General features: G+C 31.9%; 1 protein-coding gene across 3 annotated transcripts; it reads right to left on the reverse strand.

The window, feature by feature from the left end:
• Positions 1–25,935: 25,935 nt before the first annotated feature.
• Positions 25,936–44,556, reverse strand: EMB1974 (NHL domain-containing protein). 3 transcript variants are annotated; one of them, XM_028050295.2, is made up of 17 exons: positions 44,419–44,556; positions 43,221–43,341; positions 42,735–42,823; positions 42,320–42,455; positions 42,112–42,241; positions 40,849–40,942; positions 40,600–40,740; positions 36,409–36,509; positions 34,613–34,726; positions 33,569–33,807; positions 31,781–31,839; positions 31,499–31,684; positions 31,290–31,413; positions 30,791–30,849; positions 27,399–27,544; positions 27,154–27,321; positions 25,936–26,489 (listed from the first exon to the last, which is right to left on the reverse strand). In XM_028050295.2, the coding sequence occupies exons 1-17, from the start codon at positions 44,480–44,482 to the stop codon at positions 26,187–26,189; spliced, it is 2,274 nt and encodes a 757-aa protein (XP_027906096.2). In that variant the 5' UTR covers positions 44,483–44,556; the 3' UTR covers positions 25,936–26,186. The 3 variants fall into 3 exon arrangements, with proteins under 3 accessions (XP_027906096.2, XP_085524292.1, XP_027906099.2); XM_085668166.1 differs by having other exon boundaries at positions 42,735–42,833; positions 44,414–44,548; XM_028050298.2 differs by lacking the exon at positions 42,735–42,823 and having other exon boundaries at positions 44,414–44,548.
• Positions 44,557–72,089: the final 27,533 nt, after the last annotated feature.

A 72,089-nucleotide genomic window follows, 5' to 3' on the forward strand; every position in this document is an offset into this window, starting at 1 on the left:
TTGTTTAAAGCCCAAATCTAATAGTACAATTTTAATCAACATAAGTTCACATACACCTAGTGCCATGTCTCTGAATTCTGCTTCAACACTAGATCTTGCTACTACAGGCTGCTTTTTACTCCTCCAAGTTACAAGATTCCCTTCTACAAAAGTAAAGTATCCAAAGGTAGATCTTCTATCATCTTTTGAACATGTCCAATCTGCATCAGTGTACCGTTCTACTTTTAAGTTTCCATGATTTGAGAACAAAATTTCTTTTCCATGAGTGGAATTTAAATATCTCAAAATCCTCTCAACAACATCCATATGAAGCTTTCTTGGGTCATGCATAAATTGACTAACAACATTCACTACATAGGTAATATCTAGACGTGTATGAGACAAATAAATTAATTTTCCTACCAGCCTTTGGAAACTCCCTTTGTCTATGTTTGCTGAATTTGAGCATTGAAAGAATTTATGATTCTGTCAAATTGTGTATCAACTGGTTTACTCCCAAGCAGTCCAGTTTCTGATTGTAAATCAATAGTATATTTTCTTTGACATACATAGAAAAATACCATGTTTTGATCTAGCTACTTCAATACCCAAAAAATATTTGAGGTTTCCAAGTTGTTTCATCTCAAATTCTGATGCAAGGTATTGTTGTAAACTGGAAATATCATCTTAGTCATTTCTTGTAATAATCATGTCATTTACATATATAATCAAAGCTGTAATTATTCCTTTTCCTCTCTTCAAAAATAAGGTGTGATCAGAGTTATTAGCTCTATAGTCAAAAGCCTTCATAGACTTGGTAAACATTCCAAACCATGCTCTTGGGGATTGTTTTAATCCATATAGAGCCTTCTTTAATTTGCAAACCTTCATTCCAATTGAATCTGTCATACCTGGTGGAGAATCCATATAAATTTCTTCTGAAATTTCTCCATGAAAGCATTTTTCACATCAAATTGTAGAAGAGGCCAATCTTGGTTTTCTGCTAGTGACAGAAGTATTCTCACAGTATTGAGCTTGACTATTGGTGCGAATGTTTATTGGTAATCTACACTATAAGATTGAGTGTAACCTTTAGCCATAAGTCGTGCTTTATACCTCTCAATAGTTCCTTCAGCTCTATGCTTAATTATAAATACCCATTTACAGCCCACAGTCTTCTTCCCTCTTGGTAAGGACACAAAATCCCAAGTGTTATTTTTTCCTAAAGCTTCCATCTCATCAACCATTGCTTTGGTCCATTTAGGATCTGCCAAAGCTTCATGTTTATTACTAGGAATAGAAATTGAAGATAATTGAGACAAATGATGCATATGACTGGGATAACCCGTGAGATGACACATATTTACTAATGGGATATTTAACTTTGGCTTGGAGGTCTGGTTCATATTTAGTTGGAGGTTGACCACAGTTAGAACGAGGTAGAAGATTATACTGGACAATATTAGACTCAATGTTTGGTGTGTTGGTGGTCTCATGCAGACAAGGATCAACTTCAGGATCGGTTTCGTCTAAATTAGTATTATCAAGGGTAGGATCAAGAGAAACAATTTCATGATTAGTTTCAACTACATTAGTATTATTAGAGATAGGATCAGAAGGTACCTCTGAAGAGTCAAGCCAAACCTGTGGAGAAGATTGAGCCAATTGGTTAAGATCAGAAGACACTGTATTATTCAAAGGAGAAGTTTCCATATTTAGGATTGACTCACTTCCTACAGAATGATCCTCACACGATAATTTATCTTTATAGTATAATTTTATATGTGGGATATCAAAGATACTAACATCATGATTATGCACTTCACTTTCATTGCCGCCCTGAAGTGTAGAATCAACATAAAAAAACTATGCTCATTAAATGTCACATCCATAAAGATATAAAATTTATTTGATGGTGGATGGTAAGCAGAATAGCCTTTTTTAATTGATCCATACCCAACAAAAACACATTTTAAAGCTCGTTCTTCAAGTGTTGTACGTTGATGTGGGTGTAAGTGAACATATATAATACGTCCAAAAATATGAGGCGGTAAAGAGACTATGGAAGGAAGGATACAATGATCAGACAACACATCTAAAGGCCTTCGAAAGTTAAGCACACTAGAAGGTGTTCGATTAATCAAATAAACTGTAGATCTCACAGCCTCACCCTATAAATGAGATGCGACATTACCATCTATCAAAAGTGATCTTGTCACCTATAATATATGTCTATTTTTTCTCTCAGCCACCCCATTTTTTTGTGGTGAATAAGGACATGTAGTTTGATGTAAGATACCTTTGGAGTTCATGAACTCGATTAACTCAGTCTTAAAATATTCCCCTTCATTGCCTGATCGAATAACCTTAATGTGTGTATTAAATTGAGTAACTATCATATGATGAAAGGAACAAAACATATTACACACATCACTTTTATGTTTAAGCAAATACACCCAAGTTAAGTACAATCATCAACAAAACTGATAAACCATTTTTTCCCATTATGTGTAGATTGTGGGGCAGGGCCCCAAACATCTGTGTGGATTAATGAAAAAGAAAAATCTATTTTTTTATTGCTTAAAGGAAACACAGCAAGATGACTTTTTGCCATTACACAAGTTTCACAAATAAAATCAGAAATATTGCATTTATGAAATAGTGATGGAAATAATTTTTTTAGATAACCAAAAGAGGGATGTCCCAATCTTCTATGCCATAACCAAATTTCCTTTTTGTTTTTATCGTGTATGTGTTCATTCGTAAGACAAGCCAAAGTTCCTTTATGGGTTTGTTGTGAGACATTTTCAAGATAATACAGTCCTTCTCTCTCTCTACCATTGCCACACAAGAATGTGATTTGGTTAACTTGCTGACAGAGAGAAGATTACAATTCAATGAAGGAACAAATAAAACATCAGAGATTGATAAAGAGGGAGAGAGGGATATAGTACCTACACCTTCACTAGGAGATGAGATCCCATTGGCATTAATAATAACAGTTTTAGAACAATTAGGGGAAAAATTAATAAATTTATGTGGATCATAAGTCATATGATCGGTAGCACCTGAATTAATTATCCAATCACCACCCCTAGTAACAATAGAAAGATTAAGAGCAGAGTTAGATATACCTGACTTGGTCACAAATCCGGCAATAGTAGAACTATGACTCTTGGGAATAGCTTCGTGCATATGGGTAGCAACGGAAGTCCCAAAATCAAGTTTCTCCGATTGGTTTTTATTGGAAGGAGCCATCAGAAATATTCAAATAAAGAAGCATCGCTTCCTATATTGTAGAGGATGTCGGTGTTTGGCTCTAATACCATATAGAAAAGATTTAAAGAATAATTTTGATGTATTATTTCAAAGAATAGGGTACCATATATATACATACAAGAGTGATGTAATTCCTCATCTATTAAAGGAATGAGTGCACATATTTTCTCACAGAGACAATAATGCCTAAATTATAGCTAATACAATATTTGACATATTTTAACATATATCCGTTATTTGATGGGGATGGGGATTATACAAAAAATTGATACAAGTAGTTTGGTATGGGGATGAAGATGAATTTTTTCTCTTCGATGCGTATGGGGATGAAGATGAATTTTTTCTCCAAAGATTGAATATGGGATAGCGAAACTCGTCCTCACTCCACCTTGTTGCCATCCGTAATCACCATATCTAATAATATTATCTATAATTTTAATTACTTTCGGAAAAATAATATACTTAATACATGTATAATATATGTTATGTGGTATAAAATTATTCATTATGCAATTTAAAATATATAAACAATTATAACACTATAAAAAATTATAACACTATTTGAGTCACTAACAATGACTAATATTTTTAGTCATTATTTATCGTTTTTGTAGTAGTATTTTAAGTTTAAGTCGTGCCACCCTAATACGACTTCTACCAAAATTAAACTAAAGTTGTGCCACCTTGCCATGCCTTTAATATATAATGCATTAAAATAAAGTCGTATCACATTGACACAACCCTAACTTAAAAATATTTTGCACTAAAATCGTGAGTCTAACATGTAGTTAAAACTAAGTAAATATAGAGAACAAGTAAAAATAAAATATATTTTTAAAATTTAAATCATGTAGTTAAATATAAATTGAAATTTTATATATAAATAAATGTTAATTACAATATATAGGGTTAAATATGTTTTTCGTTCCTCAGGTTTCAGTGAAATTTGGAATTAGTCTCTCTTCAAAACTTTTGACCAATTTAGTCCTTCATCTTTAAAAATGTGCGAATTTAGTCATATTTATCAAATTTTATTAAGTTTATTTGATGTTTCAAGCGCATTTCATGATAGTATTTGAATTGTTTATACCGTTTGACACATTTTCGCTTCAATGTTAACTCAAATATTATCATAAAATGCGTTTAAAATATCAAATAAACTTAACAAAATTTGGTAAGAAGGACTAAATCCATACATTTCTAAAGATGAAGGACTGAAAATTGATGCAATTGGGTCCTCATTGTTAAATTTTTTGACATGGATCAATGATTTTTCATCAAAATTGTCAATATCACCAACAAACCAAATCATCCTTATTAACAACTTCAATTTTGATGAAAAATCTTTGTCCGTAGAAATTTAATAGAAAGAACCAAATTGCATACATTTTTCACAAATGAAGACCAAATTGGATTAATTTTCACAAATCGGGACCAAAGTGAGACTAAACACAACTAATGGACTAACTTGACAATTTTGAACGAAAACAATGATCAAATGAGTAATTAAACTTACTTTAATATTTGTTCTTTCTGTGATTTTTATCAAGTGATGTATTATAACTTTTATTAGTTATAAAAAAGGATTTTATTATAATTTAAAAAATTAAAGTAACCAGACATTTAAAATATTTTTCATTTGAATATATCATATCCTTTTATATTTTTCTAAAAATATTTTTAAATTTTATGAACTAGGTTTTATTAACATTTACAAATTTAATAAATGTTTGAGTTGTCATGAAATTTTATTTGGTATTCTTTGAAATCTATACAATTATATTTTTTTCTAAATATTTTATATCGAAGAAACAACCCTCATTCTAGTAATTTTTTATTATCTTATAAAAATTAATTAATTGATATTGAAATAGTAAAGTAGGTACGGGTATAGGTATAAGTATATACCCGTTATCCGGTCAGGATGGGGATGAAAATGATTTTTTTCTCTGAAGATTGAATATGGGATAGTGAAACTCGTCCTCACTCCACCTTGTTGTCATCCCTAATCACCATATCAGTCACTAATAATATTATTCTGTAATTTTAATTACTTTTGGAAAAATAATATACTTAATAAATGTATAATATAAGTTATGTGGAATAAAATTATTCATCATGCAAATTAAAATATATAAAAAATTATAACACTATAAAAAATTATAACATTATTCGAGTCACTAACAATGACTAATATTTTTAGTCACTATTTATCGTTTTTGTAGTAGTATTTTAAGTTGAAGTCGTGCCACCCTAACACGACTTCTACCAAAATTAAACTAAAGTTGTGTCACCTTGGCATGCCTTTAGTATATAATGCATAAACTAAAGTTGTATCACATTGACACAACCCCAACTTAAAAATGTTTTGCACTAAAATCGTGTGAGTCTAACACGACTTCTTCACAGTAAAGTTGTGCTAAGATAACACGTTTTTAAAAGTTATCCATTTTGGTACATTTAAAAAGAAAAATTTCAGTAATAAAAAACCTTATAATTCCATAAAAGGGTTATTTTTGTTAGAATTAATTGACAAATTAATTTTATTATGTGACTTATTTGAAATATTATGATGGACCCAATTGTTATTTAATAAAATTTAAAGACCTATTGGTTATTATTATTATGAGAAGTAATAATAACATAAAGATAAAATAAAAACTAACTTGATGAACGTTGGTTTATAAAAGGGATTGAGGTTCTGTTTCTGGCCATAAGGTTCTTTTCACAGTAACCCATCAAGAACGTGTGAGAAGAGAAAAGAAAGGCAAAGAGAAAGATTGGGAAACAGTGGTTGAAGAGCACACAAAAATTACAAATTGAAGAACCCATATTCACATGATCTCTTATAGATTAAGGTTAGTGCTCTATTATGTTTGATTGTGTGAGAATCATAAATCTTAAAGATCCTTAATTGTTTTACATGTGGTATCAGAGCATGTGTTGTAGGAATTATGATTGTCAAATCATGTGATGATGTTTCCCTAATTTTGATGAACCCTAATTATAGGATTTAGGGGTTTTAATGTTTTTCCTGCTAGGTATATGTAAAATAGAACAACTTCTCTTTTGAATTGAAAGTCGCATGTTAAAAACATTGTCATTGGCATGAAACTGATTTTGGTGAAAACTATGCATGGTTTAATTGCAAATTGGAAAGCATTTACTCTTACGTGCGTAATTGAATTGGAAAAGCAATCCATCTTTTCCCATGAATTGAATAGTGCATAGATGAATGAAGTTCACATGATCTGTTTTTAAGTGAGTGCATGAGCTTTTATTTGGAATTAAAGGAATGTTGTTGAGTGAATTGATGCATTTTCGTTTTACAAATTATGCTATTATTCAATGGCATTTAATTGCAATTTGAATGAAGGCAAAGCATGTAAGTTTGATATCCAAATGAATTGTGATCCTTGGTTATTCTTAAGATTTTATGCATAATGATATTTGCGAAAAGTGGGTGTGATTATGTACGTCCACGTGTGTATAAATGCTTGCATTTTTTAATTACGAAATTAAATAACTGATTACGTGGTTTATTTGGATTCAATTACGGTGATATTAACTGATCACCAATTAATTTTATTTTTTTATTTATATAAATAATTTTATTTTAATTTGCAATGATATGTATGTTTTTTATTGTTGGATTAAAATTAATAAGAATGATATGTATGGTTAATATCAATTAAAGGTATATTTATATATTTGAAATCAAGTATGATAAATTTTGTTAGTCATCAAAGTGGCCAAAATTTTAAAGTTTTTGTGATTTCGAATTATTAATGTTTTTATTTCAATTACCCATAGTATGGATTCTAAATTATGAATAATTGATTTATGGGTTAATTGAAGTTCATTAATTATAAGGTATTTCAAGATTGTCCAAAGGTTAATTAATTGTTCTCATAATTAATTCATAATTAATGAGTATGATTGTAGATAATTTTGTACGCATCACTAGTTTTATTTATATACCCAAAGGTAGTAGGTGATTCTAGTTGATTCATATTTTAATTATCAATAATGTTACAATATGATTAACATTTTTATGTTTATGTTTGTGTATTAGTGGATCTCCCAAAGGAGAACATTAGTATGCATAGAAAGTTGCTTATGTTTAAATCTGTATTTACGTTTAGTTTTATGACTCAAAGCATTAATGTTAGGCATGTGTTAATTGCAGTCTCTACTCCGGTATTTTTACACTCGCACCCTACCTCTGTTCCAGTTTTTAATGGGTTGAATTTCCCTAACTAGAGTGAACAAGTCCAATTCACTTATGTGTTGGATCTTGATCTAGCTTTTCAAGTTGAAAAGTCGACTGCTATCATGGATGCCAGTAGTAATGAAGAGAAATCTCATTACAAAGCTTGGGAAAGGTCAAACAGACTTAGCTTAATGTTTATGAGAATGAACATAGCAAGCAATATTAAGTCAGCTCTCCCTAAAACCGATAATGCAAAAGAATTTATGAAATTTGTGCAAGAGCGCTCCCAAATTGCTGATGAATCTCTTGTTGGGACATTGATGAGTACGTTGACCACCGTGAAGTTTGACGGTTTGCGTACTATGCATGAGCATGTGAGCGAGATGACAAATATCGCAGCAAGACTTAAGTCTCTAGGAATGGTAGTGGATGAAGGTTTTCTCGTGTAGTTCATTCTAAACTCATTACCGTTTAAGTATGGTCCATTCCAGATGAACTACAACACCATGAAAAACAAGTGGAACGTGCATGAATTGCACAGTATGCTAGTTCAGAAGGAGACCTAACTAAAGAACTTAGGAAGCCACTTTATTCAGTATGTGAACTGCTGGAAAGAAAGTTATTAAGAAACATAGAAAGGGTAAAGGACCACTGAAGATTGATGAGTCCTCAACCAAAATTTAGAAGAAAAATGACAAATGTCATTTCTGCGGGAAGTCTGGACATTTCCAAAAGGATTGCATAAAGCGTAGAGCTTGGTTCGAAAAGAAAGGTGAGCATAATGCTTACGTATGTTTTGAATCAAACTTAACTAAAGTTCCCCATAATACATGGTGGATTGATTCTGGATGTACGACTCATGTTTCTAATGTGATACAATGATTTCTTACCACCCGAACCACACACCCAAATGAGAACTTTGTTTTCATGGGCAATAAAGAGAAAGTTCCAGTGGAAGCGGTCGGGACTTATCGTCTAATCCTCGACATTGGATATCATTTAGACCTTATGGATATCACTTCAATCAAACATGTATGAGGCCAGATATTAGTTTTGCAATTGGTATACTTGGTAGATACTAGAGTAAGCCAAGATTGGAGCATTGGAAAGCTGCAAAGAAGGTTTTAAGATACCTACAAGGAACAAAGAATCACATGTTTACTTATAGAAAATCTGATCACCTTGAGGTGATAAGTTATACAGATTCAGACTTTGCCGGTTGTATGGATACAAGAAAGTCTACATTTGATTATGTGTATCTTTTAGCTGGAGGAGCGATTTCATGGAAAGGTGTGAAGCAGTTTATCATTGTTGCATCCACCATGGAAGCTAAATTTGTGGCATGCTTTGAGGCCACAGTTTAGGCTAATTGGTTGCAGAACTTTATTTCAAAACCTGGAGTAGTCGACTGTATTTTCAAGCCACTGGAAATTTATTGTGATAATTCTACAACAGTCTTCTTTTCTAAAAATGACAAGTATTCCAAAGGTGCTAAGCATATGGAGTTGAAATACTTTGTCGTTAAAAAAGAAGTTCAGAAACGTAGAGTGTCAATAGAACATATTAGCACAGATCTTATGATTGCTAACCCTTTGACAAAAGAGTTACCACCCAAATAGTATGTTGGCCATGTAAGGAATATGAACATTATGTCTACTAGTGAATGTTAAATGTTGAATGTTAATGTTATTAATATTCATGTGACACTTTGAGCTCTTTAATATATAGGCTTATGAAATCTGTGTTTTCTTCTTTATGTTTATGAATACAAATTATGATGAAGAAAACAAATTATGTTGTTATATTTACAGTACTGTATGCATCTTATATGTATATATTTACAAGACTGTATGCATCTTATATCTACACCGTTTAGTACATCTTATATTTCCTACACTACAAGAGAAAAAAAATTATTTATATACAGTTTTCCCCTCAAATACTGGCTTTTAAACAGGTGGAGGGAAAAAGTTATGGATAGGGTTCACTTAGACTGTTGGGGGTAAATAGAAGGTAACTCAAATTTGTCCTTCAATGACAATTGGCGCGTTTGGAGCAAAGAGAAAAGTAATAGTAGAGTTTCCCGTTCCCTGAAATGTTATAGAATTATTCACTGCATTTGTTTGCCATGCATTTCCCAGAAAATAGCAACAATGTCGGCAAAGAAGGGATCAAATATGTTGGGAGCAACCATCTATGATAAGGTTATAAAATTTGGTTTTTCACACACAATCATAAAATAGGGAAGTGAAAAAAATATCACATAAAAAATACAACATATCATAATAAAATGAAATGAAATGAAAATTCTCCCAAATCCATAAAACTGGATTTTTATTATACTTTTATAAAGATATTGATTAATTTTGTAGTGACTAGTCAGGATAAATGAGCTCATGGCCAACAAAGTAACTCGAGAACATCTCATCTTGAGTAATACTAACTCGTTTAAATCGCCAAGGTCATACCTCCAACTACAATAATCAAATCTTTATTTATCATAAATTTTATTTCAATATTTAAACCATATAATTATATAAATAAATAAATAGGATCAATGCATAATTAAAAAAATATATAAATAAATAAAAAGGACTAGTACATAACTGAAGATAAATATACATAAGTAAATGAGAGTAAATATAAATAGGATAAATAGGATCAGTGCACAACTAGAGATGAATATAAATAAATAAATAGGAATGGGAACTAAATATAAATTAAAATGAGGTTAGGGATACCTCACTTAAGATAAATATAGAGAAAAATAAATATGAACAGATAAAATAATCATAGTAAAAAGATAAAATGATAGATGTCTCCTTCCCTTACCTTAATTATTGTGAAAGATATATCCTAAAGCTTTGTGAACGTTTCAACTTTCTTCTTTTATTTTCTTCAGTGCCAACTTATACTCACAAACTCCTCTTCTCCCTTTTTTTTTTCTTTGATCTTACTATCTCCATTTCGTTTCACTACCACCACTCCTATTTATACTACACACATAATCATTATATTCGGTTTATTTGGTTTGTAACACTGTTGAATTATGTTTTCTTCTTTCAAATTCTAGTTACCGTGGCTTGTTATGGATTAAGTTCTCATTTTTTTAACCTGTAATTTCACTTACATTTATTAGCATTTGATCTTATTCCATTACGTGGAGTAATCTCTCTCTCTCTCTCTCTCTCTCTAACCTAACAATATGTCCAGTTTACCTAACAATATGTAAGTTTATCCTTTATATATATACATACTTACGTAACTTAACATATTTATTTTACGTTTCTTCTTTAATAAAAATATTTTATTTTTATTAACTTTCTAAAATATTTAATATATTTCTTATAAAATCATCAATTATTTGTATATTTTTGGATATTTATAATCTTTACAGTCATATGTTCATAATTTATTATTATAATAATATATATATATATATATATATATATATATATATATATATATATATATATTCATATATATATTTGTAATAATAATAATAATATATAATGAAATGCTTATAAAGTAATACATTATTTATTTATTTATGGATGTTACAATTCTCACCTACTAAAACGAACTTCGTCCTCGAAATTTTTTATTTATTTATTTTTTAGATAAATAAGGGTAAAGGTTTGTTATTTTCTCTTCTAATTCCCATGTAATATCTCCATTAGCTTCATTCCACGTGACCTTCACTAGAGGGATCTGTCTGCCTCTCAATTCTTTGACCTTCTTGTCCATAATCTGTACAGGTATTGCATCAAATGTAAGGTTATTTTTTAATTTTACTATATAAGGTCTTATCACATGAGTTGGATCAGAAATATATTTTCTTAATTAAGACACATGAAAGACATTATGAAGGTTGGAAAGGAACGGAGGTAAGCAAATTTGATAAGCAACAAGACCTATTTTCTAAGGATTTGGTAAGGGCCAATAAATCGGGGAGTGAGTTTCTTTGATTTCATCACTCTACCAATTCCAGTGGTTGGTGTTACTTTCAAGAATACATGATCACCTTCTTGAAATTCAAGAGGTCGTCTTTTCTTGTCAGCATAACTTTTCTGTCTACTTTAAGTTGCTCTCAATTTGTCCCTGATCATTTTGATTTTCTCTGTTGTTTGTTGAATCATGTCAGGACCTAATACTAAATTCTCACCGGTCTCAAACCAACACAAAGGTGTTCTACATTTCCTTCCATATAATGCCTTATAGGGTGCCATACCTATGCTGGAATGGAAACTATTATTATAGGTGAACTCAATCAAAGGCAGGCATCGATCCCAACTATCATAGTTTTCTAACACACAAGCTCTCAGCAAATCTTCCAAAGATTGAATGGTTCTTTCAGATTGTCCATCAGTTTGGGGATGATAAACTGAGCTAAGGTGAAGCTTGGTACCTAAGGCTTGATGTAAACTTCCCCAAAATTTTGAAGTAAATCTAGGTTCCCTATCAGATATAATACTTATTGGAACTCCACGTAACCTGACAATTTCTTTTATGTACAATTCGGTCAATTTTTCCAATGAATACCTAATGTTAACCTATCCACGATAACCCATATGGAATCAAATTTTTGAATGGTTCGTGGGAGGCCAACTACAAAATCCATTGCTATACTATCTCAACTTCTGTTGGCTTTTGGTGTTCTATTTTAGCTTTTTGACAAACTAGACATTTTGCTACATATTGTGCCACTTCCTTTTTCATTTTGGGCCACCAAAACATTTTCTTGAGATCTTGATACATTTTTGTTGTGCCCGGATGTATGCTTAATTTGCTTTTATGTGTTTCTTCTAGAATCATTTCCTTAATTTCCTCATTATTGGGTACACACATCATGTCTTTAAATATCAAAGTTCCGGTTTTATCTATGCCAAAATTCTCTCCATCCTTTTGTCCTATCAATTTCTTTTTCTTTTGAATGAATTCATCACTTTCTTGTGCCTCATGGATTTATTTTTGTAAATTGTTAGTGATCTGAATGGAGTTTAATTGCATTTTATCATGGCTTATGGTGACCGACACATTCATGTCTCTAAATCTTTTTAACAAATTCATCTCATGAATCATTAGTGAGGAGATATGTAAAGATTTTCTACTTAAAGCATTTGCCACTACATTTGCCTTACCTGGATGGTACTGTAATTCAAAATCATAATCTTTCAGAAATTCCATCCATCTTCTTTGTCTCATATTTAATTCCTTTTGATCAAACAAGTATTTAAGACTCTTATGATCACTAAAAACTTCAAACTTTCCACCATAAACATAATGTCTCCATATCTTAAGTGCAAAAACAATGACAGCTAGTTCCAAATCATGGGTTGAGTAATTTTTCTCATGTGTTCTTAATTGTCTAGAAGCATATGCCACTACCCTTCTATCTTGCATAAGAACACAACCTAATCCTATTTTGGAAGCATCATAAAATATAACAAAGTACCTAGTAGGATCAGGTAATGCTAAAACAGGAGAAGTGGTTAATCTTTTCTTGAGTTCTTGAAAACTATTCTCACATTTTTCTGTCCACACAAAAGCTTGGCCCTTTTTGGTGAGTTGGGTTAAAGGCATAGCTATTTTAGAAAATCCCTCAATGAATCTTCTATAATATCCTGCCAAACCGAGAGAACTGTGAATCTTAGTCATTGTTTTTGGTGGTTCCCATTGTAAAACTGCTTCTACTTTGGTCGGATCCACTAACACTCACTTATTGGAAATCACATGTCCTAAGAATTTTACTTCCTCTAACCAGAATTCACACTTAGACAATTTAGCATACAATTTCTTTTTATTCAAGATTTGCAAGACAATCCGAAGGTGTTCCCCATGTTCCTCAAGACTCTTAGAGTAAATAAGAATGTCATCTATAAAAAGAACTACAAATTGATCTAAAAATGGATGGAAGATTTTATTCATATAATCCATAAATATTGCAGGAGCATTGGTCACACCAAATGGCATAACTTGATATTCATAGTGGCCATACCTAGTTCTGAAAGCAGTTTTTTGTATGTCTTATGCTTTTACTTTAATTTGATGATATCCTGACCTTAAATCTATCTTAGAAAATATAGAGGCTTCTCTTAATTGGTCCATCAAGTCATCTATTCTAGGAAGAGGGTATTTATTCTTTATGGTGAATTTATTTAATTGACGGTAATCTAGACACATCCTTCTTTTTAACTAACAAAATCGGGGCTCCCCAACGTGACACACTAGGACGAATGAATTGTTTTTCAAGTAACTCTTCTAATTATTTCTTCAATTATGCTAATTCAGAGGGTGACATCCTATATGGTGCCCATAGATATTGGTCCAACTCCAGGCATCAGATCTATGAAAAATTCAATTTCTCTGTTAGGTGGTAAACTAGGAATATCATTGGGAAAGACTTCAGGAAAATTTTGAACAACTGCTATATTTTTCAACTCAACTTCCTCCTTTATTTCCATAGAAGATAATAACAAGTACCCTTGAATTTCATTCCTTAAAGGCTCACTTTTTGAATTGGTAGGTGATTTTTTAAGATTCTCAGAGTTTGGAAATATCACTGATTTCTTAGCACAATTCAAAAGAACTTGATTGGAAGATAATCAGTCCATACCTAAGATTACATCTAATTGAGATAAAGGTAGACATATTAAATTTACAAGGAATTTTCTATTCTCAATGAACAGTGGACAGTCTAAACAAACTCTATTGGTAATTACCGAGTCATTTGTAGGAGTTGAAACGACCAAACTAGTTTTTAGAAAGGAGGTCGACATATTAAGATGTTGAACACAATAATTGGAAATGAATGAGTGAGTTGCACCTAAGTCATACAGTACATTTAAATTTTTTCCTTTAATAAAACACGTACCTTGAATTGGATCATGGTTTTCAGCAACTTCAGCTCCAGTCATGGTGTACACTCTTCCTGTTGTGGTAGGTCTTGTCTTGGTTGTAGCTGGATTGAAATGTGGCTTTTGTTGTCCACATTCAGAGAATAGGTGACCAGGTTTCCCACACTTGAAACAGACTGGTCCCTTAAGATGACAATCTTTTGCAGAATGACCTTGTCCACATTTAAAGCATCTGATATGATCATATATAGGTCTACTAGAATTTCCTGATGATGATTGGTTGGATTAGGTCCTCCATTGTGGGCGATTGTAAGGTTTTCCCTCAATACGTTTATTTTTATTTGTATGGGGTCCAAAATACTTTGGTTTTATATTTTGGTTGTTCTCAAAATCTTCCAAAAATCTACACTTATGAATTAGCGTAGGAAAATCAACAATTTCTAGTATTCCTACTGCTTTTCTCAATTCATTCCTAAGTCCATTTTCAAATTTTATACACTTCATCCTTTCCTCTGGGTGATAAAAGAAAGTAGAGTATTTTCCTAATTCTTCAAATACATCCCAGGTAATAATTATTCTTCCTCCTTCAAGTAATCTCCTGGTACCATCACACCAATATTCAGCTTCTACTATTAACATAAATACAACATAATTCACCTTTTGGTTGTCAGCACAGTTCATAACTCGAAATATTTTCTCCATCTCTCTCTCTCTCTCTCTAACCTAACAATATGTCCAGTTTACCTAACAATATGTAAGTTTATCCTTTATATATATACATACTTACGTAACTTAACATATTTATTTTATGTTTCTTCTTTTATGAAAATATTTTACTTTTATTAACTTTCTAAAATATTTAATATATTTCTTATAAAATCATCAATTATTTGTATATTTTGGATATTTATAATCTTTACATTTCATATGTTCATAATTTATTATAATAATAATATGTATATTATATATATATATATATATATATATTTTCATGTATATTTGTAATAATAATAATAATATATAATAAAATGCTTATAAAGTAATACATTATTTATTGATTTATGGATGTTACAATCGGGGTTCTGTCTCTAATCATAAGGTTCTTTTCATAGTAACTCATCAAGAACGTATGAGAAGAGAAAAGAAAGGCAAAGAGATAGATTGGGAAACGGTGGTTGAAGAGTAGAAAAAAATTACAAATTGAAGAATGCATATTCACAGGATCTCTTATGGATCAATGTTAATTCTCTATTATGTTTGATTATGTGAGAATCCTAAATCTTAAAGATCCTTAATTATTTTACAATTTTCACTTTTTTCTCTCACGACACATTGCTCATCTTGTGAAAGGAACGAAAATTAAGGGAAAGTTCATATAGACTTTCATGCAAATTACTATCAATGTATTTGATAGATACACAATTTAAGATTATAAAATATGAGATTTTATTTGGCATTTTAAATCTTGGAGTTGAATTTACGATATTAGACTATACTGCATTTAGAACCCTATATTTTAATTCATAATAATTTAAGTATTATATGTAAATAATTATATTTTAATGACACAAATTGAAAGTAATTAAATATATTATATTGGTGAATAATCCATCTAAAAGGATATAAAAATCTTAATAAGTGGTAATTAAAACACAATTTTATTGTTTGAAAATTAAAAATAAAAATAATAATTGTAGATAATTTGGTTAAGTCCTTATATCACACAACGTTCTTTTATTTTTTGATATCCCATTGTCAAAAAGATATAGAGAGAATAATATTGTATAAGAAAGTATGTTTTTATCTAAAAAGTCAAACCATATTACTTTCTTATCATTGTTAGATAATGTAGTATTTTCCCTAGTAGTTGTGCTCAATCCATTATGTATTTCTGGGCTTGGCCCATTATCATTATAAATAAACTATCATTTGTGTATGTTTTACACAAGGGAGATTATTCCTTAACCTATTTTCATGTTATTCAACGATCATCATAAATTTAGGTTAGATTATAATATATGTTATTTGGTATTTTGATATCTCGTTGTTTAGAAAGACAGATACTAATGGATTTTTAATAGGGTACATCTGGAAGGTCTAATTATCATCATGAATTTGCGTATGTTTCTTCTTTTGTTTTCTAATGACTAACATGACACTATTGAATAAAAGTTCATGAGATCCTATAAATGTTGATTAGGTGATTTTGAAATAGTAAAATTTAAAGCATAAATGTTTTGATTGTAAGAAGTAAGGGTTATACAACAAACAACGCGAGGCAAAATGAATTTAATGTCAGACGATATGTTTATGTTTCTTTTTATAAGAAAAACCCATAACAAATTATATGCATCCATGCAATATTACAACCTAATGATTAGAATTTATGAACCTATTCTATGTGTTAAGGGATGTTCTCATCTTCACGTTCACTAATAAGATCTCACAAAGCATAAGTCAAAGTCTTTTAGAAAATACGTTAAAGTTGCTTCACATCAACACACATTTTTTTGGTTTAATGTGGTTTTAGAAGGGGATGAATATAGTCTATAAATATTTTAAAATCATTTTGTGCAAATATTATATAAGCAAATTAATGAGTAAAGAAAAAAGAATGTCCAAAAGGAGATTATGTTCAATCTCTTAGGCAACCTGCTTAAGAAGTTTCACTAATCAAATCCCTTGACTAGAATGAGTATCAACCTCTCCCGGTTACAACGAGTATAGACCCCTCAATGGTTACAATGGGTTTAACTTTTCTAGGTATCCTTCTTAATCCCCCTTTGAGATTAAGAACTCTTAATTACAATAAACAATAATAATATCTCACGTAGGAGAGTACAATCACGCTCATATGGTAAACTTCATTGTGTGAAGGATATTTCAACGGTTTTCACTCAACCCATTATCACTTTATAAAATAGGAATATAACACTTCGCAGTTAGAGTATTCTCATTTTGATTTCTCTAGAATATTTGACAATTTTTCTCGTTCTCTATTTCAACATTCTTTCAGTATGTCTCTCGCATTCTTTTTGTCTTCATCATCTTGGTCCTGATATTTATAATCACATTATGCCATTTAAGTGTTTATGCATATTCAATTGAGTATATATTCTTTATATCTTTAAATATCATTCATTATCTTGCTTTATTTGGAAGTACTCGATATAATGATCAAAGAGTATTGCTTCATGTAAATTATCAATTATTTCCTTATTAGCCATTCATAAATTTAAATTTCAAACTTCATACCATTGTGGCTTCAATGATCTGGAAATTCTCTTGCAATCTTTGATATGCAGAGTCCACCAACAATGATTGTCACTCGTGAAAAGTTCTTAACAATTGAGTGTACAAGTTTTTTTAACCTCTTATTTATACAAATCACTAGATATTTAATGGTTTGGCCAACCCTTGTTAGACCAATTTCATCTAAAAGTTAAAACAACTTTCATTCATATTATGCATGAGAGGTTTATCAAGGGGAAAATTCATTGGAGAGATATAACATTAATGAGACTTGAGCCCAACCCACATAAGAAATTAAAGCCACTTCCAACCCAAAACCTTAAGGTAAAGGGTTTATGAGTCTTCTACTTTATATATTACTCAACTTTTTCATTTCTATCCAATATGAGATTTAGACTCTCGATTGAATTCCGATAAGTGTGTTGGTTATGTTTATCATGGTTCCTCGTTAAGATATGGTGTATATGTTAACCAATAGTAAAAATTAATGATAGTTTTACATTATCATTGCACATTTGTTTAGTATGATTTAAGCATAGTTAGTTCAAATCAAGTCTTCGTTCCACTCCTCTTGACAAGGGGGTTTCTTCCTACATCTCCAAATTTTCTTCTTGCACCCCAAAACATTTTGAAATGCCCATAATGGCCTCCCTTTGACTTTGACTTTGACTTTGACTCAAAGGTAAAATATTAATTAATTCCTCAACAACTTTCACACCCATCACATTTAACCTAGTCACACTTATCTCCTTATTTCTTCTACATCAACAACTTTCACCTTTACCACGTCGCAAACCTTATTTCTTCTCCCTCACCAACCCTCATCCCCTAGGGCCGCAACGAAAAAGAGTCTTGCACCTTATAATCAGTCTAGCGCCAACATAGTCTTTGCACCCCACCTCCTCCACGCACTAAGGTAAGTTGATTTTTTTTTATGTTTCTTATTTGAAATAATATGTGTATATCATGGTTAGTTGATAGATTTAGAAAGGCTTTGCTTATGGTTGATAGATTTAGCAATTTAGCATGTGAGATTTGTCAAGAAAGCACTGGATTTGGATGTTTACAAACCATTTTTAGGAAAGCACCGAATTTCAAAATCCGTTTTAGTGGACTACCATATTTCAAAATCTGGTTTAGGAGGGTACCAAATTTGATAGTAAAGCACCGAATTTCAAAATCTGGTAGAAGTCTTAATAGAATTTCGAAATTCATTACACTTCTAAAATAGATTCCGAAATTTGGCTAAGAAGTGTACCAAATTTAAAATTCTGGTTAAGACTTTTACAATATTTCGAAATCCGATTAAGACTTCTATCGAATTTTGAAATCTCACAAAAATCTCCACCTTGTCTCCAGATCCTAAATTTGAGATTATGCCACGCCAATCCTCATCATTAAAGGAATTTAGTATGTCATGGCATGTACACTTTGTGTACTTAACAATTAAAACAATAGTAAATTCAGATTCAATTATTTTAGGGTTTGATAAATAAACAACACACAAAACCATTCCCTTCATTTCATGATCTAAAGGCATAATGAAAGAAACAGAGTGTCCCTCACTTATATGGGCATACCAACAAGAATCATTGACATTTGGGAAAGAAACATCATAAGACTCACTGTTGTACCATAAGATAAAATGCAGCGGAAAATGATGTTTTGACAAAGAAACAATTGACAAAATGTGACAAAGTGAGGTATCTTATTTTTATTTAATGTTTTATTTAAAAAAATCCACATGTGATTGCAAATCTAAAGGAAACTCTATCTCTATTGAACCTGGACAAAAAAGCCTTCCACAGTGCTGAACGAAAAACCCTTCTTCGTAGTAGAACCAAAATCCTTTCCTCGCACTTGAACCAAAAACCCTTCTCGCGCATCGCAACCCCTCCCCAAGGTCTGCTGCCTGAAATCCAAACATCAGAGCGTTCTTCCGTTCGTTTTCTCCCGCTTTTCCAAGCTCTGTTGCTGGGGTCCAAGGTGGTTGTCTACAATTGTGCAAAACAAAACAATATTTAGGGTTAGTATCTCTTTTTCAAGCTTGACTGTATTCCTCCACTATTTCTCCCCCAAATTTATGAGCCCCAATTTTTCCCATTGGTTTGTTCGTTGAAATGGTGATAATGGTTCATGGATGACAGAGGTGTTTGCTTCATTGGGTGGGTTTCGTTCTTGGAGGGTTGGTTCCATTTGACCGTGGAGGTAAAGTGTCGTAGTTTCACAAAATATGATTTTGAATTATTTTTATTTTCAGTTGTACGTAGGATTCTATTTAGGAATCCCCTATTTTTTTTAAATGCTTTGTTGTGTTGAGGTTTTTGATGAAAGTATGATTGGATGCGTTATCCTTACACATTTTTGCAATGGTCAAATATGTTAAATGTATGTAGACGTATGTACACAAACTTGTTGGATAAATGTTGTTCAATGAATTGTATTAGTAGGAAGCTATATATTATTTGTACGAAAAAAGTTGCATTGTGTTTGTTACATACACAATTAGAGTTTGGTGTTTCATACTTTGGTCAAGTTTTAATTGTTGGTTCATCTCCTAGTTTGAATAATTTATTTGATTCTATGGTGTTGTGTCTTTTATGCCTTATTGTATAGTATTTGTTTTGGTGATGTGCTTTTTTTCTTTTTATGATTTGTTTTTTGTGTCATCATTTTTAGTTTTGAGGTACTGGGTTACTATTTCTGGATATCTCTACTGAGTAAGGATGTGGAAGAAGGTAACAGCTCCATTAAAAATAAGGTATGAATAGTGTTATCATACATTTAATTTGTGTATGACATTTTAATAAGTCTCATTACTATAGTTGTTTAATTTTTTTATAGATACATTTGAGGCATTCTTGTTGAACAAAATATGTTGGATCTCTTAATAACCAATTAATAGCATAGGATAAGTTATTTATTCAAGGAACCTATTTGGATGGTTTATACTATTGAAGGAGTCTACTAAATTGTCTAAGAACTTTCTTAGTAAATTATGTTCTAAGTGAGATGAAAATAGTGAATGTTTTTGAAATAAGATCCCAATCAATTGGATTTACTTTAGTGGATGTTTGTCTAGGTTGGTCCAAAATTCAATTTAAACGAAATTGAAGTGGAGAGTAGTTGCAGGAAAATGTTTAAAACTAAAAACGTTGAATTAAACACATTGTATGACTTCTTATTGTGAAATAGGAAGGAAATTTTTGTACCTGACTTTTGTAGGGTTTATATATTGTTTGGCATTTGTCAATTTTTATTGTCAAATCGTAGTGGTAGGGTTTTCCCTATTCTGTTTAAGCTTGTAAATTATATTGATGGTCTTGGAAATCTGAATTGGGGTGTTGTTGGGTATGAATAGTTGGTTGAGAGCATATGTTATGCTTCTTTCTTATTTAAGAGAGGTGAAACTAAAACACACTTCCATGTAGATGGATGTGTTTATTTGCTACAGATATAAATTTTTTATTTAGTGTTTACTTTACTTGAATGATGTTGTAATATTTGTTGATGATTGACAAATCATCTTCATTCATATGTGTTCTAGTTATGGGCTTATGAGAGCATCTATGATGTGGTCCCAAAAGGGTCGATGTTTATCAACCAAATTTCCCTGTGTTTTGCATAAGATCGATGTGAAAGTGGATGATTTTTTCATAAGTCGATGTTTATACAAGAATTTGGTAATTTTGAATTAAGTTCCTCTGTTTTTTAGTTGTTAGATGGTTGTTTTATTACATGCATTGTTGTTGTTGTCTTACTTTGAAATTGTATGCAATTTCTTTTTTATATAGTTGCCTCACCATAAGAGTTTGGTTATGTAATTGTGAGAGAAGCTTTTGAAGCCTTCGATGGTGGCTTTGTTCAGAAGGGAGACGTGAGAGACAATGATGACTTAAAGCTTGTGGTTGATAAACAAGAATAGGTCATTGAAGAACTTGAAGCACAATTGAAGGAATTGAAAAGACTTATTCATGAAAGGAAGGGTGAATGTAATGAAGGATCTGGAGGGCCTTCCCATGAAATTCGTGATTGTTCATGACATCATTGGTGATGATGTTGCGGATGACAATGCTTATTGGTAAACATATGGATGATGCTCAAGAAGGTAAAAAAGCAGTAGCACTTGGTAATGAAGAAGCAAATGATAGTGAAGAAAGCAATATGTATGCTCGAATGAAGCATCAACCACGGTTACATTTGAAGAGTGCGGCAATTCGAACTCCATTTGTCATATATCAAAGAAGGAAGTTTCGTAAATAGATGTTTATACTTGTTTATTTCAAATTTCTGGAGAGAAAATAATTGATCTTTTTTTTTGTTAGTAAGAGATCGAAATAAACACACTAAAATCCTTACTAGCCAATGTCAAAGTCAATAAACAAAAAAGTGTTACATACAACAACTCTAACCTTATACATATAAAGCAACTAGTTTTAAAAGTCTTTACATCATTATCAGGCCTCTTCAATTATTGGTCCCCCTATGAATGAATTTGTTTGAGCTCCAATTTTATACCTTCGTATAAGTTCCTTTATTCCTCGAATAGTAACAAAAATCATTACAAACAATGATCGAAACCATTGTTTTCCCTCAAACCAATTCAGAAAGGGATTTGGAACATGTGCACTGTCAAAGTATGCATGAAATGATGCTACTCAAATGTTGAGTAATAAACCTAATAAAAACTACTGATGCAATTCCAAACTGGCAAACAATGTAAAAGTTTAAACCTGAAACATGAGCTTCATCTCACAATAAGAACCACAAACAACAACACAAATACTCATTCAATCCACAAATGGTTCTATACAATTCGTCAGATCACAATTTCAAAGGCTGGCTTTTATCACAAAAGAACAAACAAAAAAAATAATGAAAAACTAAAACAATGCAGATTCAGAATGCAAATTCGACAACTGAAATGTAACAACACAAAAATTAAAATTTTTCAAACCATTATTCAGAACCACAATAGACAATCCACAAGAACCAATCCAAACCCTAAAACCCTAACAAATTCCTAACAATGAACCAAAACCCTAAACCCCAAATGAAAACTTACCTCTTACTTCAATGGTTTCCACTTCCAACATTGAAACACCATAATGCTTTCCAATCACTCACCCGACACCCAAAACATAACACAACCACAACGAAATGGACGTCGTCTACGACACACCCAAACAGAAATAACGATGAAGGTACCAAAAATAAACAACAAATGTGGGAATGGAGGTTGTCAAAGACAATACCGTGTAAAAGGCCCACCTTGCGAGGGAGGAAACGAACACCAACAAGAACCTACAAAATCAATACCTTCTGCCAACGACACAACCAACGAAAAATAGGGTAGAAGAGGACCCTCTGGAAGAGAGACACATAATCACCAACTTTCTGAGTGGAGTATATGGAAGAGACAAACGGGAAGTGACCACGGAAGGGGGAAGACGAACACGAAGCAAAGCGCGAAACTTCAAAATGCAATGAAAAATGAAAAGCCGAGTCTTTCCACGGTGGATTATTTTCAAAATAAAACTAATTAAGTGTTGCATCTTAGGTGTCCATGTTGACATTGTCAACTTTGTCAAAAAGATACTTTCTTAAAGTATCGTTTTTGAAATGGTTATTCATTTATCTAATTTTGCTATTCAAACCGTATTCAACAATAATTATTTTAATAATAAAAATTACATTGTGGGCTTTAAAATCAAACAACAATGTTGTTTTAATTAATAGATAAAATAGTAGTAAAGGTAATAAACAAAGAAAAAGCTAGAAAAAGAACCTCATATATGCTATAGGTGATAATAATGAAGAATCCATTGCATCTTCCAAAACCAATCAAAATATTCAACTAGAATATCTTTTACTTGCTTAGATAGTTGAAACTCGGTGTCACATTGCACCAAAATACTTCAAAGATTTATAACGGTGTTAAACAATGGCATAATATCATCCCAACCATCATCCTCCATATCCATGCAAAACAAATGCATATAAGACATGGGATTCATTGTTTGTGACATCCAAGATCGAACAATAGAAGATCAAACTATTCATAAAATGTTGATGAGTTTGTTATCTTCATAGATCAAGGTTAGGTTAATCTCTCATCCCTGTTTCCTTTCGTCCATTTTTGTCCATTATGCGCTCACAAATCTCCATGTTCGTGTTTTTCGTGTCTCTCGTCGTCACCCTCAAAGACCTCACTTTGGTCGACGTTTGTGTGCCTCACTGCCACCATTTCAAAGTTATATTCTTTGTCCTGCTGCGCTGCCACACCGAAAAGCCTTATTGGGTTGCCATATTGGGGTTTAAGTTTCCAATAGTTGTGCCCTTGCACCCTCTATGTCAATGCACATTGTTTGAGCTCTTCATATTGTCGTCGTTTCCCCCTCCATCCCCACTTGTTGTCGCCACTTGCCCCTAGCTTTTGGTGGACTCCAAAATGCATTTCTCTACTTGGATTAGTAGTATCTAAAGTGTAACTATAGTAGCCAATTCCATCTACAGATAGTTTTTTTAATTTTTATTTTATTTTAACATTTATTATTTATAATTCAATTTAAATTTTATTTGGATTTTTAATTAAGATTATATTTTTGTTGTGCACCGTTATATGTTGAACATGTAAGTTTTGAATTTCTAATTAAGATTAAAGTGTAGTATATCAACGTGTTGGGAGGATTGAATGCATGCATAAATAAAATTTGTATGGTATTTAGTAATGGATCGAAATTGGGTGAATGTTAGTCAAATTAGTGATGTGTACCAAAATGATGTTTAAGAGCTTCTACAATTTGCTCCATGAGATGGAAAACCTTTGAATGGAAAATATTATTTTCTTTGTGTTAATTGTTTGAATGAGAGATTAATCCACCTTACATTTAATTTTTTATATTTTTACAGTCTATTATTTTTACTGTCTCTACATGATCTACTATTTGTAATTTAAATTGTTTTCAGCAATGTCTATCTCTTATAGTTTTATATCACCTACTAGGGGTGAGCAAGGGTCGGTTTGGGTCCAATAATCCCAATCCGACTAAATCCGAATTTAAAAGTTTAAAACCACATCCAATTGTTTAATGTCTTAGATCATTCGGGTATAGTTACATCTGGATGATTAACACGTTATCCAGATAAAAGAGAAAAAAAAAACTAAGGAAGACGAGTAACATGAGGAAGACAAGTAACAATAACAAAGATCTTGAACACTTGAACACAAATATACAAAAATTCAATAACACAAGAAATAGCTCATGAAGGCCATGGTTGATTGCATATTTGTTGCACTCCTCTTTAGATCTTCAAAGTTTCTTTAACCTATAATTTTCGATTTTCCTAAACAAAAGGAGGAACCAAAGCAACAACGACAGTGGCCACAAATTAAAGAAAAAGACAAAGATAGCACATGGTGGAAGACATGTATCAACAAGAAATTAATGAAAAAGATGAACAATGACCACCAAGTGGGGAAAACCCTAACGCCCTCGACCACGACATCGACAACAATAGCACCATCACCACCTCCCACAACATCGACAGTGACCACACCAATAATCAAAAGATTCGACACCAAAAGCATCCTTCATAGCGATGAAGGGCATGAAAGAAAAATGAAGGTGGAAAGGGGAGAAATGAGAGGTAGCAGCATAGAATTAGGTTAAAATAAAAGTTGAACTTTAATATGTTGGAGATTCAGGTTAAGTATCTATGAAATTAAAAATTAAAATCCATTACAACCAAACTCGTCTAAAACCAATTCGATAACAATTTTTTTTCTCAGGTAAGACAGATTCGGACAAGCCCACATAATATGCTCATTACCTATTACTTACTCTTTCATATCTTCTTTTATTATCTAATAACTTCTGTATTTTTATAAAATTTACTCAACAATTTCTATATATCATTTCTTTCATCAAAGTTTATTATTTACATTTTCATACATTTTCTATTTCATTTTAAATTGAATTTAAATTCTTAATTTAAATTAACTCAATCATAATATATTAATTAAAATAATTATATACAATATTTTTTATTATATATATATATATATAATTATTTGGTTTGCTATTGTTATTTTCATCTTATAAAACAAGATTTAGTCCTTTAATTTAATGAAAAAACATTTTCCTAATCTATCATAACTTAATATTTTAATAGTGAAAATATTATAGTTAACCAAATATTGTATGTTAACACGATATTATTATGTTACAAATTTTAATTTGGAAAACACACAATTAATTGTGTTATGTATAACAAATCAAAGACAATTCACTTTAATATCAGGTTTCCTTCTGTCGGGTTTGAACACAGAAAACCCTTATCACACACACTATAGAGTCCGAAGGATAAACCTTTCACCGCTATACCACATCCATAGGTTTTAAAAAACTGACTCTACTTTCAGGTAAGAATATAATCTGGCAAAAACTGTCAGGCACATGAAATCAAATTTTAAGGAAAAAAAGAAAAAAAACTCAGTACCGTTGCAAATAGCAACGAAATAGAAGGTTACTAAACAGCATGTGATGATAGAGTGAGGACAATAAATATGAAATCATTTTACAACAGTGCATCGGAGTGTAGTGTCAACTGAGCACTACGTTCACCTTAATTGAAGAGTCTGTTAAGATTATATCCCTTCCGTTTTCAGCCTTTGGATGATCAAGGGAATTTAATCTTATTCTAACGTGCAGTGGTAGCATGAAAATAAGATCTCTAATATCACCTTTGGATTGCAACAAAGAAGCACTCCACAAATCTCTCTCTATTTTCCCAGATCTCTTGGAGGTCAGAATATCAACTATCCTTCCTGCATGCTCCTCCCGGTTACCTTCATTTGAGTTTGGGATTCTTCTAAGTTTGCAATGCAGTACAGCGTAAATTATAACCTGTATGAAAGAAAACGAAAATAAATAAATAAATAAACATTTATAGTTTACAAGCATATTCAAAATTAGGTAGAATAGTCCATTGGTCCTTGAGAATGTATGGAGGTTTCATCTCTCACATTCATCCTTTATTTGAGGAAAGTATCTAAATGTTATCATGAAAATGCAACTTAGTCCCTGCTGCATTTATCATAAATTACAATTTAATCCATATATGTAAGGACTAAATTGTCTTTTAATCATAATATGTAGAGACCCCTATTTGAAATGAAGGAGCAATGTGCAAGATGGAAATTACTTTTAGGACTTCTTATTTGCTTAATAACATTCACAGACTAACTTAAAAAACCCTGTTTATTTTTAAGGACCAACTTTGAAAACTTATTTACTTTCAAGACTGAAAAGATCATTCGGCCTTATAATTATTCTGGTTCCCATGTATGTGCACATGGGATAACTACAGAACAAATACATACATGAACCTGAAAATTGATACAAATTCTAACAAGAGAATTAACCAAGCTCTTGCAACAATTGATGTAGTCTTGACAATGTCAATGGAAATTTAAGAAAATGTGCTATTCTCATTCCCATCTTGTTATGTTGCCTATAAAATGATAATAAAATGACAGCTACCAAACAAGACCAGATGAGATAAGCCTACCTCGCTTGTTCCAGGGCTAGTACAGACCCCACAGCTAATCCGGACTTTCTCATCATCTTCCACTACTGAATTTTTGTCCAGATTATCATCTTGAACATTTATTTCAGATTCACGTTTTGGAGCGGCAAGATCATCTAATTCATCATACCACTGTTGTGCAACACCAGCCTGCACCAAGAAAACATTAAGTTACTCAGAATGTAATCAGACTGCTTCACTTAGAAAGTTTCAATTTGCAAAAGAACCTTATATAAGGATCCTGGAACCTCGTCCACTCCAGAAATTTCAGTAGCTGCACCTCTTGTTTGACACCATATACAAGATTCTTGTACAGGTTCAATAAGCTCAATATCCACAGGAATATTAACATTCAAATGTATGTCAATCCTGCCTGTGACAACATTGCAGAAAAGTTGTAGAGAAATAAATAATTTTGTTATAGCATTACATTGTTGTTGATGATACAAAATGAAAGAATATAAAAGATATAAGAACAGTTCATCTAGTTACTAATCCCTTATTGTTGAAAGTCTCATATCGATTAGAGATAAGGTTAATTCACAGTATATAAGTGGGTGCAAACCTCACCTTATATGTTAGTTTTGTAAGGTTGAGTTTAGCTTAAAGTTCACTTCTTAATATGATATCAGAGTCATGATTAGAGCTTGTCCTAACGAAGTTTGTTGTTTGTTGGGTCTATTGTTTCACTCATCATCGGCCACTGTCAAACCGCCCATTAATATCTAGTCTCACGTTCGATATGTATATGCCTCGACATGAGGAGGTGTATTGGAAGTTCCACATTGACTAGAGATAAGGCCAATTTATTGTATATAAGTGAGTGCAAACCTCACCTTACAAGTCAGTTTTGTAAGATTCAGTTAGCTTTAAAGTTCACTTCTTAATATATTAACAACTCTAGAAAGAGGTATTATGTATCGTTGGGATAAAAATATCCTAATATCTCTATAGTAATTAGGAAAAATATCCCTAGAATCTACACCCTCATTTCATAAGGTCTATGTTTCCTTTTCCAAGAGTGTGATTGTTACAAATGGAGGAGTTGAGAACATAATTAGCATGGCTGTAAATAATAAAGTATTTATTTGCTCTCTCTCTCATTATTCAAGTTGGCATCAGTGCTCCCAATCTTGGGGGCTTGTTTCCACTGCCACCACTGCCGACCACTGGCTGCTGCTGTCCTCCTTGAAGATAGGACAAAATGGCTGGTTACTTTTATTGACGATTGTACCTACTCACAAGGACATACGTTATGAAAAGTTTGGACATATGTTATGAAAAGTTTGATGTTTTTCAAATCTTAACTAATGATTTCCGTTTTGTGAAAAATTAATTTCGAAAAAACATCAAAAGTGGTTTCAAATTGAATATGTGGATCATGAATTTTTTTTTTTTTTGCTTAATGGTATTTTCCATTATCTAAAACGTGTTAACACTCCACAACAAAACGAGGTTGCAAAAAGGAAGAATTTTCATCTCCTAAAAGTTGCTAAAGCTCTCCTTTTCCAAATATTTGTTCCTAAAACATATTGGGGAGGAGTTGTATTAAGTGCCACATATCTCATCAACAGGTTGCCAACTCATGTCTTAAATGCCATCAGTCCTAGTGAGCCTCTATTGTGTTTATTTCACTCTTCTAGTGTAACTCTACCTTGTCGGATCTTTGGTTATGTTACTTTTGTTCACTCTCACAATCCAAATCACAATAAATTAGACCATAGAGCTCTTAAATGTGTCTTCATTGATTATCCTTCAAACAAAAAGGGATGCAAATGTTACCCTCAAAGTCGTTGTGTCCTTACCACAATGCATTGCACTTTTCGTGAAACAATCATTTTTTGTCAGTCCTTCACTTTACCAATGTTGTCACCCTCAATGAAGCTCTAATGACTTGGAGTTTGCTAGTGTTTTGCGAAAAATTGGAATCTTTCGTTGATTTTGGATCAGACATCATGGAGATGCAAATGAGAAACTAATTGTTTAATGGGTGATTTTACAAAGAAGAGAAAATAGCAATAAAGACTGTTACAATGAAATTGCAGCAATTAAGGTTGCACCCTCTTGAAGAAAAAATGGCAGTGAAGGCTCTAAGTGGTAATAAAAGAGAGACCAGGTCTCCAGCAAAAGCCTAGAGACTTTGATACCATGTGAAAAATTCTTTTAGGATTTCAAGAGGACTTTTGTTCAGTAGTATATGTGAAGCAGGTCAATTTATCATATATGCAACAGTGAGAACAACTCCCCAATAATGTTTTGGAAATTTCCCCAGAAAGATAAGTGCTTGGGTGGAAGCAAGTGCCTATTTTTTCTCTCTGCCACTCCATTCTGTTGGGGAGTATAGACACATGAAGAGTCATGAGTAATCCCTTTGGATTGAAAATAATCCCTAGCATTGTCAGACCTAAATCTTTCTATGTTGACCCCAAAGTGATTTTGTTAGGGATCAACAAATGAATTCAGAGAATAGCAATATAGATGAAACAATTCTAGTTTTATTATTCAGAAAAGTATCAGAAAATATAGTAGGGTTAATGAATCCTACTGCCACAGAGCGAGCTCCTCACAAGGAATACAACATTCCTCCCGATTACCCCTCCCCATATCCCTCTCACTTCTTCAATGATTCTGTTACATCTTTTGCCACCTCAGCACTCCTCTTCACACCTTTTGTTCTCCTCTCATACACCCTCCAAACCTTGGGCCTACTGCCAGTGTTTAGGCCCACATCCCTTGCTCTGTCAATACCCACTTCTGCAAGACTAGCCTTGTCCTCAAGGCTCATGTGTAGGAACTGACTTTTGACGTAAAATTCCTCTTCCCATGTAGCATCTTCCATACTTTGGCCCTTCCATTGTATAAGCACTTGACTAATAGCATCTTCGCCATCTTTAATCACCCTTTTTGTCAGTATACTCTCTGGTTCTCGGTTTACTCCATCATCATCACAAGCCAACTCTAGTGGTAGTCTCTCCTGTATATTATAATTCCGTACGGCCTTCTTTAGTAAAGATACATGGAAACTCGATTTATCGTAGATGTTAACTATCCACGTGGTCTAAGCCTGAGAAATCTGAGACCGAGTTTGTTAATTTTAATGGTCAATTAGTAGGTGTGTTCACTAAATCATTACGGGAGAATTGATTATAAGTGAAACAAGATTAGTACATATGATTTATATACACTACCTTAAGGGGAGACTTAGATGCAACGGGCTTAGGCCCATCTCTTTGTATTTTCCTATTTATAAATACATAACCCAACGTGATCTACACATGTTAGGGATTCAGCCTATGTCTCTCTTATTTCAACACCTTAATTTTAGGGATTTCTTACAAAAAAATTTACACATATTATTCAATCAATCTATATTTATTGTACAGTAAATATACAATATTTACACCCGTGTTTCAACAGATGGAGTGTGTGAAGTAATCACACAATTCCTCTATCATCTCAAATACACAATTTTAACAAGGATCCTAATTAAACTCAAAGACCCTAATTAAAAAACGAAAAAATCACCTAAGATACTCTAAACCAAGATATTATAATCAGATATTTCTAAAAATTTGAAACTTTAAATTCATAAATACACTGCTTTAAAATGTAAAATAACCTGGTAGCAAATCAAGATATTCCACATGATCAATTGGTGTACCCAAAAGTCCATTTCCCCTGTCAAACCAGAATAATGAAGAAGTCAATTTTTCTATTAGAATTGAGGGAAGAATAGGATCATGCATATCTCAAAATGGGAAAAGAATTTCCTTCGTCATTACAAGGAATATTCCAGCCATATGGCAAGCCGATGTGGCATGTTGACACATCTAGGACTAGATATCTGGAGGAAAAAGTTCGCTAGACTGGACAAGTGTGACATTACATCAAGAAAGGATAGGCTGAGCTAAGTATATACTAGACCTATCTCAATGCCAAAGCTTACTCAAGGGAATAGACAATTTCCCAAATGATTAAAAGGTACTATGATGAATACCTAATGAAGGATCTTAACAGTTTCACTGGAAACAATCTTACATTTTAACATGGACAGAAACAGAAAAAAGTGAGTTTCTGAACAAAAGAAATCTACACAAGTTCTTTGAAAAATAACTTACACAGCATAAAATGTTTCCAGGGGGAAATTCAGCCAATAAGGTAATCCAAGTATCCCTATATTAGATAATCCGAAGTTTGAACAGACTCCAGATTCTCCACAAACCTTCAAAACCCTCTGTCCAACTAGTGAGAGAAAATTGGGAGTGAATAATCTCAACAAATGCATCCACAGAGCAAGATAGCCCTAACTAAAATTGAAGAAAAATACCTGGATCACAAACAAAAATGTGATTTTGCAAGGTTGCCAGTGAAGATAAAAGATCAGAATGTGGTAGGCCCTCAAGTAAAGAGGCGCTCTTAGTTTCGTGTTGAAACCAATCAGAGGGAATCCGATCTATGACGGATAAACGTTTCATGATTGACTGCCCACAGATCTCAAGAATTCTAGGAGAACCTACGTTAGAAAATAAATATAACAAAGAATCCATCAGTTCTAGCTAGATACAAGATTGTTTAAACAAGTAACCATATAAGGATTATTGAATCAAACCTTCCAAAACTTCATTTATCTTTCCTGAACAAATATCCATGATCCACAAAGTTCGAAACCTAAAAGTAACAACGAAAGAATCAAGGTAAGGAAGGAATATTACTTGAACCATAACCCTTAACCAAGAAAATTTAGTCATAAGAAAAGGAAAATTGAAAAAAAAAATCATGATGTTCAACACAACAATGAAGCACAAGGGATACCGATGACTTATAGCAAAAAAAATTAGTACTTACCCTCCTAAACATAAGGTATTCTGCCACCCTACAAACTTTAAAAGTCTACACTAGACCCTGACTCTTATTTGGAGAAATAAGAAAAACTCGACTCTTAAGAAAGATGGAAAGGCTTGAGCATTTTACATGTAAATATTCTCTCAATTGCTTTTCACCACTTCAAAACAGAGAATGATGAAATAAATAGCACTCTAAATTCCAATTCCTACCTTAAATTTGACTGAATTTCAAGTCAGTAACACTAACTGAAGCAATCAGGTCATGTATAAAAATGAAAGAATACAGTTTATCTTTCGTCAATTCTACTATGTTGTTCTAGACAAATTTAACACCAAAAGGGTCTATGAAATTGAGTTATCATGATATCAAGTCATTAATACTTTGCATCTCAACTAACAATTCTGATTTTAGTGACCAAGTGTTGGCAACCAAAGCGCTTTGGTTTCATCATTGAGCAAATTGTTGCCCTGTTAATATTGGAAAAAGTCTCTTTTCTAATGTGTACATAAAAACATGGTAAGGATATTAAACATACTTTTAATAACTTCTAATAACAAGTAATCAAATATTTGTCGTTTCAATTCATGAATGCTTTCCGTTAAAAAATAATCTCTCTATTTCAGACTTCTTAAAATTTGCCTAAGCACACAAATGTCAAACTGTTAATAAAAAGGCTTACACCAGTCATTTTGAAATACTTGTAACTTTCAGTCATTTTTAAATTCCTATTTAATGAAATTAATGACAAAAATCCGTTTCTATAATAGGTTTATTTATTTGAAGCAATCACATCCAGTGAGTCAATAGTTATAAGCATAAGGAAGAGATGATGCAAGAGAGAGAAGTCAATGACCTCAATAAATTCCTATTTAATGAAATTAATGACAAAAATCCGTTTCAATAATAGGTTTATTTATCTGAAGCAATCACATCCAGTGAGTCAATAGTTATAAGCATAAGGAAGAGATGATGCAAGAGAGAGAAGTCAATGACCTCAATAAATTTGGGTTATCTGTGAGATGAACATTTTTTTTCTCTAAACTCCAATGCAGACACAGCAGACAAAAAGAAAACATCAGGTGATCAGGTCTAGGCTTTAAAGTTTCTGTGCATGATAGAACAAAGGATCCAAAACAATATTCAGGTTGCAGCCAAGGAGAAGGCCTTACAGGTTTGTAGATGAAGAGGCCAAATACTACTAGAGCTTAGATGCAAGTACAAAGTGAATATATAAGTGGAGGAGCTGAGTTATTGAGAGAATAAATGAGAAAGTATGTAGATCTGACACATCATAGAGAAAGAGGAATACAATATATTCAGTTTCAGCTTCCAATATTGGAACATCTAAGAAGACCCTTCACTGGGAGCAACTACAGCTCAATTTTTAGTCTGTAATTCTGTCCATATTCAAATATCAATACAATCTCCCTTTTATAGACAGGAACTGTTTCCAATCACCACATCAGATCTTTGAAACTTTTCAAGACATGCAAACGTAGAGAGGACTAGATGTTTGTAGCATTTAAAAAAGTAATAAAAGCACTTATCCCACCTTCGGTCAATAATGTAGAGAGTGTCATCAACTGATTTGAGCAAATGCCATGGAAAATACAACGATGTAGAATCAAATACTTCAGATGTTTTCTCAACATTGGTCTTGCCACTGCTTTCTAAACCAAGCTTAGTCATGATCCAATTCCATATGCGAATACCTCCCTTGTTAGAGGTGCTTGTAGGATACAGAGTGTCTACTGTTCGTGCTCCCATGTCAGCTTTCCTGATAGCATGGTTCTTAGAACCAGAATAATATAAATAATAAGAAAAGAACCAGATAAGTAAATGATAAGAAACGAGTTCATCAATAGGAGTTCAAAATAAGCCACAAAGAAACCACTAGTAAAAAAGAAACAACAAAGAAACAAGCCCCCATGGATAAATGAAGCTTACAAGAGCCTATATGGTAAACATGATAATATGAAAATGACGTTAATCTTAAGGCCAGGAGTTGTGGGGCACCAATGTCGTCTAAATATAATTTACAGCAAATCATGACATTCCTTTTCCACTTCAAACACATAATAGGATAATATATTTATATGTAGTCTTTACATAGGATACAGTACAGGATAGCACAAGAGCTTATTAGGTTCATATTCCATCCTGATCGTATCTAGCTCTCTTAACATTTCATCAAATAACGAATTCCATGAACATCAATAAAGGAACCAACATATAAACAGCTTCAAAAAGTAGATACGCTGTAACACCTGCACAATCCTATAGAAAACAGTCCTGCTGAAAAAAATTCAAACTCTGCTACTTAATGTCTACATCCAAAAAAGTTCCCCTAAAATTTACTTTTCCTAACTAAGAAAGTTTTGGTCATTCCTCTCCAGTTGTTGTAAATTTTTCAAGCACTAAATCAACAAAAAAGTCGAATTTATTCATTGCAGAAAAGTTAGCCTTGTGTCTTACACAGATCCGGAAGAAAGAGCTAAACAAATCCTATAGCAGCCTGGACAAAACATCAGATAACCATTGAAAGAAATATTGATATTTGATATTTAAATCAGTGTATGTAATTCCAAATGCGTACCTCTGAATCCACAAAATATAAGCAATCCTCAGTAGGATCGTAGCATGAACCTGCAGGACGCCTTAATTTAGCAGATTCAAAGTCTCCATCCTCAAATCCCGGGGAAGATCCAATCTGGATAAAAGACAACAAAAAGTTATCCTGATGAACAAGTTCAGCTAAGTGGTTGAAAAATGTCCAACGGCTATCTGCATAAATTCAGATATTTAATATCTAAATGGGAGAACTCCTTAGTGTATCATGACAGAAAAAGAAAGAAGACATTTCAAATGGTTACCATAAGCATAGCACTGTCTAACACTTCTCAGAACCCATCACCAAGCATGGTTGTGACTATCTAGTATCCTACATTTATTTATAAGAAATTGTTTTAAATAGCTTCTATATAATCAGATTTCTGATTCTTTCAAATTTTCTATTATTTCGAAAGACTGTGACAAAACATAGCAAACAAAAAAAATATTATTTAAAAAAGGTTTAATAAACTTTTTGGACCCAATGTTTGTGAGGTTTATTCAATGTTATCTGATTATATTTAAAAAAATATTTAGTGTTATTTGAACCTATATAACAGTGGCATGTGGTGAACTAAGTTACTATATATAATTTTTCAGATGAAATAGACTCTTACGAGTCTACGAGTCGGGTCTGCAAGTCGAGTCTACGAAGCTCTCATGAGTTTACGTAGACTCTCGAATCTAATAACCTTGTTACTATGGAATAATCTACAATCCAAGAGACACATGGGAGTATGTGGGACGAAATTTAGACAATAGTGCATACACATGAAGAGTTTTCTAACTTTCACATGTCAATTTCAAGTGCATATGATGGTTGGAACTACCTCTCATGCCTTCTTGTTTTTAGGACCATCCAACTAACTTCATGTGTTTCTTTCCTTATTAGTTGGTGCCACATAAGCCTCTTCACTAACTCCATGTGCCTTTTCCTAATTTTCAAGAACCATCCATGTGCTCGCCAAGATTAGAAGTTAACTAAGTGTTAAACATAGGATTAGTGAAATTAATCATTAGTTTAGTTAGTCTTATGTGTACATTTAGGATTCTCTTTGTTCTAAACACATGGAAGGTGACTTTTCCGATCCTTGGTTGCAACATAAGTCCATAAAAGGAGATCTAAGTCCCTCTTGTAAATCACTTTAATCAAATTCTCTGAGACATCTTGGAGAGTCTTGAGACTATCCTACTCTTGTTTTGGATCTTATCTTGAAATGCTTTTTCAAGTGGCAACTCCTCATGGCCCTTATCCTTTGGGATTCATTTTAAAGGAGGCATGTTCTCTTCCATCTTCGTTAATCCATTTTCTATTTCTTTTTACAACATGTTCTTGCTTTTCCTTTGTGTTCGATGAAAGCCGAATTGAAACTGATGTATTTTACATGCTTGCACAATGCTTCTTTGTTCTTATTGGGGTTTTGAGTTTTCAAACACCTCTTGAGTTGATCAATATCCAATCATCCTTGTAAGGATTACATCAATAAGACTAGTTGGAATAGGTTCGATATTCTAAATAACTATCATGGAAGATGAATAGACACGGACTTGATATAGTGCTCATCATTGCTCATATGCAGTTACATTTCTTTATTTATTAAACATAATGTATTTATTGAGATGAATATCAACTATAGAAGTTGTTGAGTACTTTTTCACTTAAGCATTTCACCATAATTCAGTCTTCAGACTAATATCAGTCCATTGCAAAGAAAAATAAGCCATTAAAGGAACTGAAATAAAAATTAATCTTGAACTGCACTTATTAACTAGTATACATACACTGTCCAGAATCTCTCCATTCCCATCTGATACAAGAATCCTATGATGATTGCAATCAGACAAGAAAAGGCGATTATGACTTTCATCTGCAGAAACACAACCTGTAAAATAGGACAAAAGAAGATGCAGTATTTAATTAGTTTCAGTCAAACGGAACCAAAGAATTAAAAATATATTATTATATCTACAGATTTTTAGTTATTAGCAAATTATAAACCTTGCTATCAATTTTCCCTTAACTAACCCAAATGCTATTTTAAAGCTCTACTTTTAACATGAATATCAACTTAAGGAAAGAAACAAATGGTCAAGGCAATAAAAATTGCAAAGCATTAAGAGAGGCTTGGGGAAAATTGGGTGAATAACCAGTATACTTGCTCATATTCATATAGTTATACAAACAGATTGCCTTCTATGACAATTAAGTGTATAATATATAAAGCAGGTTACAATTCATAATAGGGGAAGGAAAAACCAACTTTTGAAATTACAAACATATGATATATATCTAGAGTGCAAATCTAACATTCTCCCAAAAGTTCGAGCATATAAACTATATGCACCAAGCTTATCTAGGTGTAAATCTTATATTGCCTATCAAGCTCAAATATATAAATTATATGCATCAAGCTTAAAACATGTACATTAAATTTGGAAACCTATCATTGTTATCAAATTTCGGCCATGCCGGCACCACGGCAGAAACCAGTAGTGGCTTCCTAACCTGCCGCCACAACAAGGCAGTGGTGAATCAGGTTTTCCGTCGCAGCTCATGGCAGCCGCTTTTGGCATGGGGGCCGGCGGTAGTGGAATGGTTATGTTGGAAAAAGCAGGGTAGAAAAAGATGACAAGAACATGACGAAGCGAAGAAATGGGCAGTTGAGGCTTGGAGAAAGAAGGGCAGCAAATGGAGAGGCATGGTAGTGGCGGCATCGAAGAAAGAAGATATAACCAGAACCAAAACCCTAATTGCATCCCTAGTTTTATGATTGTTTAAAAAATAGAGTAAAAAATTGGACCAGGTGCACTAAAAAATTTATTGAATCTAACCTAATGCACAAAACATCTTTTACCTTTTACTGCATCCAACCGCAACTGAAGTCAAATTTCATTTAACCTAAAACAATCACTCCTCTCACTTTTGCCTTTGCCCATTGTTAGAAGTTGGTTTTTTAGCCTAACTCAACTCCACAAAACTGGCTTGTAAGATGAGGTTTGCACCCCACTTATATACTATAAAATGGCCTTATCTCTAGTCGATGTGGAACTTCAAACACACATCTCTCACGCTGAGGTATATACATCTCGTGCGTGGGTCTAGAAATGGGTGGTTCGTTGGCGGTCCAATATTGGGTGAAACAGAATGTCCAAGAAAGCTCACTAGGATAGGCTCTAACTTGGCTCTAATACCATGTTAGAAGTGAAATTTAAGCCTAACTCAACCCCACAAAAACCGGCTTATAAGGTGAGGATTGCACCCACTTATATATTGTGAATTGGCCTTATCTCTAGTCGATAATCAACTTTCAACACATCCCCTTATGCTGAGGTATATTCATCTCGTGCGTGAGACTAGAAATTAGTGGGTGGAACAGAATGTCCAAGAAAGTTTGCTTAATAGGCTCTAACTTGGCTTTGATATCATGTTAGAAGAGGGCTTTAAGCCTAACTCAACCCCAAAAAAACTAGCTTGTAAGGTGAGGTTTACACCTCACTTATATATTATGAAATTGTCTTATCTCTAGTCGATGTGGGACATCCAACACACCCCATCACGCCGAGCTATATTTATCTCGTGCGTGGGATTAGAAATGGGTGGTCCGATAGCAACCCAAGATAATGGGTGGAACAGAATGTCCAAGAAAATTCGCTAGGATAGGCTTTAATTTGGTTTAAACAATGGCTCTGATACCATGTTAGAAATGGGTTTTAAACCTAAATCAACCCCACAAAACCGACTTGTAAGATGATGTTTGCACCCCACTTATATACTATAAAATGGCCTTATCTCTAGACGATATGGGACTTCCAACACACCCACCTCATGCCGAGGTATATACATCTTGTGCGTGGGTCTAGAAATAGGTGATCTATTAACGGCCCGATAGCGGATGGAACAGAATGTCCAAGAATGTTTGCTAGGATAGGCTCTAACTTGGCTTTGATACCATGTTAGAAGTAGACTTTAAGCCTAACTCAACCCCAACAAACTGACTTGAAAGGTGAGCTTTGCACCTCACTTATATATTATGAGATGGCTTTATCTCTAGTCGATGTGGGACTTCCAGCACACCACCCTCACGCCGAGGTATATACATCTTGTGTGTGGTTCTAGAAATGGGTGGTCCGTTAGAGACCCGATATCGGGTGGAACAGAATGTCCAAGCAAGCTCACTAGGATAGGCTCTAACTTGGCACTGATACCATGTTAGAAGTGGGTTTTAAGCCTAACTCAGCCCCACAAAACCGGCTTGTAAGATGAGCTTTGCACCCCACTTATATACTATGAAATGACCTTACCTTTAGTCGATATGTGACTTCCTACACATTCCCTTACATCGAGGTATATTCATCTCGTAATCTCATGCGTGGGACTAGAAATTAGTGGGTGGTCCGCTAGCGGGTGAAACAGAATGTCCAAGAAAGTTTGGTAGGATAAGTTCTAACTTGACTCTGATACCATGTTAGAAGTGAGCTTTAAGCCTAACTCAACCCCACAAAATCGGCTTGTAAGGTGAGGTTTGCACCTCACTTATATATTATGAAATTGTCTTATATCTAGTTAATGGGACTTCCAACACCCACCAACAGCCACCATTGTTGTCACTGACTTCCGTCTGCCGCCCCGTCTGCCGCCAGTCAGTGCCAAGTCCTTTTTTTTTTTCAATTTTTACTTTTATTTTTTAGACATAATATAATTACTTTTACATTAGAATTATATGTGGTGGTATTATATTTATTCTAACTGCAATGTTTCCGTCATAACCCGTTATGGTTTCCATTAACTTTATAAAGGATTTTTGGGTTGTCGATATTTTCCGTTATCCGATATCGATAACATTGTATCAAAGACTTCATCAAGTGATCAGCAAGTTGATTTTTTGAGTTGATAAATTGAGTAGAAATTTCCTTAACCATTAGCTTCTCTCGAATAAAATGACAATCAATTTGCTTATGCATTGTTATTTCCAACAGATTTCATTTTACTTTTTATGAGAATGTGATGGTCATAAAAAGAAGTGTTAATAATGTAATTAGCATGATTATAATTAATAGAATATTTCTTTATTCCCTCTCATTATTCAAGTTGGTATCAAAGCACTCAACCTTGGGGGCTTTATTTCCTCTACCACTACCACCATTGTCGTTGTCCGCCAACCATTGTCACTATCATCCTTGAAGGTAGTGGTGGCACCAAAAGGTGTGTCTCATACTGGCGATCACAATGCAAACAGTCATGTCATCTTTGGAAGTGTCACGCACCACTACCTACGTCAATGTGTGTAGTCCACACACTATTCAAGAGACACCCACTTGCCACCACCACAAACAAGGAAACCCTAAGTCCATCCCAAGGCATAATGTAATCCTATGCGGCCCTTGTTTCGATAGATATGAGTTTTTCGCTCTCTCGAAAAAAAACTCTATTATATTTGTAAATTTTCTTTCCTATTGCTTGAGGCGAAATTCACTCCTATGGGTCTCAATGGTCTTCCAAATGTGGTGGGTGTTCATCCGTTTGATGGCCAGAATTATTAGTAGTGGAGCTAGTACATTTAGAGGATTATTTAAGGATAGTCAACTTTAGACCACATCGATGGTGGGGGATCAGGGTCAAATGACCACAATTTTGAGATTTGAAATAATGATGATTCACAGATCATGACCTAGATGCAGCAATAAGATGAGTGAGTGATAGTATTTTCATTGAATAATGACAAACAAACCAAGATTGACCCACTTCAATATTAGTTTTAAATAGAGGATTACGAAAAAATCAACAAATCTTATTTGTGTTTACACTGTAGAAAGATATGCAAAAGCATTGTCTAATTAATGATGCAATATTGAAAAGGAAAGATAAAGGAGCGTAGACTTGATTTGTCCGGCTCATTCTCGGGAAATCTGCCAGACAACTCTACACTGAGATAGAAGAAATGCAGAAAAACCATTGATCAACCTCTTGGTTACCTGGGTAATATAGGAGCAAATTCTGAAGAGTAGAAAAACTACATAGATCTTTAATTATCCAATGTTGTTCCAAAGATGTACATCTCACAACATCGAGCGACTTAGAATTACCACGCACTTTCTCATCTAACTCCTGAACAGCTACATTTGAGACCAATATCAAAAAATGCAAATATGCAAACATGAATCATGAAAAATCGATGAACGGCACATCGTCTACAATGTTAGTCATAGAAAATTTACAATTACCTTGGCTTAAAATTTCAAGACTTGCATCCTTCTCATGATAAATTACCGGGCTCCTAAAATTTTTAAACAACATGTAGCACGCACCTTTCTCTATCTAAACATATCAAATGAATTACATTAAATAAATGTATATGCAAGCATCAAAAATATATTCATAAACAAAATAGTAAAAGATACGCCGGTAGGTATACATGAATAAAAGCAATTCCATATATTATTTATGAATAGTAAGTGGAAGGAATATGTATTTCCGCAAACTCTATAGTCAATATAACTAGAAAATGCAAGACTCTTCTATCTAGCATTTTATTGTTTCTACCACAGATGAGTTTCTAAATCCCCAAAGTTTGTAGGACAGTAGGAGGAGCAACTCAACAAACAAGCATTCTTTCCAACACTGCATGCATTCAGCCTCCATCCTCACTGTCACTGTATATTGAATAAGATCAAATTATGTACTTTTAGCACATAAATTAAATATTCAAGTTAGCAAGTTCTCTGCATACCCACTCTAACCCATCAGTCCGTGCACTAGTACCCTATGCAATGAAGCCTTGGGGAACTTATGACATTGGTTCCTAAGGATTGTAACTCCTAAAAGAATGCCTGTTTGACAGGAAACCATTAGAATAAAAACAATCAGTAACCTTAGCCTATAGTTTATGACTTCATCTGTAAAGACATGATAATCATAGACTCATAACTGATATGTAGTAACATGGACACACCTACAATCATCTAGTTTTAATGGGTAGGATGGAGATGGGGTTGGAAGAAGAATCTGCCACCACTGCAACGATGAAGACAAATACATAATATACAGTAACATGCTACAGACCTACAATGATCTAGTTTTAATGCATAGGATGGAAGTGGAGTTGAAAGAAGAATCTCCCACATCTGCAATGATGAAGCCCGGTGCCACTTCTCAGATGTGTTGGGTGATACATTTACTACTTACTGAAAATTGTGGCCGGGGATATTTTAGCAAGAATTAAACAAACATAATTCATAATGATAGAAATGCTAGTTTTTGCATGCATCAAGTCTTCATGCACATCAGAAGCTAAATAAAGGTATTATTAGTAGGATATTAAGTGTACTATTAGAAGTTGTTAGAAGATTCTAGAGATCTCTTTATAATTATGACTAGAGTTAGAGTTTTGTATATATTGAGGCTGATGTACTGTTTCAAATAAAACAATTGAATAAAAATCTTCTCTCTTTCAAATTAATCCTTTCAAGTAAAGGGATTTACCTCACCTTAGGAAATGTCTGCTGAGACAACAAAATGGGGAATGCAATATTTTCTGCCATCAGTAACTGCATTAGGTGCACTTGATCAGAAGAAGAGGCAATTGCTCCCAAACCAATAATATTAATATGAGGAAACCTGCCACCAAAATATATTTAATTAATACAAAATGTACATTAATACAAAGTGAGGAGAGAAAATATAACTTTTGTATACCTCTTTTGAATTGTCTTTAATTTATTAAGCGTAATGTCACAATTGAAATTACTGGCAGCAAGAACTAAAAATATTCCATCGGTTCCAAAAAGTTGGTCAATTTTTTCAGATCTATTTAACCAATAATGATGGGTGCCTGCATTTTAAAGAAAGAATAAATTATGTAAAAGGCAAAATGTGGAAATGATGGACTATTTAACTCATTGAATCAAAAACTATTAACAATTGAACTAGTAAGATAGCAAAAATAAAAAGATGGTGCATACAATTCAAAAATCAAATGTATAATTGAACAAAACACAAGCTTCAGAATATAGATAATAAAACTAACACTCAAAATATGAAGAATTTGAAAGGCTCGTACAAAATTTTAAGAATATGAAAGGGCATGGACTACCATAACAAACAGTAATACCTTCAAATTCATCAAGTGAAGCCTTAATGAAAGATAAAAGATCAATTTCAGTGGCAGGTTCATGCAATTTATCAGCCATTGTTGAGATCCTGAATAAGACTGACGATCAGAAGTCAGGAAACCTAACAAAGCTACAAAATCCTAAATTATGATGTTTCAAAATTAAACATTCTAAATGTAGTGTATTATTCATTAATGGAGCTACAATACAGAAGTATATTCAATCAGATAGCTTGAACTGCGAGCTAGTTAGTTACAATCTAACAGTAATACAACAGACTCCAACCGTCTGTTCTTACAAAATGACGCCTGGCTAACTATTACATTGTGCTGGCTCAATACTGATTCAACTTAGCATACTAATTAAAACAGTAGAACTGATACAGAGAATAGCCAAAGGCTAAGTATACTATCTTATTCATAAATGATGACTGATACTACGGTTTACGTTATCTTCCTATACTGTCAGTCAAAAAAAGCAATCACCTGTGTTCATGAAACCCTCTCACTTGATTCCAGTTAGCAGCTGGGTTCCGTGCAGAAGGCACCAGCATCACAGACAAAGCCACTAAGTTTAAAGCTTTGCTAGATTGATGACAACAGACACCTAGAGAGGGGGGAGTGAAATAAATATACAAATAATCAAGTTACAATTCATTAATGAAAATGATATGCTGAAGCATTCTTAAAAGAACAGGTAGCAATAATCAAACATCGGTATCATAAACATATCAGCAAACGAAGCCAAGAGGTTGAATAATCAAAACCTACATGGCACAACTTCATAATTCTAACAACTTCTAAGAAAACAAAACATCTGGTGATGCAGGAGAGGATGCACACAGAAAAAACGCAAAGGAAACATCAACTAATGATTAATAAGTATACAGCAAGATTAACATCTGTAATTTTGGACTGATATACTGAATCTCTCTCTCACCTTTGCGTTTTTCCATGATAGTAATGTTCTACTTTTCAATTCCCCATATGAATAACATAGACACTCACTCACCAAAAATATGGATAAGCTTACTTCCAATGATTGAAGATAAATTATGGTAGGCTTAAATTCACTTTTGGTCCGTGTTGTATAGCAAATGTGATATTTTGGTCCCTAAACAAGTTTAGTAGTGCATTTTTATTTTCTAATTTTCTAAAATTAAGCAACTTCGGTTCAGTGTTAATATATCATCCCATTACTAACAAAAAATGTAAATTTGAAAATGTGTGTCCGTTAATGATAACAGTGTCAATTATTTATAACATGTTCCACTTGACATTCTAACCTATCCATTAACATTTCCCGTCAATTATTAAATGATACAGAGTACCAAAATTGCTTAATTTTGAAAAAGTAGAAAACCAAGAGTATAATTAAAAAAAAATTTACAAGAACCAAAATTGCACATTGCCTGAACTATACCTATAAGAACTAAAATTGGAATTAATTTATCTTGTTTCTCAGATACTAAACATAATCAAGTCAATGAACAAAACATAAAAAAGAAAAAAGAATATAATAAACATCCAATCAAAACTAAGTAAAATAAACAAAATGTCACAAATACAATAACGTTTTTTCGCTCTAATAATTTCTCTTCTTTTGTCTTTCAGAGCAACCATAAGAGAGTGTTGTGAGTGCAGTGCAGACGAAAAGGCAGAGTAGAAAACACACATACCATACCTGCTTGAGTAACGGGTGATAGAAATTTCGGAAGTTCCTTCGTAAGACGATGCCTCAGAGCCATTTCTCTCTTGCCAGAAGCCTGGTTTCAATGAACAGTGCTGCAACTCAAATGTGGCGTGGGTTTTATAGTTCAACAACTGAAACAAGACAATAGGGTATAGATCAAAGAACGGTTTTAAACGGGTTTGGATCAGAACCGACCCATTGGGTTCTAATGGCATGATAGGAATAACAAATGCGTCCACTTTTTTTAAAAATAATATTAGTTATTGTAATTAAAGTAATTAAAATTATTATTCAAAAATATAATAATTTTTATATATGAAAATATTTTTTTTTCATTAACTTCTATAATTTTATAATTATATAATAAAACACTTTTGTGAACTAAAATATTAATAAAATATGTATAAAAAATAGTTATAACGATTTTAATTTTTATTTAAAAATTATAATTATAATTATATAATAAAAATACGTTCAATTTTTATAAATTTTCTAATAACAAAACACATTATTGATACAAAGGATAAACGATGGAACAGAAAAACTTACACCAAAAAGCAATTACAAAATTTAATGAGATAAAAAAGTTTAACATCAAATATTATAAATAGTCAAATGCAAAATATAATCATTTTTTATTTATAAGACAATAGTTTGAATTCAAAAATATATAATGTAAGATAAAAGATATAAGATTGTGCAGTTTAATATTATAGATATAAATCAAGTTAACCTCTAATAAATGAAAACATATCAATTTTGATTCTGTAGAGTATGAAATGCTCGTTACTTCCATCTCACAATGGAAAAAGAAAAAACAAATTTATAACTTATTAGAAAAAACTTCTTTATAAAAATATTTAGGTCTGAAAGTCAATTATTAGCACTTATAATGTTTGTCCTAAAACTATTGTCTCTAATTAAAGCTACAAAATTAATATAATTTTAAAATATTTATTTTTTAAAAAAACTTTTATAAAATAATATTTAAAATATCACCCTAATTCTGAAATGTGATAGCAGGAGAAGAAAAAATAATTAAGGTATGCAGTAGTTAAGAGCAGATAATAATACCTTTCACTGTACTGCAATTCTAGTTAAAAAAAACCAACAAAATACTTATAAAAACAGGATATTCTCATGTTACTCCTCTACCCCTTTAACCCATGAGTAGGTGAATTTAAGATTAATGTGAAGAGACTGGGAATTTGAGAGAAGAAACAGGAAGAGCAAGGTGTTGTTAGAAAAAAAAAACAAATAGAGATAGTAAGGGTTTGTTGGGGAGAAATAAAAGCGAATAAAGTTAGTTATTAAATTTATTTAAAAATTTTTTTATTTTAAATTAAAAATATATATTTTTTCTTTTAAACAAATTATAACACTTTATTTGTTATTATTTTATTTTAATATGATCTTTTTTTATATTTTTTTTACATTAGAACAACAAGAAAGTTTGAGTGATCATCAAATGTCGAAGCTAATAATCTTAAAATTTCTTGAAATCTCTTGCTATCTTGAGTACTTTTACATTTGATGTTTTATATATAGACTATGATTTAGACCTTATGATGTTTTAATATGTCTTGAAAAGGGGAATAAGAAGTAGGATTTAGGATCTCATGCTTGGTAATAGGATTAGAGATAAAAATGTTCACTTGTGATGATGATACATGGGCTAAATTGTTATGCTCTTTTGATGATTATACTTTGTTGTCATCATTTTGATAATAGATTATATTCTCATGTAGTGTAATTTTTTTTCATGATTTTGATGAGATATGCAAGCTAGGAAAGGTCTTTATAATTCCTCATATATAGCATGAATGCATCATGGTGATCTAATATGAATAATCTATTATCATTCCATGCTTGTTGAACAAATATAATTAATCATTCACTCACATGTATGGGTGGAACTCACTTGAGACTAAGGGGACCATGGTCCCCACTTTTTTTTTTTTATATTTAGATAATTTAGTGTATGATTATAAATATTTTTTTTCAAAATTTAATATTTTTAATATATTTTATATATTTGATATTTTAATAAATTTTTATACATTTATATCTATATGAAGAGAAGATTATTTTTTGTTGTCCATATTTATTTTTTAATTTTATCTTTTAAATATTTTTTAAATAAAAATAATTGTTTTATACTATTTTTTCAGTGATTATTTATTTAATTTAATCATTTTTTATTTGATTATTTTTTAAAACTTAATAATTATAAATGAAAATTAATTATAGTAAAATTATAAAAATTATTTTATTTAATTTTATAACTATAATAACAACATAATTATTATTTTCTTTTATTACTATAAAAAAATTAAATACAATATTTTTACTAGTTTATATAAAAATTTTAAAATTACTCTTTTTTGTTTCTATTTTCGTTCAAAAATATCAAGTTGATCCTAAGTTCTTTTTAATCTCAATTTGGTCTCGATTTTTGAAAAAGTAATGCAATTTTGTAAATTTTTCGTTAATTTCTTGAATTGGATTAAGATTTTTTCATCAAAATTGAAGTTGTGAATAAGTATGATTTGCTTTGTTGGTGTAATGGACGTAATCCTAATGTTAATTTTGATGAAAATATTTTGCCCCACTTCAATAAATTTAACAAAAAAGATCAAATTGCATCCATTTTTTAAACATCAGGACCAAATTAAAACTAAAAAAATCTTAGATGACCAACTTGATATTTTTAGACAAAATAAATTAATAAAAAATAGAATTTAACCAAAATTTTGACACTCCAAATGATTAAATGGATATTATGTGTCAGTCTGCCATGGCCCATGGGATTAATATATATCATTCACCTCTTCCACGTTGAGTTCACCTTGATCTCCAAATGTTCTTTGGTAATTCTACTGATTTGATATAATTAAGATGATATAATTCAATAGGAAACAAAATCATGCTAAGTTACTAAACAATAAAGCATTATATACTTTGAAGGCGTTGAATTAGACAATATTAAACACTAGTAAGCATCTCTTCCAAATTCTTCATCAGTCATCATGCAAACTAACTAACTACAATAAATAATACGTAAAACATATAAATGTTAAATATGATAAATATTATATAAAATACTAGCAGTTGATTTATACATACATATATATAAACATAAGAAAAACTTTAATAACAAGCACATTCAGACATTGATACAAATTAAATCTTAACCTTTTGCCATGATGCATTTGAAAAAAGTTTCATGTTTTATGCGTTTAATTATAGAAGGATGAAACTGGGAAAGGGTGAGGAAGTTTGCTCACTTGCTCTTTCTTCTTTTCGTGTGTTTGTGAATAAAATTTAAATATTTAAATCAACTAAGTGTTAGTTTGGTAACGTGTTGAAAAATTAATTTTGGCCGAATCGATTTTTTTACGAAGAAGCTAATATTATATTACTTGAAAATTGATTTTGAATTCCAACATTTATGATTTATGTGTTTGGAAATCAATTGTGCGACGCCACTCCAAACACACTCTAATTTTTAAGGTCAACTTTATCAATAAACCGCAGGTACATTCACCAACATTTATTTTTATTTTAAAAAAATAATAATGTAGTGGCATTTTTATTTTAAAAAAGTAATGGCAGTAGAACTGCCACTAAATATTAAAAAGATTTTTTTTAATTATGATTTTGCTGAGGCCACTAAAAATGAGATTCTCTTTTAAAAAAAGTTGTGGTTTTACTTGCAATGGTAACCATCATTCAATATTTGTTGATAATTTTTTAAAATGAATTTAGAGATGATTAAAACTCACTCTAATAATTTTAACGATAATTATTTCGACGATTATCATACTTTTATGACGTAAAATTCTATACGGACAAAAATAAAAAAAATAATAACGATTACAATCATCACTAAAGAGTATCTATAAACGACGTGAAATATTAAAATTTTAGTACTGTGTCGTCTTATTCATTCTATTGTTACATACTTCTAATTTACTTCATTCCAAATTTTATTATGCTAAGTTATTAATCTATATAAACTAAATCTTAGGATAATAAAATATTCCCAGCTAATTTTCAGTTTACTTTATATATAAATGTTAATTTTATTTGCATTCATAAACATCACTATTATAAGCATAAATTATAAATAAAATAGAATAATGTTACTTCAAAATTTTATTTATATAAATTTTTCTTTCCTTTCATCATTATTTCAAAAAAGAAAATCCAAATTTATTAATATTTTAGTTATCATGTCCGTTGCACACTTAATAATCTAATATCTACTATAACTATAAGAACACAAATCGGTATGGATAATAATACCCAAATACTTGTATCTAATATTTTGACAATTGTTTGAAAGCTGGACATTTTTGTCATTTCCAATTTTTGTTTCCCATTAATAAACACATTCTTATTCCAACGGCTATAAAAGGTGTTAGTTTTTATGTCATTTATCTTTCACTTCATCATGTTATTGGATGTATTTATGTAATTTGGTTTTTTTTGTCTTTTTGTGGATTTTTCATATATGTACAAATGGTTGTTGGATGTGTCGTGAATATAGTATTCCAATTCAAATTCTAATTTCATATTCCCAAAATTCAAATTTTCACCTTTTTCCTTTCTATTTTTTTTTCTTTCTTCTTCCACGGTCTGACGGTAGCTATCTACTTTTCTTCTTCCTTACTTCAAATCACAAGCGGAAAAGTTCGACTATTCCTTTTTTAGGAAATCTCCTTTTATTCTTTCTTTTCAATTCAAAGTTGTTAACTTTATCTGATTTTAGTTGCCATCTTTTTAATTTTCCTTCATTTTTATTTTTATTTTGTTAATGTTGATATTAAATTTAGGGGTTTGTTTCCTCTTCATCAGAATCTCGTTGTCTACGATCATCATTAAGTGTCGAAAATTTTTTCTGAGATTTTCTCGGTGGAAGATTCAGCGTGTTAAAGTTTTCAGTTATTTTCTGCATTTGGTAATTTGGTTATGTTGTTGCTACTTTTTCTTTAGTTTGACATGATAAATCACCATTAGTGATCAAGATTTTACATGTTTTGGGCTTGTCATTGTTGCTCTATGAAATTTGAAGTGATTCTTTGTGCATTGCAGGGATGACATACTTAATGCTTTTGAAATTGTGTCTCACTAACATGTTAAATATATAAAGCTAAGGATTTGTTGTTGGGCCAAGCTACCAATCATATTTGACTTTAAAAATAAAGAAATTTTGTAGTGTTTTAAATAATTAATATGGTGAGTCATTATGTGTTTTAGCTGAACCTTTTGATTCCATTTTTTGTATTAATGTTTGATCTTAATATTTTTATGGTGGCATTTGGTTTACTTGCCAAACATTGTGGCAGCATTTTGGAGCTTCCATTGAAGGATACAAAGGTTAGGAACTTGATTTTTTTTTAGTGCTTAATTCATGCCTTTTATTTTCATATTTTTTGTTTCACCGTGGTTAAGTTCTTTTTTTTTTTTTTTGAGTTTGGAGTTTCAAGTTGCTAACTTTTGTGTTTAAGGTTTGGTTTTATGACGTTCAGTTAGATAACCCCAATGGGAAGATGCTAGCGTTGTTTTTTACCTTTTATTAATGTTAAGTTTCGTGAATAAAATCAACTCCTACATAGCTTTTATCTTGTTTAATCTTCAAATTTATGTTGTTTTTGCATTGTTTTGTATTTTAGTTGTTTTATACTTTTTTACTTCTAATCTCTATTATGAGTATGTGAAATAAAACAATAGGAAGCAATTATGGTGGAGGAAAACAAGCCAAAGCTCAAGAGGAAGCATGATTGGACATGAAAGATTGACTTTTACACAAATATCCATGTTGAGGGGCACCGAGATCAAGCCCAACACTGCAAACATGGAGAAAGGACTCACATATATGTATATACTGCCTTGGACCACCCTTGGAAGGCCAAAAAAATGACCATTGGGCACCAAGGTCACTTGATGGGCGAGCTAGTGGCTAGCTGGGCAAAAATATGGCTCGCCCAACAAGTTACATGTCTGAGAGAAGAATGTCAATTTTAGGCCTCGCTGGACGAGAATGAAGCCGCTGGGCAAGAATATCGACCCCAATATGCGAATATGATTATTTAATCATGTTTCTACTAGAGTATAGGGGGATTCCTCATTTTTCACGAATAGAAACACTTTGGGTGCTTCGGAGAGACTATCTGAGGCTATTAGGGGTGTTAGGAAACTCTTCCTTCTCCTTCTTGGGTTTCCTTCTCCATCCATGGAGGTTTTATCCCTTTTGGGTTGGAGAGGATGATGGGCTACAAAATTGGAGGCGGAGATGTGAATGGGAGGCGCAATTGGAGCATGGAGCAATATTCAAGAACCTTATGAGAGGGACTATTTCTACTTTACGGTTCCAATTTCTTCCCTATTCTTCAATTTTGTAAAACCCTAGGTTCTCCACCATGGAGAGCAATTTCTATTTGTTGAGATTGGATGTAAAACATTGAATTCTTGTGTAAACTTGTCTTGTTAATTTATATGCTTTTCCAATTCATGTTAGTATTTGATTTCCATGCTTAATGCTTGATGTGGATTGTTCCCATGCTTGATTTGTGATTCTTGAGGTGTTGTGAAACATCTTTAGAATTTAGATTTGAAATTAAATACCTAATGGATGCTTGAATCTAGGAATAGAACTTGGTCCATCAGTAATCTTAGATTCTTGAAACTAATGCATGATTTCACTTGTTGAGGATTCAAGGAATTGAAACTTGATGAATGATCATAGGCTCAAAGGCTCTAGGAATAGGATTTAAGTAATCTAGTGAATTGATTTTAGGTTAAATTACTCTTTTGGTCCCTCTATTTGTCATGAAATTTCAGTTTGGTCCTCAAGTTTTTTGTTGTCTCAATTTGGTTCTCACCATTAACTTTGACCAAACGGTGTTAAAGTCAACGCCATGTGTCAATTTCTGGATTTTTTATTTTTTTTTTTGAATTTTTTAAATTTTATTTTTATTTTTGACACGTGTCACTTCACAGTTGTGCCACGTGTCAAAGTGACTCAATTTGGTCCCTATATTTGTTTTTAGTTTCAATTTAGTTCCAATTTTTGTAAAAATGAAGCAATATTGTCCCTCCTTAGATTGACACTCAATTTAATCTTTGTATACAACTTATGATGATATTCTTAATAAAATTGACGCTTTTATTAAATATTTGTAGAAATATCTTTAAATAAGTTTTTTTTTTTTAGTTTTATTATTAAACAAAGTTAAACCCCAAACTTAATTTAAAAAATTAACAATTTTGTCATCCTATATAAAGGCATTAAGTGTATCATATTATACAAACTTAGTGAAGATTAAAAATCAAATAACTTGTCACACATAAGTTTAGAAACTAAATTTCAAGTTCAAAACAACACCAAAGTCTAATGTTTTGTATAGAATTTAAAGTTAATTTAAAATATTTATAGAAATATTTAATAAAAACGTTAATTTTAGTAAGAATATCACCATAAAATTTATAAAAAAGTAAAATTTAGTGTCAATTTAAGGAAGGACAATATTACTTCATTTTTACAAAAATTGGGACTAAATTGAAACTAAAAACAAATACAGGGACCAAATTGAGTCACTTTGACATGTGACACAACTATAAAGTGACACATGTCAAAAATTAAAAAGATTTAAAAAAAAAATTAAAAAAAAATTAAAAAAAATTAAAAAAAAATAAAAAAAAAATAAAAAAAACCAGAAATTGACACATGGCATTGACTTTAACACCGTCTGATCAAATTTAACGGTGAGGACCAAATTGAGTCATATTTAAGAAAATGAGGACCAAATTGAGACAACGAAAAACTTGAGGACCAAACAGAAATTTCATGACTAATAGAGGGACCAAAAGAGTAATTTAACCTTGATTTTAACATGAATATGGAATTGGGATAATTTAGAATGCATGAGAATGAAGTGGTTGAAGTCTAATCTTGACAAACAAGTGAGAATGCATGAGAATGAAAGTGATTTTAACTTGCCGTGTTGGTTTTTCACTAACAAGTTTTTGGCGCCGTTGCTGGGGACTTATGTTACAACACAAGGCACTTTGAGCATTCGTGACTCTTTTAGGCTTTGTTGTGCATTTTCTTTTCTTGTGCTTCCTTTTATGTAGTTTGCTTATAGATGTTTATGCTTTCCATTGATTTGGTTTGTGTTTAATGCTTATCTCGGGGTACACCTTCGAGCATGATTTAGTTGTTGGAAGGTCATAGGAATGGGATTTCAATAGCCGAAATAACCAAATTAAACCCAATATTACAAGTCACCAGGGATGGGATTGTGTGTTTGGCCCCCCACTATTCTGGTTCTTAATGCAAGTCTTGATGCATGCTTAGACCAAGGGATTTGATAAGGTGTGTTAGGCTTAGATAGGCGCAAACAAGAGGAATTTGAGTGTTTTCACCTTAGAGAACAGGGAAAGTAGTATTCATCGCCTTAGGATAGTATTGAGTAATCTTGCAATAAGAGGGATCTGAGTGAGGTTACTTGGGAAATCTATTTTAATCATTCTGCATATTGGAATTGTTGTTTGGTTGGTGTGCTTGTGTTTATGTTCTGCATTTTTCTTTTCTTCTTGTGATTTTTATGTTTTTTTTTCTTTCAATTATCTTCCTTTTCTTTATGCTTTTCAATTTTCAATTCTCAAATCTTGACTTCTATTAAAATGTGGGTTAACCAGTTTGTTCGAGTATCTTTTGTGTTTTTGTGAGTGCTAGGTATTGATAATGATGAGAAAGAAGACACAAGGAGCAAAGAGATTTGAGCAGTAGGTGTACCCGTCCAAAAAAGAGTTTGCTTTCTTTCCTTTTCTATTTTCATTTCATGCTTTCAATAATCAAAAAGTGTGACTTGGCTGGTCTGACAAATATGATGCACTTGGTTTTATGACTTTGAGTGAGTTTGCATGACTTTGATGAGAACCATTTATGTTTGCTCATAAGTTGATTTTGGGTTACACTAAGAGTATGATGTGGTCTTGTGAAAACTTGTGCTTGTGGTTGTACTCATGTTTGTGTGCTAAGAATGTTGTTATTGTTTTTACTGCGATTAATGACTGTGGCATGGTGTATGACAACCTTAAGAAACCAAAGAATTAAACCGAATGAGATTTTGTTCCTCAGAGTTTATATTTATTTAGTGCTACCACTATTGACATATAATTAACTTTTCTAGATTTTCATTGCTAGTTGTTCTTCATTGGATTGCTTACACATACACAAGACATTTTATTTCTTTCTTTGCATCATAGTTAAACCCAAAAAGTCAACTATGTTTTCAAAGATTAGAACCTTTGTGTAAGTTGTTTGAGCATTAAAAGCACATTTCCTTCATCTTTGAACCCTGGAGCCTTGTTGAAAATGATTGACCACCTCACCTTAAGTGGAGAGAACAAACATTTCATGGTCATTAGTGTGATTCAAGTGTAGGGGAAGTTACCAAAGAGGGGAAGCATGAAGATCAAAATAGATTTGGTTGTGGTTGATGTGGTGCCATCTTGTAAATATGTCCCATACAAAAGAAAAAGAAACAAAAAGAAAAAGAAAAAAATGAAAAAGAGAAAAAGAAAAATGATGAATAATTTGATTGCAAAATGGTGTTGGTTGTATTCTATTTTTCAAGTATAAAATAGTAGAATGTAAAGATTGCCAAAATGATTTGATTGCTCTCTTTATTCATTCATGCCACCTAGAAAAACCAATTTCCTCCATAGCCTAGTCACAATTCACTAAATAAAGTCCTTGTTGTGTTTGCATGTTTTGAAAACTCTTGGCTCTTGAAATGAAAAGCAAAGTCAAATTGTGTGTATTTAGTGGTAGATGAGAGAATGACACACCCTTATACACTAGTGTGCTTGAGTGAAACACTTTTTCTTGTGGGAATTGATTTCTTGGGTTGATCAATGGAACATTTTTGCCATAGTTGTTAATCTCTTTGAAAGCATGTATATTCATTCTTTTGATGTTTACATTGTGGGCAACATAGCTAGAGATTTGCAAGGTTTCACATATTCTCTTTGGATTGTTGTTTCACTGAGAGCATTCATGAATGTTATCTAAATTGATTATGTGAACTTGCTTATAAGATGTTGAACCTTTGTCAAGTAGATGTCTTCCTAGGCCAAGTTATCTCTTGATTGAGGAAAAGCAAGGTTTTAAGTGTGGGGGAGTTTGATAACGTTGTTTTTTACCTTTTATTGATGCTAAGTTTCGTGAATAAAATTAACTCCTACATAGCTTTTATCTTATTTAATCTTCAAATTTATGTTGTTTTTGCATTGTTTTGTATTTTAGTTGTTTTATACTTTTTTTACTTCTAATCTCTATTATGAGTATGTGAAATAAAACAATAGGAAGCAATTCTGGCGGAGGAAAACAAGCTGAAACTCAAGAGGAAACATGATTGGACATGAAAGATTGACTTTTACACAAATACCCATGTTGAGGGGCACCGAGATCAAGCCCAACACTGTAAACATGGAGAAAGGACTCACATATATGTATATACTGCCTTGGACCAACCTTGGAAGGCCAAAAATTGACCATTGGGCGCCAGGATCACTTGCTGGGCGCCAGGGTCACTTGCTGGGCGAGCTGGTGACTAGTTGGACGAAAATGACAAATCAAAACTACAATATTCAAATCGCTAGGCGAAAATATGGCTCGCCCAGCGAGTTACATGTCTAAGAACGTCAATTTTAGGCCTCGCTGGACGAGAATGAAGCCACTAGGCAAGAATATCGACCCCAATACGCGAATATGGTTGTTTAGTCATGTTTCTACTAGAGTATAAGGAGATTCCTCATTTTTCACGAATAGAAACACCTTGGGTGCTTTAGAGAGACTCTTGGAGGCTATTAGGGGTGTTGGGAAACTCTTCCTTCTCCTTCTTGGGTTTCCTTCTTCATCCATGGAGGTTTTACCCCTTTTGGGTTGGAGAGGATGATGGGCTACAAAATTGGAGGCAGAGATGCGAATGAGAGGCGCAATTGGAGCATAGAGCAATATTTAAGAACCTTAGGAGAGGGATTGTTTCTACTTTACAGTTCCAATTTCTTCCCTATTCTTCAATTTTGTAAAACACTAGGTTCTCCACCACGGAGAGCAATTTCTATTTGTTGAGATTGCATGTAAAACATTGAATTCTTGTGTAAAATTATGTAGTTAATTTATACGCTTTTCCAATTCATGTTAGTATTTGATTTCCATGCTTAATGCTTGATGTGGATTGTTCCCATGCTTGATTTGTGATTCTTGAGGTGTTGGGAAACATCTTTAGAATCTAGATTTGAAATTAAATACCTAATGAATGCTTGTATCTAGGAATAGAACTTGGTTCATTAGTAATCTTCTATTCTTGAAACTAATGCATGATTTCACTTGTTGAGGATTCAAGGAATTGAAACTTGATGAATGATCATAGGCTCAAAGGCTCTAGGAATAGGATTTGAGTAATCTAGTGAATTGATTTTAACATGAATATGGAATTGGGATAATTTAGAATGCATTAGAATGAAGTGGTGGAAGTCTAATCTTGACAAATTGTAAATACACTATGTTAATTAATTTCTTGTTGTACACCAACTATTTGATAAAAATACAAAAAAAAAGTTTCCATTGTGTTTGTGTGAACTTTGTGTCTAATTGAGTCGTGAATTGTGAGAGTTGTCATGCGTTGCACAAGTCCCTTGGGAGAGAACGATACAATAGTTATTACTTGTTATGTGCGACCGGTGCACTTGCCGTGTTGAGTTTTCACTAACAGAAGATTATGGAGTTAAAATTCCAAATTTTGAAGAAGTGGTTAGAGGTTGTTGGGATGGAAAATGAGGCAGTACAATCACTTGCTTTTGTCCAAAGGTGTCTCTATTTTTCATCAAAGTTCAATACTCCTTGAACTATAGAAGGTTGTTTTAAATATGATTTGTCAAGTATTGATGTTTTTACAGTTTTTCAATTTGGGGTATTTGTTATTTTCATCATCAACACACTTTGTATAAGCAAATATTTTGTTATTACTTCCTCTTTCTGTTTTCCCTTCAACTATTCCTTTGCCAATTTTTAATTTCTTTTGACATTGAATATCACAATATCATTACCCCAATTTTCTTCATATACACAAAATATATATGAAGAAATTTAAAATAACCAAAGGTATTAAATCTATATGAATATAATTGATAATATTTGTATTTAATGGAAAATGTTGGTCTTTATCTATCTAAACTCTTCAATGCTTTCAAGCTTATAGTAACAGAGCAACATGATATACTAAGTTGGGGGCAATTTGTCAGATAGTTTAAAGGATGTCGAGAAATGTATTGAACTTTATCCAACATTCGCAAAGGGTTATACCAGGAAGGGTGCAATGCAATATATTTCATGATGGAGTATGACAAAGCTTTGGTAACATATAAGGAAGGATTGGAATATGATGCTAACAACCATGAGTTGCTTGAAGGCATTAGAACGTATGATATTAATTTACATTTTTGGATTGTGTTTTTAATATTTTTTTTTCTTACATTGAATGCATTAGAAGGTATACTAATTTTTATATTTCGTATTCCCATGAGTAATAATTTAAATATCTCATGAATAACTTATATTTGAATTTCCATGTAATAAAATATAAATTAATGAGGATTATATATATATATATATATATATATATATAAATATAACTCTTATAGTGGATCTTCACTAGCAGGTTTAGGCAATATGGTTGTAGATATGCAGAACTCTACCATGACAGATCAAGTTTCAACTTGATAAGGTGAACAAAACCAATAATTATAAACTTGAAGGTTGCTGACTATACTTACAATTGCCATAATTGGTATAGAGGTAAGGTGTACCGTGATTTCTATGTCATGGGTTACATAAAAGGTTTTGGTTAAGGGTTTGCACCATTAAAGTCAAAACTCATAGTAGTTAAATATTCATTTTCCTTATCTTGGCTATCATTTGTTTTGTGATGTTTGGTTTGTAACATGTGTAAGAAGCACAAGTTTCTTTTATTTCTAATGGAATCTGAACTATCAGTAATCATATTTTTGACATTAGAATGAAGCTATTGGACCTAATGGAAATTATATAGGTCTAATATTTAGCATAGGACTATTGTGAAGGTAATGATATATGTTTGTAAGGAGAATTCAGATTTGAGATCTGCATCTCTATCTTACCTATAATTATGATGGTCGAAGCTTTAATGGTCTAATTATGTCCATCATCTTGTCATTGGGGTAAAATTTTAGTAAATTCTTTACCGTGTTGTTACTATGTAGATAACCATGTCTGCAGTCAAGGAATGAGTTGTTTCCCAAGATAACGAGCTTCTAGATGTTTGTTTTACTTCCTGAACACTATAATCAACTGTCTTATTATATTAGCACAACATTTTGAGATAATATCATGAAACTCTAAATAATACGTTGTTGTTGTAAATAACTCAGCTGGTTAAAGTGCAACATATTGAAGTTCTTGACGTACGAGCAGATTAAGTGAAAAAAAATTACAAATAACTTTGGTCAACATGCTCTGATTGGAAAGGGGTCCTATTGAGATGAAAGAAAATGAATATGAAGGTGAATTCATGCTTTATTGTAGAAATTACCATCATAGAAGAACTCATAGCAAATAAAAAGCATGGGGTCCTTTGTAAGAAATTAACAACTCAAAATGAGTTCTGCTAGAAAAATATGAGTTCTTAAATGAGATGCAATGTTGATAAAATTATTTGGTATATATTGAATGACATACAATGATATATATTGAGATCAAGAAGAAGTTAGAAGTTTTTATGAAGAATGTTGAAGATTTAGGTGGGCAAGTTGATACTTCTAGCAGAGACATTATAAAACCTATAACTGTGGTTCTACAAAAAATCACAAACACATAAAGACATCATGCTTTCTCCTTAACCAGTAATTTTTGCTTTAGTACAATTCATTTGTTTAGTTTCTGGTGAAATTTTATGATTTCCACTTATCATTGATTCATGAAAAGTAGTGTTTATGTTGTAAATATTGGGAAAGTGCGATACTTTGGTTTGTGTAGGAGGCTAAAACTTATCATGTTGAGACAAAATTATACCAATGAAATATATTTATTATTTTTGTGAGATGAATACATTTGTGTTTAGCATATTGTTTGATCCAAGTTTTATTATAAGTCCCAATAGTTGTGTTTTAATGCATAATTGATAAAAATAAAGAAATAGAATAGGCTAACAATGCTAATTGTTTACTACTTAATTGGTTATTTTCAAACATTCAAGATGATAATAATATACATTTCTTACAGTTTTTTAGACAAAATATAAAATAACATATTGAAATCAAGATGATTCAAAGTGTATCTAAAATTTATTTTCAAAGTTCAATTGTTGAATCCGATCTTATAAAAATAAAATTTTGAATGTATTAAATAAAGAAATGTATATTATTTACAATAGCTTTATATTGTGTATGGTTAAGAAGTCATAGTAAGAAAGCACATATTGAAAGATTTAACCATTTTTGCCCTCTTTTAAAACATTATAAATGTGTTAGTCTTCATATAGTTAAAATATCAATGTTTTCAGAATGAGATATTTTTTACAAGATATAAGAAAGTTAATATATATTTTTATGTATTTTTTTCTATTCTAGAACAATGGCTTTTCCTCAGCTGATTATGTGATGTTGTTTATATAATAAGCATTTCACTATGTGGATAAGCTATCTTTCCAAGACTAAGTCAAAATTTGTGGTTCAAGGGAGGAGTACAATATGTTAACAAGTTAAATCATGATATAGAGTGTTAAGGTATCCAAAGTGTTAATAAAAATAATTTACACTTTTAATTCAAATTGGATTGATTACAAAAATATTAGACCCTTCTATTTCTACTTTTATTATTTCTTGTCATTCATATTGACAAAATAATAAAGTTGTATTAACATTTATTTTTACAATCAACACTTATATGAATTGTTTCTAATTGTTTTTCATTAATTGACCAATGAATTCTATAATTGTTTTTAATTGTCTAACTATGGATGAATTTGTTTTTTATTCCATAAGTTTTGAAATCTTTTAAAATCATACATTTGTAATTAATAATTACATATTTAATTTGTAAATATTTTTTATTAATTATTTAAAATTTCTTTAATTGTAAATAGAGATTTTGACTTCATACATTCTTATTTATTGACTTCTTTAAATATTTTTAATTTTTTTAATTTTTTTAATTTTTTTTAATTATGTCCAAAAGCTATTTGTAGAATTATATCTTGTAAACTATAATTTTTATTATTATCATTAAAATACTTGTATTATTATGATGATTTTCTTCAATAATTTATTATATAACTCAAAAGTTAATTATGAATTTTAATTATACAAAAATATTGTTTTATTATACATAATAATATTATTATTATTGTTATTATTATTATTATTATTAATATGATTACTATTAGTAAATATTTATTATTATTATTATTATTATTATTTTTTGTTATTGTTATTATTTAATTATACAACAATATTGTTTTACTATACATACTATTATTAGGGTCTTACTACTAATAAATAGACAATGATTTAGTACTTATCAAGAAATCAACGAACGAGTGGCATTTCTATTTGATGAAACCAATAAGACGTAACCTTAGTACTTAACTAATTTACTTGTTTTAAATTGATTTTTTTTTTGTTATGAGTGTTTATCTGCAATATTAGTGCAAAGCAATATGATAGAAAAAAGATAGTACCCATAGTATTTTTATACAGGTTCATTTGATTACATAGACTACATTTATTTCTCAATTAACTCATTGAGCTCCATGAAGCAAACTGATATTGTAAAATACAATATGAGTACTTTGGACTTGTAATCATTTTTGACTAATCCTTAAGTACTATTTTCTACAAGTCACTCTTGGTTTAATCAAGTATTCTTTTTCAAGCCACCCTAACTCAACCAATTATTTTTTCCTAAGTCTCTCCTAGCTTAACTAAATATTATTTTCTAAGCCACTCCTAGTTCAACACAAATATTCTTTTGGTTTTTAGGCATTCTTGGTTGACCTATTCAAATGTTCTTTCCATAAGCCACTTTTGGCTTCAACAATTAGGAATGACAAATGAACTTGTTTCCATATGTATTGTTCAAACATGTCCCAATTTTGGTGGAGAAACTTTGTATTGATTGAGTATGAGTATGTGTATAAATAATAATCAATTTTTTAAATTGTGTTTATGGACAAGATTAGTATGTACATATTTGTCTTGTCCCCATTCTCGTACTCTTACTTGTACCTATCCCTGTTTTGTTAAATTATGTTCAATTTGGTCCTATTCCATGATGTCGTTTAAATTGATAGCGGGAGACTGTATAGGGTGGCACTATTCGCATTATGTAGACTATGCTTGGTTACGTGGCCTTGTAATGTTTTTAGTCATTGCAGTGTTTATTGTATTTTGAAATAAAATTGGGGATAAAAAGGGAAATAGGGTTTGGGAGATAAACTAGTATGAGTTTTGAGGTGGCATGAAAAATGATTGTGTTCATTGTTTGAATGTTCGTCAAGTATGTTTGGTTGCCAATCTTCTTCCTCATGTTGTGATAGTTGGAGGGCAACAAATTTGTCGTTCCTCACATGGTGGTGGTTTAAGGGTAATGGGGTTAATACCCCCTCCATTTGTAATTGTGATGAAATGGTAGTGTTAAGAATGATAAGAACTCTAAAGAATTTTGGTAGAAAATTTTAGGTTTGTCATAACTACAAGGTTAGATTAATATAGCAGATTTAATTTTTTGTAATAGAAATATTTCTGGGTAATTAACATTGTCTTTGTTATTATTGTCTTGAATAATAGATTGGTTCGTCTGATGTGGTGTGTTATGTTGTAACTATTTCAAGTGGTGGTCTAAAGAAAATGTTGATGAAAAAGATGTTATCATTGTTAGGCAAAGTGATTGAGCTGGCATCGTACAAATTCGTCGGAATCTGATCCAATTGGCCTCCAATCGTCGACCTAGGCGTAGATGATCAACGGAGACAAAGGAAGAGTCTCTCGTTTTGGTTGGAACCTCGCACACTCACGATGGCTTGGGAAACCCTAGGAGGAAGAATCCTCAACTAAAGAGAAGGGTGAGCTGACAAATATGGGTTAAAACCTATTTCATTCATCTAAGCTGAAGATTACAAAGCATTGGCTTGCCTTTTATAGATGGAGAAGGCAACTAGAAAAATAAACGGAGGAAACAAGGTGTATGTCGTCTTACAATAAGTCCTAACAACAAGATGAGTAAGATAAACCCTAAACTAAGGGAGGCAGAGTTTGACGGAGCCAAACACTTTCCATGGAGAAGAAAGGGAACCCTGACAGCTAAGTGTTATGATGCGGGAATAACCCTAGTTACGCTTTTGAAGAGGAAGAAATGGTTTGGATCCGTTTCTGATGCTCAACGTGAAAGATGTTAGATTGCCACTTGTAGGCCCAAGGTGTCGCTTTTGAAGAAAAACGCGTCACATAATGTTTGTACACATTTCGGGAAGTTTACACGTGTTGTGTGATGTAAGAAAATAGTTGGCTGCTAGTAGATTGAATTGGTGGTGCGCTGGGCAAACATTGGGCTGCACATAGATGTCAAATGGGTTGCTTCACGTGAAGGCCCAATCATGAAAAGGAATGGCAACAAGCGTCACTAGGCTGCTGGTGCATTCTTGATTTAAGCAGACCTATATATGTTTTCCTTTTGGCTCGTGAGACAGATTTGTAGATATGGGTTGAACAATAAAGCCTAATTATTAAACTAAAAATAAAATATTCAAAAAACATGTATTTATTTTAAAACAAAGATAAACTAAATAGGCCTAGCCAATGGTCAAAGCTATAATCCTTGTTGAGATCACATTACAAAGGAGGAAGATTTATGGTATGGAGAAATCATTGAGAATTTTTTAAACAAGGATCCAATAGTCAATAGGAGTGGTTTGCATTGTTGGTGCAATGAACATAGTAATGGTGTGTTTGTGTTTAGGTCGATGTGTTTAGGTTGTGATCATATGTTTTGATATACTGTGTTATGTAGGCTGACTAAAGTGTAGTTCATGTCATGTTAAGGTTGTCTCATTCATTTTTGTAATGTGTACCAATGAATCAATGAGTGAAATTATAACTATTCGTGTTTTGTTCAATTTAGTCTCTATTTTAGTTAAATGTAATTCAATTTAGTCCCTATTTTAGTTAAATATTCAATTTTGTCCCTATTTTAGTTAAATCTTGTTCAATGTAGTCTCTATTTTAGTTAAATGTTGCTCAATGTAGTTGATATTGTTGACATGCATATCTTGTGAATTGATACATAATAGTGACAATAGACATAAAGATAAGTTGTTTAACAATATAATATCATTAATATTATCAATATTTCACAAAATGATTACAAAAAAAAGTTAATGTTTTTAAGCCAAAACTAGTAAAACAATACAATTACAAAAGTTCATCAAGGTAGATTACATTATAAAAGTTCAGAAAAATAAGTATCATGCATTTCCTCTCTGTCCTCTCCTGATTTGTAATTTTTTCCTCCTGGTTGGTTGTGAGGATTGCTCAGTTGGTTGTGTGGAATGCTAGTTGGTTGTGGTGGTGGATCTACTGGTTGTAAGGATTGCTAAGTTGGTTATGCTTGTGGCTTATGTGGTTGTTGAGGATGTAATGGATAATTGCTTTTGTTATGCCAAGAAGACGACAAATGTTACATTTTTTTTCTGCACAACTTTGCTCACTTGTGTATCATTCTTCTTTAACTCTCATTCTTTTAACCTTCTTTTTTTCTTTGGTCTCCAAAAAAATCTTCTCTTAAATGGAGGTTGAACATCATGAAAGGATTTTTTTTTCCATAGAAGTTTGCCATCAATTGGAAAGATGATAAACTGATATGTTTCTTCATATGTGGAGTGTCTGAACCAATGAGGTATAAAGTCTTGTGGATCCATATTTAAGAACTTCATTGTTGCAATTGCATGAGCGCAAGGGACACCACTTATGTGCCACTTCCTACAACTACAGTCTATATTTTTTATGTTGATTGTGTACTTATCCCCAATCATGGATACCTACCTAACTTCAAACAATTTTTCTGTTGACCAACTGTCCAAAAAGTATAGATATAAGTCCAAAAGCAATAAAGTCAATCGAAATACAATTTGTTTGGTTATATAATTTCCTCGAGGTCGAGATCCAATATTTTGTTAGATGTAACTCTTTTTGAAGTCTTTTTTGAATCTTGGGGCAAATGGATTGTTGTAAAGTTAATACCCTCGTTTTGTTGGTTGGCCACCTTTTCATCATATAAAGCCTAATCTCTTCAAGCATGGTTATAACGGGTTTACCTCTTGCATCAATGATAACATTATTGAAAGTTTCACTCGTGTTATTGTAAAGTGTGTCACCATCCACACTATCGACTTTCACTTTGACTGCTGATCTAGGGTTAGATCTCAACAATTCATGTGCATAGTCATAAATTCTTCTAAATTGGTCTTTAAATGAACCCTCAACTAGGTCTAATGCCACGACCCTTGCCCTATGAGCCATAAATACTAACACATTCATATTCCATTTCCTGACAACTTTAATACGTATATCATTTAATTTTAAAGTTAGATTTTCTTGTAAGGACCTCTCTAAGTTGTCACTCAACCACTTGAAATTTTTTATCTTAATGTTAAATTCTCTGTTGCAACTATGAACATCCACAATTTTCCTCAATTTTCAAGTATTACATGAAACCAAATGCGCACAATAAGTTGTCCATGAACACTTTTGTTGAGACCTCATGCATTTCACTCTAACCCTTCGATTATCATTTTTCACGAACCTCAAATTTCTACTAGCATACCCTGCATAAGTTCTAATAGCTTCCTTGAACTAGTGTTGATCTATAAAGGTTGTTTCAACTTCCCATTTATACTCCATCGTAGATTTGGGCATAACAGATGTCCCAAATCAACCACAATCGACAGTTTCATGACCCTTACCGTCACTTTCAATGTCTTGCCAACTAACTAAATGTTATGAATCCTACTCATCATTGTACAACCCCTTGTCATTTGATTTAGGTTGGGTATGTCGACTACAAAGTGATTCGTTGTCTTCTTCATCAACGTTTTCTTCATTTAAACCCATTTCAACTACCATACTACCTTCAACATCGTTCTCTACACCACTAGCAACATTTACATGCACATCTACAAGTGTTGCAACCACTTCGTCAATATCCTTACTAGCACTAATAGATTCCATTTCATCATCACAGTCACACTCCACTTTTCCATCACCTCTCACCCTCCACTTCATTATTCTCAACCTCTACTTCATCATCCTAACCCGTCACTTCATCATCACCATCAACCTCTACTTCATCATCCTGACTCGTCACTTCATCACCACCCTCAACCTCTACGTCATCATCCTGAGCTGCCACTCCATCACCACCCTCAACCTTCACTTCATCATCCCGACTAGCCAATTTCATCACCCCCTAAACCTCTACTCCATCACCACCCTGACCCTCCACTTCATCACCCTCATCACCTTCTTTGTCAACTTCTGGAACACAATCAACATGGCTATTATCTTCATTCTCTGAAGGTCCATGACAATAGGCAACAACTTCATTTAATTCATTCTCTAGTACCTTTGGCTCATCCACACCATAGACCACAAACAAGTGAACTTTGCCATATATTTGGCCATAGTGACCATATTAAGTGCACCATTGTCATCATACGACTGGTGTAACATATTTTCAATAGAATAAAATAACTCCTTAATTACAATATACCCCATCTCCTAAAGTGAACCTATGACTTCAAAGTAACTCCTTTTATCAGGGTCACATGACCAACTGATCCTTTCCCCACCACAATATTTAAATGATCCATCCTTTTCCAAGGCCCACCATGGTGGACCACAACTTTGAATCTCTCACCAGACATCCCAAAACAATTCAAAGTCTGTAAAAGTTAAATATACTTTAACTTCATGGGGAACCACTTACACATTCAAAAAGCTAAAAAGGTATGGGGAACCAATCCCATAACCTACAACCGACAAGTAAACAATTAACAATGTACTCAGTCCAAAATCCTAATGAAAAACAACATCAACACACCCAATGAAAAACGAATACAGTGCGGCTAAAACCCTAAACCTCACATAAAGTATGAACCACAATCACTTACGACAAACACAAATGAACAATGAAAACTCACCTTGTCTACGATGAACAACCTCCAATTTGAATACCATATGCCCAATTTGCTTGTCGCCCCTTCACCATGATCAGAATCCCCCTTCACCCTAACTTCCATTTTTAATTGACCCTACAATTACAACTCATACTATACACTCTGATAATAAAATGAACCACATAACAAAAAATAATCCACATAATGCGAATAGTGTTACCATGTATAGTCTCACGTTATCAATTTAAATAGCGTCATAAAACTGATCAAATTAAACACAATTCAACAGACTAAAAACCTAATTGAACGCAAAAAGAAGATCAAATTAAACTAAAAATAGAGACAAAAATGATATTTAAGCCTCATTTATTAGACGAAACATAATTACTTTTCATACTTAAGTACTTTTAATACTTAATCAAAATAATTTTATGGTAAAATTTTCATACTTAATTACTTTTCTAACAATTCTTACTTTTCTATTTTTGTTCATAAATTTTTTCACATTTACATATTTTACTAAATTAAATCTCCTTAAAATACATCCATTTATAAAACGATATTTATTCAATTTTTATTTATCTAAATAATTATATCCTACACTTTCCATTTTTACATTATTTTCTTCTTCCATCGTTTTTAAAATAAAAATAAAAAGAAAACAAACTCAAAACCAAGTTTACACTCAATTAAAGGTCAAAATTCATCTATATGTAAACTGAATTTTAACCTATTATCCGTGTGAATGAATATTTGTCACCGTGTTTTTGGGAAAAAGATGTCTTCAAATGTTCTTTCTTTCACATGCCTTCAAAAAATGTCGATATTATAATTACTTAATTTTCATATTTTCTTTTTCTATTTTTATCTTTTCTCTGCCCAATCTGAGTCTTTTAGTCGATAATTTTGTTATGTACTTTTTGTATACTAATTTTCTTATTTATAAAATGGGAACAGCAAATTGATAAATTAATTTTGCATGCCAAAATACGAAATGTCTCATCGTAAGTAGAGATGGCAAATAAACCCGTCCGCGTGGGTATTGTCCGAACCCGTCTCCGTTTTGACGGAGAATCCCCGCATTGACTGGGTATGGGTATGGGTATGGGGAATCCCCGACTTTTTCAATTAGGTATAGGGATGGGTATGGGGATGTACATATCCCCGCCATATTACCCGTTCCCGTTTAAATTATTAAAATATTCCTAATTAATTAAATAACCATATATATATATATATTATTTTTTATTTATTCTAATTATTTGGTTTTTCATGAAACTCATTCACATTTCAATTATATTTTTCATTGTATCATAATCTTTATGTAATTATGTTAAAAATATGTATGTTAATTAAATTTTGTTATGTCTCACATTTGAATATTTCTATTATTTTTTAATATTTTTATTTAATGTATATTTTTCTTTCACATGAAAATGTTTAATACTCTCAATTTAAGTATTTAATAGCACAAACATTTCATTTACTAGGTAATATAAAAAAAATCATTTACTTATTATTCTTATTATTAGTTTTTGTTTCATTTGAATAACTTTTTTATTTCACTAAAATACTTTTTGTTATTTCTCAACTACTGAGTATATATGTTGATATTTGAAAAGTTTTCTTAGATCTCTAAGATATTTTTCAACTTATCATATCCTTAATTATACATTTGTTTTCCTTTGTACGATTTCTTTCAATAGTCTCTCAAATTATTTGTAAACATTTATTATTTTTTTAATATTTTTATTTCTTGTTTATTTTCATTATGTAGAATACTATTTCAATATATTTTATTTAATTATTTTTTATTTTTTAACTCATTATCAATCATATTATAATTTTGTCACTATAATTGTATAAATAACTTTTATTTACTACAATATAAAAATTTAATGTAATTGTCAATAATATTTTTTTATCACCATCCAACATAATTGAAGTTCAAAAGATACAAGATCTATGTTAAAATTTTATTATTATGATTTTTATTTGTTCTTTGTATCATTTTGATTAAGTAATGTACTATAACTTTTATTAGTGTATAAAAAAGAGATTCATTAGAATTTAAAAGATTGAAGTAAACAAACATTTCAAATATATTTTAATTTGAATATTTGTTTTCCTTTTATATTTTTTTTAAAATATTTTTAAATTTTATCAACTAGGTTTCATTAATGTTTGCAAATTTAATAAATGTGTTGGTTCTCATGAAATTTTATTTGGTATTGTAATCTAAGATGTAAAAAATTATAATTTATTTTTAACTTTTATTATGATTATTATTTGTTCTTTGTATCATTTTGATCAAATGATGTATTATAACTTTTATTAGTGTATAAAAAAGAGATTCATTAGAATTTAAAAGATTGAAGTAAACAAACATTTAAAATATATTTTAATTTGAATATTTGTTTTTCGTTTATATTTTTTTTAAATATTTTTAAATATTATCAACTAGGTTTCATTAATGTTTGTAAATTTGATAAATGTGTTGGTTCTGATGAAATTTTATTTGGTATTATAATCTAAAATGTAAACAATTATAATTTATTTTAAACTTTTATTATGATTATTATTTGTTCTTTGTATCATTTTGATCAAATGATGTATTCTAACTTTTATTATTATATAAAAAAGAGATTTATTAGAATTTAAAAGATTGAAGTAAACAAACATTTAAAATATCAATTATATTCTTTGTATCATTTTGATCAAATGATGTATTATAACTTTTATTAGTGTATAAAAAAAAGATTTATTAGAATTTAAAAGATTGAAGTAAACAAATATTTAAAATATATTTTAATTTGAATATTTGTTTTTCTTTTATATTTTTTAAAAAATATTTTTAAATTTTATCAATTATGTTTCATTAATGTTTGCAAATTTAATAATTGTTTTAGTTCTTATGAAATTTTATTTGGTATTATAATATAAAATGTAAACAATTATAATTTATTTTAAAGTATTTAATATCGAAGAAACAATCATCATTCTAATATTGAATATTTGATAATATTATGTTTCTTTTATCATAATTTTTTTTTTATTTTATAAAAATTAATTAAAATTAATATTGAAATAGTAAGAGAATGGGTATGGGTATGGGTACGAGATTATACCCGTTACCCGATGGGGATGGGAATGTGTCAAAAGTTTAATACCCGTTGGGTTTGGGTATGAGGATGGGGATGAATTTTTTTTACGGAGATGGATATGGGATAGCGAAACCCATGCCCGCCCCACCCCGTTGTCATCCCTAATCGTAAGTCCTCTCACTGTTTTGAGTCACAAATGTGACACCACACCACTGGCTAACTTATTATATGTCTCACATTCCCTTCTTATCATTCACTTTATTAGGTTGGCTTTTCACGAGAAGTGAATTTAAGAGTGACCGTGAAAATAAATTTGAATGAATAAATATATGTATTTTTTTTAAGTTGATTTAAGGTTTTAAAAATAATTTTTTTTGAAACTTAGTAATTAATTTGAGTGATATGGTATATTAAAAAAAAGTTTAAAAAAATAGAATTTAAAAATTATTAAAATATTCTTACTGGTAAATATATATGAAATGAGTTTTTATTAAATAAAAATATTAAATTTAAAAAAATATTATTTAATAAATTTTAATAAAAAATAATAAAAAGATAAATTATATTAAATATTTTTATAATAATTACTATTATTTAAAATTATAATTAATAATTAATAATAATATTATTGATTAATTATATATATATATATATACATATATTATTATTATTATTATTATTAATCATATATATATATATATATATATATATATTATTACACAAACAACATTAGTGTCACACATAATATTAGCACAAGTTACGTAATCAGTGTACATATACTCATACATAACACCGATTATATGTAATTAGTGTACACACACTCACACTTTACAACACTGGTTAACTTAACACTCACACACATGCACTCAAATGATTTGTGAAACTCAAACTCATATTAACAAGGAGGAGGAATAGTAAGGTTTTTCGTTAACCATAACCCCATTCACAAGAATAGCTCATTGCACTAGTAACTCACCTCCAAAGCTAAGGTCGAAAATGTTGATCCAAAAAAAACAATACCATTACTCTCTCACCTTCAAGCTTTAGCATCAATCCACTACCAAACGCAGACCCACACATGGTGTTATTCAATGGCAATTCAATATGGGTCAATGAAATTTAAAATCACACCTGTTTTGTGTGCATGGTCACTCACTTTGGTCTTTACTGAATCCTTCAAGAATCTCGTTGTAAAGCCCACTTTTATTCGGCCCTTTTATTTTAAAGGCTGCCCTAAACTATTGGGCCTAAGGGCTGACCCAAAAGGGAAACCAGACCCTAAGTCTGCCTTAACACACTCTTCTCTTTTCATTTCCAGAAAAGACAGCCGCTTTGCTCTTCTATTCCACAAACTGTGCTTTGCTAGGGTTTGCCCCTCCGTCCCGTTCAAGTCAGTTCAACTTAGTTTTTCCTACACGTAAGCCACTACTTTAACCATGAACCCTTTCTAAGTTATTTTCGTGGGTTATGTTGGAGCTTGTTGTAGTAAACTCAATCCTCTTTCTATGCCACTATCTCCAGTCCTTATGGTGGGCTTAGGTGTCGTAGTAGTTTGCTAGCTCATTCTACGTAAGAGAAGCTAGAAACCTTTCCATTTGATGTGATTGTTGTTTGCTTTGCCTTGGTTTCATGATTTTTGAGTTTGTATGCTACTGTGGATGCATGGGATGGTTGATATTATTGTTTGAGTATGAAAATATAGTTGTTGCAGGATGAACAGTGGCGAGACCTGACGTTCTCGCCAAGCGACCCAGTCTTGCCTAGGCGAGACTTGTAGAGACAGGTCCAAGCTCGCGCTCGAGCTCGAGCTCAGGCGGAGGGCTTTCGTTTGAGCGAGACACTATCTCGCTTAAGCGAGAGAGGCTCGTCTAAGAGAGGACGCGTGAGGGCTTGAGGCATGTTGCTGCATGTGTAGCTTAGGCGAGGAACCTCGCTTTTGGGTGAGGGGTGTTTTCGCCCAAGCGATTAGCGGCTCGCTTAAGCGAGAACTCGCGAGTCTCGCAGGGTTCCCTGTTGACAGTCTCGCCTAAGCGAGAACCTGTGGCTTGGGCGAGACTAGCACGAGACTTCACTATATAACCGTTCCTTCCATATTTTTGGGCTGCAATTGTATGTTTGGCTTGGTATGCTCTATCTTAAGTATGAACTGTATGGATATGCTTATGAGACTGGTTTGTATGGGCTAAAATGTTGAGTCAACATGAGTTTGGCATGAACTAAGTATGATGTGGTTGGTAATTAAAGGGGCATGGCATTGGCATGGGCTATATTTGTGGATTGGGAAGAATGAGTTGGCATGAATTTCACGTGTGATATGAATGAGGATTTGGTTATAGGGATTGGCATGAAATTATATGCATGATGAATACTCCTTTATTGTTTAATTATGGTTGGTCTGTGGTCAATGCGAAATTCCTTGGAATCTATAGGTGAGATTTCAGGGTCATGCTTCAGTGGTCAGGACGTAATTCCATGACCCCTATTAGTGGGTGTTCATGGTGGTGCTCCATCTATATAATTTGGTAAGGATTCAAGGTAAGGTTGCATCCTGACACTCTAAGGAGTCAGTTAGTCTCACTTAGAGCAGACTGACTCTTGTGGTGAGAGTAGCAGGAGGCCTAAAACTCATTAACGGCTAACCTTGTGTGTGGGGGATTGGAAACATTGTAACACCTGTAACACTTAGCTCGAGGGTGAGCAGAGATATCCACCACAAGTGCAAGCATCCGCTGAATCCGACTAAATTATACATATCCGGATGAGTCGAGTCGAGTCTTAGTGTATTGATTTGAAAGTCATAACATGCTTGAATGATGTGTGTATATTTGACTGTAAAAGTATATCTGATTGCATGATAAAATTTCTTTTGGCTCTAGCTTACCCTTCTATTTGTTTGTTGTGTGTTTCATCAGTGTGGTTCTCTCTTTTGCGATGATCATCAACTTGTTGATGTGAGCAGATGCGAGGAACACCTAGGGTCAACAGGGAGGTGACGGTTCTGCTGCTTAGCCTTTGGACTGGCTTCTGTTATTGAACTCTTTATTTTAGGGCTATGGCCCATGTACTAGTCTATCTTTTAAATTCCTATTAGTTTACTGTTGAATATTGTACCTGGTTTGGTTTTTGGCATCGTGGTGTGCCTTGGATAATTGTAAGGAATTATGTTTAAACTCCAGGACTGCGCTGCTATATTATTTTAGTGTGACGTTTCCTTTAAATATGTTTATTAATTAAATGGGGTGTTACATTTATGGTATCAGAGCGGTCATTCCTTAGGTTT

This window comes from Vigna unguiculata, chromosome 10 (assembly GCF_037176805.1).
Source record: "Vigna unguiculata cultivar grain cowpea cultivar isolate G323 ecotype 2 chromosome 10, ASM3717680v1, whole genome shotgun sequence".
In the NCBI taxonomy this organism is placed as follows: domain Eukaryota; kingdom Viridiplantae; phylum Streptophyta; class Magnoliopsida; order Fabales; family Fabaceae; genus Vigna; species Vigna unguiculata.

Excerpts from the sequence above, each read along its gene's own strand:
- EMB1974 (XM_028050295.2), bottom strand. The coding sequence starts at position 44,482 with ATGGCTCTGAGGCATCGTCTTACGAAGGAACTTCCGAAATTTCTATCA. Across the intron at positions 42,242-42,319 it reads TTAAAGACAATTCAAAAGAG|GTTTCCTCATATTAATATTA; the intron begins GTATACAAAAGT and ends TTTTGGTGGCAG. Across the intron at positions 31,685-31,780 it reads GATAAATGAAGTTTTGGAAG|GTTCTCCTAGAATTCTTGAG; the intron begins GTTTGATTCAAT and ends TTTCTAACGTAG.